Below are 72,089 nucleotides of genomic sequence, written 5' to 3'. Positions count from 1 at the left end.
GATCTGATCAGTGACCTAAAAATCAAAGGGAAGCTGGGTGACAGTGACCATGAGTTGATCACATCACAAAGCTGGTAAGTTGCCAGCAATGCAGTAGTCTTCGACTTTAGGAAAGCTGACTTTCATAAGCTCAGGAGTCTTGTTCTTGAGCCCCTGACAGGCTATGATTTCACAGGGAGGGGGAGTTCATGATGAGTGGTTGCTCCTTAAGGAAGTGATCCTAGAAGCACAAGGAAAGTCCATCCCCACCCATAGGAAAGGTGGTAAAAGGGCTCAACAACCCCCTTGGCTCAACAGGGAACCCATGGACCTCCTATGTCTAAAAAGAGAGGCGTATAATGGATGGAAGGCAGGAACCATCACTAAGGAGGAGTATATATTGCACTGGTCTGCACCTGCAGGGAGTAAACTAGAAAAGCCAAGGCTGAAACTGAACTCCATCTGGCTACAAGAACCAAAGACAATAAAAAGTCCTTCTTCAGATATGTGGAGAGTCAAAAGAAAAACAAGGGCAACATTAGACCCCTGCTAAACCAGCTGGGGCAGCTGACTACCAACACCCAGGAAAAAGCCAATCTGCCTAATGATTACTTTGCGTCAGTTTTTCACCAGCCCAAAGGGACCACCCTGCCGAACATGATGCAGGATGACCAGGGTAAAGATGAATATATGCCCGCCTTTGGTGTGGCTCTTGGGAGAGAGCATCTTGAGAGGATGGACCCCCATAAATCAGCTGGTCCAAATAGGTTGCACCCAAGAGTGCTAAAGGAACTGGCAGACATCATAGCACAGCTACTGGCAAGGATATTCGAAAACTTGTGGCGCTCAGACAAAATACCTAAAGATTGGAAAAGGGCCAATGTGGTGCCCATCTTCAAGAAAGGGAGGAAAGAAGACCCAGGAAACTACAGGCCAATCAGTTTGACCTCAATCCCTGGGAAGATTTTGGAAAAAAAAAAAAAAAAAAATCAAAGAAACCATTCTTGACAGGCTAACAGAAGGCAACACTCCGAGGGATAGCCAGCATGAGTTTGTTGCAGGTAGGTCTTGCTTGACCAATCTCATTTCCTTCTATGACCAGGTGATATATCACCTGGACAAAAGGGAAGAGGTTGATGTCATATATTTGGACTTTAAAAAAAGCCTGTGACCTGGTGTCCCATGATGTCCTCATGAAAAAATTGTGCAACTACGGCCTCAATTACTCCACAGTCCAATGGCTGGGGAACTGGCTCTGAGGTCAGACCCACCAAGTGGTAGTTGACGGAACTGAATCAACATGGCACATGGTGACTAGTGGCATCCCCCAAGGCTCCGTTCTCGGACCTGTACTCTTTAATGTCTTTATAAACTATCTGGACACTGGGGTCAGAAGCAGACTGGCCAAGTTCGCTGATGACACCAAATTTTGGAGAAGAGTGTCCACACTTGAGGATAGGCTGGTGATCCAGGCCAACCTTGATAGGCTTGCAAGGTGGGCAGATGAAAACCTGATGGCATTCAATAGGGGGAAATGCAAGGTGTTCCACCTCGGGAATAAAAACCCACATCACACAGGCTCAGCAATGCTACACTTGCTAGCACCATGACCGAAAGAGGCTTGAGGGTCATGACTGACCACAAGATGAATATGAGCCACCAATACAATACTGCAGCTGGCAACACGAACAAAACTCTGGCTTGTATCTACCAATGCATCTTGAGAAAGACCCAGGATGTCATCCTCCCACTGTACTCGGTTTTCATGAGGCCACAGCTGAAGTACTACATTCAGTTCTGGGCTCCACAATTTAGGAAGGACTTGGAGAAGCTTGAAAGGGTCCAGGGGAGAGCCAAGCGCATGATCAGAGGGCAGGAGAACAGCCCTTATGAAGACAGGCTGCAAGCTATGGGATTCTTCAGCCTGCAGAAGTGCAGGCTCAGGGGTGACTTGGTGGCAACCTTTAAGTACATAAGGGGTGTGCATCAGGATCTGGGGGAACACCTGTGTACCAGTGCATCCCAGAGGATGTCAAGGTCCAGTGGTCACAAACTCCTGCAAAACTGTTTTAGGCTAGAAATAAGGAAAAACTTCTTTACTGTCTGAGCCCCTAAGCCCTGGAACAGACTCCCCCCAGAGGTGGTGCAAGCACCTACTCTGGACACTTTCAGGAAACATTTGGATGTTTATGTTGCTGGGATCCTTTGACCCTAGCTGACTTCCTGTCCCTTGGGCAGGGGGCTGGACCCAATGATCTTACAAGGTCCCTCCCAGCCCTAATGTCTATGTCTATGAAATCTATAAAACAATGCCAAAAATCATGAGAGTTGGCAATACCGGGGAGAGAATGAAACAGATTATAGGTAGCGGGGGGGACCGGGGGGGGGGGATAGAGACGGTGGGGAGCATGAGATGAAAGAGGCAGAGACTGGAGGAAGTAGAGTGAGAGGGGCAGAGGCTATCAGAAACTGGGGGTGTCAGTGGTGGGAATGGCAGGAAAGCTGCAGGGGGAAGAAGTGGGGGGAACAAAGGGCAAAGGGGCCGCCTGATCCCCCAGCCATGACCTGCTGTAACGGGGGGGGGGGGGGGGGGGGGAGGAGGAGAGGGCACAAATTTAAGACAACCCTCTGATTATTAAATTCTACACCTGGAAAAGTATAACAACATTTCTATATATAGAATCTAGTTATTGGGGGTTGTTGTAAATTCAGGGTCAACTTAGATTTAAGTAAATATGGTATTTACAGTGAAGAAGTAACTATCCTGCCATTGCCCTTGCAAGTTCTTGGTCCTAACTTTGTTGTTTCCTGACACACCAGGAAGTTCCTGCTGTTTCACCCAGACTGTCTCCTGAGATGCCACACTTCCTAGATACTCTGTGTTTGCAGGTGTACTTACTCTATGTTATACAGTCATCCATGACTGTTTAAAAAATCCTTTTTTTCTACCTTTTTTCTTAAAAAAACCAGGCATGCATCTTATTCGGAGGCATGCAGTATGCAAAAATATATTGTATATGGATCTCTGGAGAGAAGGAAAGTATAGAATTGGTGGGATCTTTTTTAAGGGGGACATTTGGGACTGATTTCTTTTTTGGGAAGAAGAGCCAAGGGAGGGAGTAGGAGTAATACTCTATCTAGAGAAAATTATATTAATTATTGAAATGTTGGAAGCACATGGGAGAACTCAGATCCTGACTTTTCTTTAAGCCAGTCTCTGAGCACAAGGCACTTACTTAATAATGCACTTTCACCAGCTACAGATGTCCGACAATAATATAAAATGCAAAACAATATTATAAAGTGCAAAATCTCTAACATATGGTTTTTAATTATGTGCCTATAGGAACCTGCTGCTAAAACAGAGAAATGAAAGACAAAACACCATTTGGAAGAAATAATGTTTATGCAGACACACAAACGAATAAAAACAAGGCAGTTCTGAATTGAGGCCACCATGGAGTCCTAAATACAGGTCCACTGTGTTTTGATACTACAGCAGCACATATGGTCTTCCATTAAAGGGTCTCAAAGCAGTGGGCAATGTTACCATACCATATGTGCCCATTGGAACAACAGGGCTGATTTATATTAGTGAGTGTGAAGGGGGTTTTTCACCTTTCCTTTTTTCCCGCCCCCCATCTTTGCTCTGTTAGTAGAAACAAAAAGAAAAAGGAATCCTTTTGCTATGCATGTTTAGTTTTTAACTTACACTAATAGTCCCAAGTAAGCAACTGGGCAAAGTAAATTAAATGCGGAAATACTAGTTTAAAGCCAAGGGGAGCCTACTTTATGCTTCAAATTCAGATGTGCATCACACCACTCCTAACCTATTTCACGGTATAGAGCAACAAAAAGGATGATGACATGATGGAGATTTCTCTCTAAAAAACAAACAAGCAAAAATAAAGCCACACTAACTCTGAACATCTTTCAGCGAGTGAAAACAAGAAATCCATTAATATCTATCCAGCACTTCCAGTATCCATTCATCCAGTATTCATCCAGGGCTGCCTACAGTGAAACCCAGAAATGCTAATGATGTCATCTTCCCATTTCTTGAAAACAGGAGTTCACATCATCCAAGATTTTGTTATTGTAGGTTGCTTTTGAATATGAGAATATTACAAATACAAGTCCAAACAAATGTTGTACCGATAATTCCAGCTTCCTGTCCTAATAAATATCACTTGCTTTAGAAAGGGATAATAAAAAAGAAAAGTGGGATGAAGAGAGATGGCAATTTTTTTTTCTTTTGAAAATATAGTAAGCAAATAACATATATTCACAGCCTCCATATATGCAATCTTTACAACAGACAAACTCCCATGGAAGTCATGGGAATTTAACCAGTGTCAGAATTAAAAGATCAGAAGCCTAGTCACTATTTACAGATTACCGTATTTGAATAATTAATTCAACACCCATGTGCGGCTGAAAATCTTCCTTTCGTGCATATCTTCAAGAGCGTGCACCAAATTTGTGCATCTCAGAAAGACAGACATGCAAAAGCGCATACAACAATTTCTCTGTGTGTTTACACTGAGGACAGGCCAATAATTTCAGCCTTTTATTAGTAACAGGTACTGACAGAATTAATTGCATGCAGTACTGTTAAGACTACCTTCTTTGATGAAACCATAATCCCCCTGTACCAGATACTATTTCAACCTGCTGTTTGAGAAAAGCAGAAAGAACATCATTTCCACTTTCATACTTACCTGTGTGTATGCCTGCGTATACACGCAGGGGCATATATGTGCACACTCACACATGCATCTGTTACCCTGAAGAGTGCTGGTAGTTTCTAGGAAATATGTCTTTAATCTAAGCAGTCCAGACCTTGTTGAAGCTGATGAGCATGGTAGCTACCATTCACTGTGACTAAATGGAAAGAGAAATTAAGCTCCTCTGAAAGGAGGAAAACGATAGGAGTCTTTGCCCAAAACATTGGACACAAGGAAGGCCTGAGCAAAAAACTGACTCAGGGAGAATAAGAGAGGTTTCCTTTGGGACTGATTAAATTGTTGATGTGCGTGTTTGTGTCCATCAGAAGAGAAAGCAGCCAGAAAAGTCAGAAGAAAATCAAAAGAAGATTAGTAAGATGAGAAGAAACAGAGAGAGTGATTTTGGGTGAAGCAGTGGCTGGAGAAAGACAGGCTTATAAAACTGGGAGCAAGTTAACTCTCTCCTGCTGTTTGCTCCTAGTATGGGCAAGGAAATAGCTTTGTAGATGCTCCTTATAAACAAACAGTGTTGCACCAAAGAAATACCCTGCTCGTATAATCAGTTTCTCCCCATAATAGAAATATCCAACTAGACGTTAGCTGGATGCATTTTGAAACTGCTGAAATGGTAACCTGTCTCTCCCTCTCTCAAGTCCTGGATTTCAGGAAGCACATCAGCTCTGCCTTAATTGTCATGGTGGGGCCAAGCCTGGTGGAGTGTAATAAAAGCAATGGAAATAATGGATCATGGTACTGTGACTCATTGCATGTTCTAAAGGGAAACAGCATGAGCCCTCACTGTGGATATAAAATTAACTAGGATCAGCACTATACATGAATGTACCTTTCATCCAAAGATCCAAAGAATATTACACACATTACTTAATTAAGCTTCCCTGTAAGGTAGTATTAAGTCCATTCTATGGATGTGCAAGGCACAGCCAAATGTAATTCAAAAGTTAGTACTATTTAGAAAAGGACAATATTAACCAGCTTGAAAGAAAACATAATTTTATCCTTTTCCAACTCACCCTAATCACTCCCTGCTATATTCACTCAGTAAACACAGGATTGGAAGATAAATCAATGCACCCTGGCAGTTGCCTCAGCTGCCACTGTGGTGCCTTGTGACACATAATTAGAAAACAAATGGCAGATTAGCTTAATAATATTCATTAGTATCTAATGAAACCAAGAGTGTTTCCTGTTCAAAGCATGTTTGGCTGTTAGCTGAGTTTAAGCAAATTCTGCATTTCCACCCTTCAGCTATGAGAAAGTGAGAACAGGGAAAGGGAAAGAGAGCTGGTAACCCTTTCCCTCTTGGCCATGCTACATATGTTCAGCTATTGTCCCCAAATTCTCCTCATAGTCCCCAGGGAAGGAATGGTTAACAGAAACCCAATGCTTCCTTTCAGGCATTGTTGTTCTTTTTTTTTTTTTTTTTTTTTTTAAGTTATCCTAAGGAAGAATTTTAATGATATGCAGAAATCATAGCTGTCTTACTGAATCGCTGTAGGACTGACCTCCCTTGACAGTTCTTAAATTATTCAGCTATCAAGGGCCTGCTAAACATTAAATTAAGCATCCTCTCTCCCCTGTCCTAAACCATTAAGTTATGCAAATGCACAGATAATGGGGCATATGACAGCTGGAGGCATTAATCAAGCAGCTCTGTCTCTGGGCTGTTGTTATGTAGAAACCGCATCTGCCAACAGACAGAGCAGACACAATTAGATCTCACTTAATGGAATGAGAAGAAACTACCTAGCTCTCTACACCAATGTTAGGTTGTAGACCTGGGAGTGAATAAGACACTTGGGAAATCTCTCTTTCTCTCTCTCTCCTGTTTCTCTCTCTCCTTTTTTATACCTGCTCTTCCAATTGAAATGAAAAATTACCTGTAATTGTTATCATTTGCAAACAAAGCCTGTCAGAAGACCCACCCGCTGTTTACAATGGATGTTTCTCTTGTTCCCTGGTAAGGTTCTTTGGGGAATTTTCTTCATTTGTTTTTTTAACTAATGCTCTGTCTTTGAGGGGGGGAAAAGCAAACAAACAGATCTCCCATTACACCATTTGAATTACTGCCTTAAAAATGAACTTGTATGCTCAGTCACACTGAAACAGCATATTGCTGAGGCAAGAGCTGATTTACCCTTCAGACATTTGTAGCTATTTCCTTCCCATGAATGGCTAATTATTAAAGACTACAGTTTGCTAACAGACCCTTTCTCTGTCATCACGTAACAGGTTTCTTTTCCCCAGTGGTACATACCAAGAGCATGATAACTTGTAGGGGTGACCCATAAATTTCCAAAAGCAATCTCGAAGACAGCTGCATAATTTAGTTCATTTGATTTAAAGGGTGTTTTAGAAATCCTTGGTGGTAAGAGTTTGTGGGGTGACAGAAGATGAAGGGCTATTCTTAGGGTGAAGACCACACACAAACATGAAATACCAGACTGAAGAAAAACATTTTTCCCCCACAAGAATGGATCTTGTGCCTTCGGCTGCAATTTGCAGGGCCTTTATTAACGGATAAAGCATAGGACAGAACAGTCCTATCAGAAAGCAGATGCCTCTTGCAGACTCTGTAAATGCCCACCCCCACCCCAGCTTTTATGTAAACAAATATTTGTTAAAAGGAGTCTATCAAATCCTTTAGACAAAAACTTTAACAAAGCAGATGCTCCTTGGAAGGTAGGTTCAGCAACCTATGGCCCACAAAGAGACACCAAGATTTCATCCAGTCTGTGGCATCATTTAGTAGCAGAGAGAACTGGCAGCATTCAAAAGGAAGGGTGATCCCCAGTGTGCAGCAGCAGTGGCAATGGAAGCAACGTCGTGCCTTAGGGCTGAGCTACATTAATTCAAGCCACTGTCAGGAAAAGGTGGCCAGCAGCAGTTGTAAGGACTTAGGCTTTTAATTCCATTTAATGCGTTTAATAAAAGAGAAAAGTCAGCCTTGCCTGGTGCTGAATTACTTTTTTTGAAAATGGTATTTATTCTAGGACCTATGAAAATAGGTGTAAGTTACCATAGCAAATAGTATGCATGCACCAATTTAAAACCAGTTATCACAGCTTAACTTTGCTTATTGATTCACACATATCAAAAGTCTTACATGGTAAGCCATATGAGGAAAGGCTGAGGGATCAGAGACTCTTCAGCATGAGGAAAAGAAGGCTGAGAGGGGACCTGGTAGCAGCTTACCACGACACTAGGGGAGTACATCAAAGGCTCGGTGAGCAACTGTTCACCAGGGCACCAAAGGGGAGCTAGGAGTAATGCAAAAACTCCTGGAAGATCAATTCAGGCTCAACATTAGGAAAAATTTCTTCACAGTCAGGGTGTCCAGACTGTGGAATAAGCTCCCTCCAGAGATGGTGCAATCACCTACCTGGAAATCTTCAAGAGGAGACTAGACAGTCATCTTGCTGGGGTGACCTGACCCCCAGTTATCTTTCCTGCTTGGTGCAGGGGCTGGACCCGATGATCTTCTGAGGTCCCTTCCCATCTTACAATCTATGAATCTGTAAATCAACTTGATCCCAGCTGCAGTTATCAAGAGCTCTAGATACATTATATAAAGGCTTTCCAAAGACTCATCCCTCCCGTTCTTTTCACCTTCACAACTGATAGAGCAGATGACCTTACCCTATGTATTCCCAAATCCAACTTCTGTTGGACCAAGGAGGAAAATGAATCACAGAGCCAAAAGGCTTTCAGGAAGCTTTGCCCAAGTAAAAGGAAGTGGGGTTAGCTTGATCATCTTGGAAAATCACATTGCTACAATGCCATACAGAGAGAGACTACAAATGATAGAAAACCTCAGTGCCAAACATTAATACTTGAAATTCTGGATGTAGTTGAGGATCCAAGTAAATCCCAAAATCATGGATGAAAGAAGCATACATGGTGCTGATGTTATTTCTCTATACCATCAAGTTCATCTCCTGCTCTACTACTAGTGTTATCTGTTTTATCTTGATTGTAGATCAACCAATAGAGTTCATCCTTGATTGTGGATCAACCAATAGAGTTCATCCTTGTTCCTATATTTATTAGGCACAGGGCAATTTGTTCTACCTCTCCACCAAGCCATGAGAGGGAGAAGATGGAAATAGAAATCTGAGTGTTGTCAGATGCTGCAAACCTATACCACATCCTGTATATTGCCACCACCTAAGATTTCAAAACTTCAGTCAATCCAATTCAAAGTAGAGACTTGGCCATCATCTCGCAGATTTCCTCAACCCCATGTCACCATCATGAGTAAGGACAAAGGCAAGAAAAATGACATTTTGGAGCCAATATAAGAACAACCAGTGATAACAAATGAGTACAAAATCTATTAAATGAGCCACAGGATGATCTCTTAGTAAGACTGCATTTTCCCTCAGAGCTTTGTGAGAGCTGGTGGGAGTGAGACTTTTAATCTCTGCAAGTGTAATACAAGTCCTTTGCAATGACAGGAGAGGTACAGAGGAAGTACCAGTTGGCCCAGGGAAAGGGCACTATGTCCACCCGACTGTTCATGCCAGTCTTTCTAATGAAAGCCTCAGAGTGTAACTAGATATATTAATTGAGCCAGAAACCATGCAGCCAGTCCCAATGTTGTCAAGTCAGCCATGAAAACTTGGGCTGACTTAAAGGAGTTATGCATACAGAGAGTGAAATCGCACAGAAAAAGTAAATGGGGCAAATGCAATATCATTATGGAAAGGAATTCAGGACAGGACTCTTTCCTGCAGCATATCAGTCCAAGTGTCAGTATTACTCCCATCTTCATTCCATCCTAACAGCTGACTTACCCTGCAAAATTCTGTATTGAGAGATTAAAAAAAAAAACCCTAGAAGTGTAAGTCTTCTTTCACATTACACTGAATTGACCCATCATTTTGTGTCCTCTTAGCTAATATAAGATATGAGGCATTCTTCAGCCAGGTTTTCTGTTATATGTGCAAAAACAGTGGCTTCCTAGAATATGTTCATCCTCTCCGGGCATCTCCTCCTTCTGAGATGAAGCCATCGTCTGGGTTACTGACAATACTACTCTAGAGCTTCTGCTCTTCCTTTATTGTCTGGACTACTCATGCATGCCTTGGGAGGGGAGGGGGGAGTTAAATCAGTCTTTCTCTACCTATCACCATTTCCCCAGGTCACAACAGCATTGTTCTACCTTCTCAAAGACACATAGTTGGAGACCAAGGAGTCACAACTCTATACTAAAACATGACTTTCCAGGGCAAGGCTCAAGAAACATCTAAAACATGCAAATCTTCATGCAGACATTTCTCCACACCACCACACTCCTATACAGCTTCTTCACAGTATGAACCTTAGAAACCTCTATTAATCCTCAGATGAAAACCAGAGATTTGCTGCTAAAAACATTCTCACATAACCACTCTGAATCTTGATCTTAAAAATCTCTAAATTTTGGACAAGCCAATTACAGGTTTCCCTCGCTTTATGCTGTACATGTGTTCCTGGAAAACAGTGCATAACTCAAATTTGCATAAAGGGAACCCAATTTACAATGTAACAAATAGGGATATGTTGCAAGACCTTGACTGTACTGACCTCCAGACCCATTTTTACTACATTTACAAGACAATTTTGGTACTCACCAACAGCAGGCAGTACACACAAGCACAAGGTGGTGGTGAATGTTACTGTAATGGGAATGGCAACTAGGGAAACACGTGTCGCAGACAATTAGCGAGGAGCACAGATCCACACAGGAGACTATATTTTGGTGCGCGTCACTCCCACAATGCACCGCACAAAGCAGCTGACTGTGGGCTTCCACCACACCGACTGCATAAAAGTGAATTTACCTTGCATATAACAAATTTTTGGTATAAAAAGGGTCCTCACATAAGAGTGAATTTGCACATACAGAACCCGCATAAAGCTAGGGAAACCTGTATATTTTAGCTTCACCCTGATGCTACTCAGTTTGAACTAAATTAGTGGTGATGCTGGTGCCTCTAACAATTGTGTTGTTACAGATGTATTTTCTCTTGTTCTTTTATCTTTTCTTTGGGTGTGTGAACGTTCACATTTTTCTGCTATCTAATTCGGTATCCAGGATATCTCTTGCATTTGAAGTACTTTACAATGATTTTTTTTATATCACTGTCTCTTCCAACAATATATGATCACAGTTCTGCTACGGAGATATCAATTCTTGCTAACTACTAGTTCTCTTTGTCTGCTCAGAGGTGGACTGGTTGCTGGTCTACTACGTGATAGATTATCGTTTAGATAATCTAAATGGCATGATTTAGCATTTTTACAGAATTTGTTTTGATATCTAAACAATTCCTTTTATCAGCATATCACTTCATAGGTATTTTGGCAAATCACTAATACAGACATACTACTATAAATTATACCAGAATGTTGGTATATTATACAAGAAATTCAGTACTTTATACCAAAATAATACCAGTTATTTAGCTCATCCTACATCTGCTTCTCTCAGATCTGAAGAAAGGCACTTGATGCATAAAAGTTTGTCCAACAGCTCTCCCTACCTATGCAGTTGGTCCAATAAAAAATATAACAGAACATCCTTACCACCAAATTTCATATTCCTGAAATTCTGAATTTTAGATGAGTCAGTTGTCAGTAATCAACAGCTCTGCTATTCCATATTATATTTTTTTTTTACTTGAAATAGGTTGTTACCAATATTCTGCTTTTAAAGTCAGTTTTGAAATCTCCAAGATATTTCAACATTAATCTGCTAATAATACATATACCAATTTGTCCAAGTCAAATAAGTCCCTATGTTTCTACGATCTGAGATTTTAGGATTCTTCATCAGTTTGTTCAACTGTACTTCTCAGAACAAGTTACATGCATGAAAGTAAGATAGCATAACTGTTATCAGAGCACTCATCACAACCTAAACAAAATAGCTCTTGCCATATTTATATCTCTGTATCAGTACTTAGGTAAAATATAAATAGAGAGTGATGGCAAATCAATTTAGACATTTGTTTAAAATAACCTTTCCCTGTAGTTCCTCTTAGGATCCAACATAAGATATTACAACTGCAGAGGCAGGGTCAAATCCTACTCTCAGCTTCACTGGAGTAGTTCTTGAAATAATTCAGTTTTTGGGTGTGTCCCACAGTTTGGACAATGTAACTGACAGAGAGTTTGACCAATGATCTCAGTGTGGCACACAGACTGCATAAGGAAATACACTTATTGAATCTTGTTATCAGGACAATGAACAGAGCAATAGATTAAAAATGAAACTGAATAGCAATTCCAAGCAAAATTCATTGTAATAATAGTTCCAAGCAAGATTATTGTAAAGTGATAGTATCCAAGCAAAATTCATTATTGTAAAGATAACTTTTAAACATATAGTAGTAGTAGTAGTAGCAGTAAAATATCAATTAAAACAGAAATCATTAAAACCCCAGAAAATTAAGAGTTAAGATTGCGCTTCAACAAATAGCCCAAGATATGCATTCCTATAATCACTTCAACCTTCATTCGTCTCCAGTCGAGTTGTAATAATATAATGTTCTCAGACTGCTTCAGACAGCATGGTGATAGTGTTATTTTTACAGTCTGGCTTGAGGAAGTCTTTGTGTCCAGCAGGACTTCTTTAAGAGAAAGACGACAGTTAAGAGAGTCGCACTGAAATTCTTGACTTGATTTATGGACCAGCTACCCAATTCTTGTTCACAAAAGCTTAGCCTGAAAGTTTATTTGAAATTGTTTTCTGTTGGCAAATACCAGCATAATAAAGTCCACTGCCCATGACTGGGAACATCTGTAATTTTTAACAGGTACAAAATATAGGAAAGGTATCCTATCTTAATCTTATCTTGATACATGCCTTACATTGTTTTTATGCAGACCTCTCACTTTTAATTAATTTCATAATGTAATATGTAATAGAATATATGCAGTTCTACTCTCTGGTTAATTACGAATACACAGCACTTCTGAATTTGAGGTCCTAACTCTTATTAAAACAGCAGCTCATATGTTGGCTTTGAATTCAGAAGAGGTTCCCTATATATGCACTGTGACAGAATGTATAAACCTGATACTTTGAAACTGTGGCATGGAAAATGATTAAACCTTTTTCAATTAAGTTTATTACAGATACCTTCCTGCTGTATCATTAGAACATTTCCTGCTGTATCATTACATGTAAATATCATTTACATGATATCATCTTAGGTTTTCCTAGCACTGTTAGAAGTGCTTTGTAATCTGTCCCATGTATGCTAAAAGTGTCATCATTTTGGTTCTCCAGAATTACTTTCTTTCTCATTCAAGCTGTTAGTGACTCCTAAATATAATTTGATATGATCCATAATGCTGCTTCTCTTTGCCTGATTACCTTCTTTTACTACCTGTTTTGCTTCTGAGAAACTACTTTGAATCTCTCTATATTCTATTCATTAAGTATCTGAAACATGATGCTTATCAAGTTAAATTCCCTTTGTTGTAAAATGGTTGGCAAATGTCATCTGTTCACAGGATCCTATTTCTCTCAGTAATTAATGGGCGGCAGACTGTTTTTCTTACAGGAAAATATATACTTTTTGCTAGGGGTATGAGAAGCGGGCCATATTCGATTTAGATTCGGATTCAGCCTGATTTGGGGGACAGTGATTCAGTTCGCTGATTCGGATCACTGTCCCGATTTGATTCAGTCAAATCCAAATCTGAGGATTCAATTTTGATTCGAAGAACCAGCAATTCAGCTATAGAATCAATAATTCAGCTTTATATGTTTTTTTTACATACCTCAAGGTACCGGGTGCAGCTCATGAACACTGAGATGGTGGGGCGGACAGAGCGTCCCACAGGAGTGCAGGAGGGGCTCCCTCATGTTCGGTGGTGAATCTAGAAGTGGACCAGAAGTACTTCTGCTCCACTTCCAGGTCTGCCACCAAGCGCACGGCCTCCCTGCTCCCTGTGCCCTCCAGCTTGGCGATCAGACACAGGGGGACCCCGGGTGCCCCCGCAGACCCAGGAGGTACCAGTTGCCAAGCCAAGGGGTGGGGAGGGGTCCCCCACATGCTCCCTGGTGGACTCACTGCCAAGCACGCTGGGGACCACCCCCACTCCATGCCCCCGTAGGATGCTCTATCTGCCCCACCATCTCAGTGTTCACAAGCCACCTGGTACCTTGAGGTATGTAGAAAAAACATATAAATCTCTATGTCCAAATTGTTGAATCTCTCCGAATCTCCCCAAATCGAATCGGAGGCTTCTGATGTTGCATTTCCTGGTGTCTCCTACCTGCATTGTTTTTATTGGCATTACAAAACTCTGTGGATGAACTCCTGTACCTGCATATTCCTTTTTGGCTTTCTCCAATGGCCTTTTATCTAAATTCTGAAAAATACCTTGTCAGAGATCCACGGGGTAAGCTTGCCTTGATCCTTATACAGTCAGGGTATAAAAAAGTGCCAAGCCATTGCCACCCTTTACCCTTGGGAGCCAGTCATTAAAAATTCATCTGCATATATTGTTCTTCTTTTGTATGTTTGAGGTTCACATGTGGACACAGTAGAGTAATGAGGGGTGCACAAGCAGGGCAACAGCCCCAGACGGCAGCTTAAAATATCTTCCCTTCGGGGAGTCCATGCTATAGCAGCAGCAGTCAGTGCCATGTTTCCACACCACTGCTGCAGTCAGGGGTGGGCAGACTGCTGTGGGGCAGGTAAAACTGAAACACCCTTCCCTCTCTCTCTACCCTTGGTGGCACTGTTTGCTCCACAGGGTTTTTCCCAAGGAGCAAAACTCATTAGTTATGTATATGTGCTGACAGTTCTTAATAGTTCATGTAGACCAGACTCCCCAGTGTGAGCAAGTTCCCTCTCTTTTCCCCTGCCCTCAAAAAGAAATTCACCTCTTCAGTCCTAGTAGGGCACAACAGAAAAAGGGACATGTAAGCAGTGTCACGTATACTTGTAAAATAATAAAGACATCCCTATGTTTTTCATACACCTCCAGTTTCAATTTCTCAACCTATCACTATTTGGTATCTGTCACGCCAGTTGTCCTTTATGTTAATTTAGTTAGAAGTTTGAATATTTTCATTTCAGATTAAGGGCCTGATGGGATTTTGTTAATTCAATGGGCCTATTCATTGTGCAAGGCTGATCTGTGTGATTATCAATTTGAGGGATCTAATCTTTTATTTAATCTTCTCAGTTCCATTTGAAGTTGGTGCATGAATATAGTCCAGGTTCTGCAGGTTCTCTAGTTTCTACATAGAACATATACAAATTTGTTAAACCATCCAGAGGTCATTCACTTCCCACTTTCAACTGCCTGGTTGATTTTTGTAATGCTCTAGGCAATAGCAAATTGTCAGTCACATCATTTACTTCACTCTCTTCTTCAAGACCACTTCCCCGCTTCCTGGTTTCTTTTGTCAGATTGTTTTGTTTCTTCTAATTTTAAAGGCTAGAGCTTTTTTCTCCTTTTTTTTTTTTTTTATTCTACATTCTTCAATCACAGCAAGAAACCCAAGATAATTACAGATATCAGCACTTTTTGTGTGGTCAGAAGTTGAACTCTAAACCCTCAGGCCTCGCTAAACTCCTGAGGCATGCTGAAAATCATAATAACCCATGGTTTGTTTTGTCATATTACTTAATTAATCCAGCTGCTTCAGAGTTACATTCCTCTTTTACTGGATATTAAACCAACTTGTCAATCGTAATTGTAGAGCTCCTTCCTCCCTTTTTATCTAATTCAGCCCAGTTATATTGAGTCTATCTGGTTTTTCACTAATGTCTAATGGAAATTTATTCCATAAAATGAGTTTGGACCGAAGAAGCAAAAGTAGTTTGCACCGAAGAAGCTGTTTGGCTGACAGGGACTGTGAGGTATGTTCTTATAACTTGTATAAAAACTTTAATAAAGGCATTGCATGTTTTACATAAGCATATTATAGTTATATTATTTGTGTGTGTCTGTGTACATAAGTAAAATAAAACTCTTGCACTCGAGCCATAGGGTATAAATTGGGATATTATAGAATCTTACTGAGTACACTTCACCTGATGGTTTAAATACACTTCCAATGAATTGATCACCAAGAGCTCCTATACGCGTGCAGGGAGGCTGCTCTGTAATTACAGACTCAATTAATCAAGTCTTGATTAATCCAATCTGCTGGAGCACAGTAATTACTGCACTCCAGCAGACTCCAGCATCATGTGTATCAGCATCCCGATGCTGAAAAATGGCAGCGGGGAGCTTTAAACTAATTCTGGTTCAATAAGCTTTAGTTCAAAGCAGCTTGCTGCCATTTTTTTTCAGCACGGTGACACTGATACACATGACGCTCCAGGTGCTTTTAATTAGTGTAGCTCTTGGAGCTGCACTGATTAAAGTGCTCCCTCCCACCTTCCCCCGCCTCCCAGAGCACATCTATAAATGCCCCAAATGTTAGGCACTATGATAAAAATAGGCTTTGAATACATGGTCTCTTCTCATGCACACTAAGATCAGTATTTCTTTGAATATAGTTGGAAAAATACTAGTCTTCCTCTCTTCCCTACACACACAACAATAGGCCCCTGTCAAACTCAAAAACTGAATGCATTTTCTTGAAGTAGTCTTTCTCATTTTCCTTTAAGTTTGCATATTGCCATTTTATCACTGCACCATCTCTAACATACAGCATCATACTGAGAGAAATCAGGGGAGGTACAATAATAGAGAAAAGTAAAGAAAAGGTTGCACTTCTAAAACAAAAAGAACAGATACATGACTTTGAAATTCCAGTCCCTTCTAAAGAATGTACTGTTTCAGTAGTCATTTGTAGTAAGTACTTTGCCTACTGGACCTTCCAGTACCCAGTACATCAGCCTACACCCTCATAATCAATTAGTGTTCAGTAGTTACCTTCAATGGGAGTAGGATCAGGCAGCGAGCCTGAAGTCAATGGGAATCTTTCCATTTACTTTAATGAGCTCTGGATGACGCCACAGATCAACTACTGGCTGTTACAGCCCAATATGTCTGTCCAGCTAATGGCAATGATATTATTTTTTCCAACGTATAATAAGTTCATAAATCATAAACTTATAAAGATCATACATTCACACTTTCATCTGCTTCTGTTAATAAGATGTTTAGATATTTAATATGTTTAATTTGTGTCAGTTCTCGCTCTCCAAGTTTCTGTGCCAGTAAATTTCCTTCATTCTCTCGGAAGCCTACACCTGAAAACTCCTGAATCAATACTAATACATGTACTCTTATCCTCTTCTTTATCTCACCACAGATTTGTTTTTATGATTTTCTCAAGTGTATTTAGTATTGCAGTCTCTGTGTAGAGTATTATATTTTTAAAATAATGAGATACCACTGACAGGGTTTGCATGATGGAACCATTGATATTGATGTGACAGCCTTGATGTCTCTCTGCTTATTATTATGAAGTATGTCTGTTGTGATGCAGAAAGTAGTACTCTTGATCCTTTCTTTGCTCTATGTGATTAGTTGCACTGCCTTAAAACAAAATCTTGATTCACTGTGAATAGTGACAGTGATCTTGACAATCATTAGCACTGATCCTCAGTGTGAAATACATCCACCGACCATTCACCACTAACACACGTATGAAATGCCTACTAGGTCAGAAGCAAACTTAAGCTAGACATGCTATTTCAGGAGCAAACAGTGTGTGTATGTCAGTGTGCATGTGTGTGTGCGTGTGTATGAGAGAGAGAGAGAAACAGAGAGATCTTGGTGCTGTTAAAATGTAGCAGCAGTGGAAACTGCTGTTTTCATCCAAAGATAAAATACAATTAACAAAGACATTTTCTTAACACTTCCTACCAATAATTAACCACCTACTGTGACTGTTTCCAGTGATAGCAAGTTATTTATTCTGAGCCTATCCTACAATGACCAACAAGCACACCAGTGAGCATGACTTTTGTCATGTGGCATCTGGCCATTAGGAAGTCAGAAGATGCAAACCTGAAGTGGAATTGGAATAATGATTTGAGGTGAAGGGTTCTGTGTTTTCTTACCAAATCCTTCAGCCATCCAGTCCTACCCTCTGTCATCAACAGTATTGATCTTAATTCTAATACCTCCACTTCTGCCTCCTAAGTCTTGGAATATGATTCATTTCCTTAGGTGTGAAAAGAGGATGAAACTCTTAAGAGACTTATGCGACTGGAATCCCCATGACTGTCTTGACAACTGCTTAAGCAACAAACAGAAAGAGCCTTAGGCTGTCCTTGCAAAGTCCTAAATATGATGAACTACACTGCACACACAATTCCTCTACAAGAAATTATAATAAATCAGTTTAGGAGTCTCATATCTGAGGAAGACTGTCTCATCCTGAGAGCACATTTCAATATCATGCCAATGCCAGTTTTTTAAAGCTATGTTTATAACAGTGTTTGTGAAAAGGCTGGAGAATTCCCTTTCCAGCCCCTAAAAACATTTTCCATGGAAATTTTGCAAGCAAATAAATTGACATTTATGATAGGCTATCACCAGACAAAATTCAGCTTTCCAATCCACAACAAGAATTTCTTTCCATGTTGCAGGTCTCAAAGGCACACTGTATGCTCAGAACACACACACTGACAATAAGAAACCTTATTGTGCTGCTTTTCCATTCAGCTGCAGTAGGCCAGTGCTCCTGAGGCAATTTTAAGCTGTGTTAGGAAAACTGCTTCTTGTCTCATTGCTGTGGGGAGAGTAGCCAGGGAAATAAAGTGCTGGGAAAGCAGTGTACAGTTGTTATAATTAGAAAAGTTTCAGCAAAAATGTGATACACAGCCACAGGCTGTATCTACATCATCGTTTTCTCTAAATTTCCTATTGTTTCATTGGTTTTGGTGTAGCTCTACTGGCATTTTAATCACTACTCTGTGTGGGTATGCTATGAGTTGACAATGGCCCAGCTCCTGCAATCCCCAGCAGCCTGTCTCTACAAGTGCTATCCCAGTTGCACCAACTGCCTTGGAAGAGCGATATATTTTAAGAATAGTGCTAACTAGTGTAGTCAAGGCTACTGTGTCTGCCAATTACCCTGAGTCTGCATAAACACCCTTTCAGCAAAAAATGATCCTAACCCCTCAGTTTCTAAAATAGGCTTAGCTTCGAAATCTATCTAAATCACACTAGATTCACTCACCTTCTCATAAGAATCATAAATGCTGCACCTCCCGATGGAAAAATTGCAACACACACTACCTAGGGGCTTCATGATACTTAAAACACATCACATGATATATTTTTTAATATATTTCCTTATATGTATAATATAACAAACTATGAAATATCCTATGACCCTAACATCTATGAAACTATGTATTTAATATATTTCCTTTCGACCGTAAGCTGTTTGGGGCAGGGACCATGCCTGTTTGTTGTGTATTTTTGGGCAGTCTCAAGCACAAAGGGATCTCCTGATGCTAAAAATAGTCTTTTAATAGTTGTCTGATACCCAGTGACAAGTGAATTGGGGAACATATCACAAATGGAACTAATTAACCCTCAAATGGAACAAATCAGCAGAGAAGCCAAAGCCTGGAAGAATAAGGAGGGCAAATTTCCTCCTCAATCCCCACAGAAGCTCCTCTGAGTCAGGACTGACTGACTGACTTTTGGCAGGGATAATCGCAATGCTGTTGTACTTGTTCTGTGGAGAAATGAAGCTCAGTTTCCATAGCCGTCAATCTGGCAGGTTGTATGAGCCCTTCCATCATTAAAAATTGTGAAAGCACAAATGACAGCAGGGATTGTACTAATACTGTTTGATCATTGTGCATGCTCAGAAAATACAGAAAACACAACTTTAAAAAATAAATCTACACCATGTCTCTGTGCTGAGACTGATCATATTATTACACACAGGTGCCCAAAATAGGTTGTATTTCAAACAAAAGAATGATATATAACCAATACATGACCAAATCTGCCCCCAGGCATTCTGGCCCCAACCTTAATGATACCAACTACTATAAGAGACTAAATAGTGCCAGTGTGATAGAACTTGACTCTCGTTTGCAAAAATTGCTTCATTATCACTCATAGGCACTCTAAGGAAGGAAAGACTATTCTTCACTCCAGTTTAAGAAGGGAGTTAAGATATCACTTCACTATTGGTAAATAGTAAAAAGGAGGTTGGGGGAGAAGGGTTATCTGCTCTGCCCTGTCAAACGGCAATTAAAAAGATAATAAAAACCATGATGAAAGATTTACATACTTACAAAAACTGTATTTCTTTCATAACAGACAAAATATATAAAGTCATATTAATTCTACAGTACCTTTTTCTTGATGGATAGTATTGGAATAGGTAGGGTATTTCTCACAGCCCTTAGTTCTCTCGCACTTTAACTAAGTCTTTGTCTCCCTCTTGTGGCCATAGCTTATAGTTAACACCATGTTTTTGAAAAAGAAGATCTTGAACTAAGATCTTAAGGCAGTGGTTCTCAACCTTGTTAGACCCACAGCACCCCCCCCCCCCATTAGACTTGAGACACCCCTTGGAAAATACCGACTTTTGTTTTCACTCATTTTTTCACTATAAAAAAAATAATAGAGTAGCTTTTCTATTGCAAAGTACTCAGAAATACTGCAGCAGGTCAGAATATTTTTAACATTATGGATACCTGCTAAACTGTCTAGGTTTATCTTGTGAATCGTGCTTGCATACCTAAAAGTGCTAACACTGCATGGCCCATGAACACTACCCATGAAAGGATATCCAGGAATCTCAAGGTGCTTCAGCACTTTGGTTGGAGAATCACTGATCAAAAGTTTGTCATTTGTTTACAGTACAAATGGAGCGCAAAACTTTTTAATGCCATAAGCTAAATACTAACTACACTCAAATGAATACTTCCCATATAAAATATAGTTCAGCTCGGATAAAAAAAAAATCAGGTCAGAATGAATTGCAAACCAGGCTGAACAAAATCAGTGAAGTACCTTTGTGACTGCCAGACAAAAAGATTCATCATTGATTTCATCATTGATTTCACCCCCATGCTAAATTACTGCATACAATACTTCTTGATAGCCTAAAATATTGTATTTTTCCAGAATTTATGTAACCAGGACCTCAAAAACCTCTCTTTTAGCTGCCAAACAGATAGCTGAATTTGCATGATCTCATCAAGTAATGACTTTTAAAAGCATTAAGCCCCAGAAAAAGGAAAAATGGTTAATATAAAGCATCAATATTACCAATAGCAGAATGAAATATACCCAGTTAAATCTGAAACTAATCAATTATTAAATTCAGTAATATCCTTAGTAAAGTTAGCTTTTTTCTAAGGAGAGAGCATGGAGTTAGTGGGGAGTATATATAAATTTAATGTATATATACCCACATCCTCTGTGCAAAGTCCCCCCAAAGTATCTTTTATGGTTTTTTATTTTTAATTTGCTCCATTATGAATGGAACCACAAGGGCAAGAATCTCTCCCTCTAAAAAAGAGCCCTCCGCCCCTTCAAGTACATTTAAAGAAACCTTATAACAGGACTGAAACCAGGGGAGGATACAGGATTTGGCAAAGTGGGGTGTGGGAGCAGCCACCCACACTGTAAAGTTGCTGCAAACCCGTTCTCAGACGCCTCTCCCCTCACCCCAGGACAAGCAGGCCACACTGCAGAAGCCTCTGGGGACATTTTTAAAGTCCCTGAAGTAGGTAAAAATCCCCACACTGTGCCCAAACACACCCCTTCTCCTCCCTTCCCCTTTCCTCCCACACCTGCTCCTGCTGCTCTTTCCATTCTCCCAGGAATCGGGGAAGCTTCAAAGTGGCTCCTGCCTGTTCCAGTTTTGTCTGTTCCTTGGGGCCTATGCCTAGCTTCCACTGTTGGTAAGCCCCATTTTTCTTTTTCAGAAGTCTGCAACTTAAAGAAACCTTTCTCAATTTATTTAGCAAAAGTACGCACTATCCAGACTATGAGTCTTCATTTAAACAGGGCTCAGGTGTATTTCAAATGACAACAAAGTTGAAACAAAAAACACGAAATCATCTACACCATCTGAAAACCTAAAAAGGTAAATTATCTGTCTTTCAGAGGTATATTTCTTGACATATCTTCCACATTTGTTATAGCCCAGGGGTGTCAAACTCACTTTGTGCCTGAGGCTGGTTCCAGACCTCAGGGATCCTCATGAACCGAACCTGGCCTGGGGTATGATGCAGCAGCAGTGGAGGCAGCAGCCTCTGTTAGGGTGGTGGTCTCCACAGTAACAGTGGAGCAAGTAGCTGAAAGCCAAGAAGATGCTCACCATGGCAGTGGCACACAAGAAACAGCAGGGCAGATGGCCATATGGTAGCCGTATCATAAAGCTCTCTCTCATCCTGCTACCTTCTATGCCATATCCACCAAGGTCCCAGGACTGCAGATTCTGCAGCAGGCCCCATCCACCATGAGCCACGGCCTCAAATTCCCTGGGCCACAAAGGTTGGATGTTTAACACCCTTGTCATAGCTCCATCTACACAAATCTTCCATGTCTCCTCGTTAATAACAAGTTGTACCTTTTCCATGCAGTAGGAAGACTTGAGGCCAAATTCTTTTGTGCTAAACAAATAGACTGGGCTAGATTCTACCTTCAGCTCTTTCTAATAAATTGATTTCATCTTAATACTAGAAAAATCCCAGACGTATATGTTAAGCATAAATCTCTCAAGGATATGTCTGCATAGTGCCTGTAGATGTCAAATACATTTGCTCCCATTCTTTTCCTATTCTCTAGCCACCAGAGAAAGCTCAAGAGAGCCCACAACTAATTACCACTCCTGTAATGGTTTGACCTGGCTAACCAAGTTGAGAATTGAAACAAGATCTGGAAGTAAGAAACAATCTGATTTTGAAAACAACTTGCCAAAAGGCTGATTTAGCAGACAAAAGTCTTCTCCAAAACAGGGATAATATCTCCTAGGTCACTCGGAAGAACAAAGTATAATATTTAGGATTATATTCTTCAAAGTGTCTCTAGTGGGTTATGGAATAGAGAAAATCCCACACAACTTACTGATTCGTTTGATGCACTGGCTGGGGAAATTTAGCTACTTGCACGATTTCACAATGATTGCACACTTAATTCATACAACACAATTTTATTTTAAAATTATTTGCTACGCTTATAACACTGCTTAGCTTTAAGAAATACCACAAACATTAAGAACACAATAATTACATATATCAGAAACAATGCTCCAAATGCACTTCCTTCCCAAACAATGCTATAAGAATTAGTATTACAAAAACAACTACAATTACAACTCAAAGTTAAATTTGAATCAATACTATTATTTTTCATCATATACTTACAATCCTAGAATTCCGAGAAGCCAAACACCTAGATATGGTTTCATTCCTCAGTAGTACAATTTAATGGGTTGGCCTCAGTAGTACGGTTCAATGGGCTGGCCTCAATACTGATAGGACTAAGTCCCCTTCCTTCAGTCCCTTTTGGGCGCTCCGCAGCTTCAGCGTGAACTAAGAGATTCGTGTTCACGGAGAGGGTGGTTCAGGTGATCAGTCTGATCCGGCCTACACTTGCGATTCTTCCTTCATTGTTCTACAAGTGAGGTTACCTCCAAATTGGAACAGTAGGTTACAGTTTTTATTGAGTGAGTTGCCGTCTTGGGCCCCTCCTACCCAAACCTGTCACTACTCCCAAATTTGGGCTCGGATCTTACTCAACAGATTCTTTTGCTTGGTAATCAGTTTATTTTCTTGACCATTTTAATTACTTTGGGGAATTTCCTTTCTTTCCAAAGGCTCCTAGGGTTTGATTTCTCGGAATGGGGGATGTTTGCTTAAGGGTCATTTTTGTGTTAATTTTGTTAAAGGCCTCTAAAGATAAAATTCAAGAGTTAAGACTTTGAGGAAAGTCAGGACCTTCCGCACGTAGACCAAAACAATGGCCTAGATAAGAAGATAAATCTTGTCTTCTTCCTAAACTGGCTAATGGGCAACTATTATAAGCATTCAAACTATTTCATTCAATATGACACAAAGCATTACGTGATGCTTTCAGCAGTTTGACTTCCCTTATAGCCAATTGGTAACTTTCTTTTCTCCCTTAGGACAGTGCACCTCTTCTGAGTTGTACACAGACCTCTGAAAATGTACCACCCTAGTTCTTAGTACAGTCTCACTGTTCCAGATAGAACTGAATATAGAGATGAAAGAACTTTGTGGGGTCTGAGGATTTGGAAACCCACCCACGTGTGGGTGCAAAATGCTGCAGACTTCCCAAAGCAACAAACATAGTAAAAGGGGAAAGGAAGCATGCTCTATAACTGGGGATAAATCAATGCGTTTTCAAAGGTGGGCTGAAACAGATACCCTCTTTGCTGATTTTTTTTAAAATTCCTCTCTCACCATTTCTTTCCCCTGCTCTCACCTTGACTTTCCTCTGTTTAAGATGCAAACATAAAATCACTTTTGTTCCAGCGAAAGCTTTGAACCCATATTGTTTAAATGGGTTGGGAATTCCATACATCTTTCATCCATAATTTAGAAATTAAAAAAGAAACACAATGAGAACAATGGGATATTTGAATGGAAGAGCGGCCCGGGGGTGGGGCTTCTCTTCTGTCTCTGGTACAAGGAAGCGATTTTAATTCCCCCAGAATTTTTTCATTCTTAATAGAATATGAAAACTGGTTTGTATTACAACCCTAAAAATACACAATCAAAGCAAATTCTCTTAACCTCAATGGGGATTTTGCCTGAATCAGAACAGAAGGATTTGGCCCGCAGGAAAGAACAGCTTCCATTCCACACATTAGTGAAAATTAGGTTTTTAAACGAGAATAATATTTGGGAGCTTTGTCTGCCATGAAGTGTTGCATGAACTCTGATGCAACTAGTCAAACCAAGCTTTCAGTTATTACAAATGGCACAGTAAAAACAGATCAGTATGTGAGCAGTAATTTCACTCTTTGTTCTGTTCTTTTAGCCTCTGATAGCCAGCTATTGATGGATTGAGAACATTGAAACAACCAGCCAGCATCTTCTAGACCTGTTCTTTGGACAGCAACCCAGGCAATAATAAAAACCTATAAAATATCACATTTTTACAAACTAGCATTAATGATACTGCTATTATATGCTGATAATGACAAACTGAAGAAATAATTTGCAATCATTTTTTTTTCTTACTCCTTTCCTAGTAAGAGAATGATTAACGTGGCTTATAGAGCCTTATATTACCACAATGTAGTCAATCTCTACTTTAGCCAATCCCCTTGTAATCAGTACCCATCCTTAGTATTTTCTGACTTTATGTCTGTAGTTAGAGTGAACATTTCCTAAGACAAGAAACATCCATTCTATTTTGTTTGGAAAACTCATGGCACACAATAGCCATAACTTAGACAAAAACCTCAAACCACTGACAGAAACAATCATCCGGAAAAAGTCTTGATCGTACAATTAACCTGTGGAACTCACTGACATAAGATAACAGTACGACAAAGTTACTGAGATACAAGCAGATAACTGCCTGAATGAATACAATGTCATCCTCAGTTATGGAACTGGGATAAACATCTATATACACCAATCAACTTTTATCCTTGAAGACATATATCAACCACTACTTATTTCACAAATTGAAAACGGTAAATTATACGTAATGTCCTCTAAAAGGCCAAAGGAAAGTTTCTGATGGTCACATATTCCTTTACAATGCCCATAGGCACTAAACAGTCTTTTTTATGTGAAATGTTTAATTGATCTTTATTGAGCAGAACCTTTCCTTCTGCTTGTAAAAGGAATTATCGTTTTTACCCTCTGGTTCAGTCAGGGGAAGTTAATAGTTCCAGTTTTCTCTTGCAGCAGAGGCAGTTAATGACCAGCAGACTATCATAAACAGGGTTTATTGTCCAAATTACAATCCAGTTTCTAATCAGCCTTCTCCATTCTCCTGCTTGAATATGTTGACTTTTCACACTCCTCTCCAGGTCACAAGGATATTTTTGTTGTTACTTTTTTCTGTAATTCAAAAGATGATTGTATTTTCATTATTATGGCCCAAAATCTATTATTGAAAATTGTTAAGGAGACTGTAATATATATTGGATTTGTTAAGCACATGCTATACCTCCTTAACCAGCCAGAGGGTTTTCCAGTAGTGATAATATGTAAAATGCATTGAAAACTGTGTACAGGCATACAAAAGAAGCCATGTTTCAAAATCTATACATCTACATGTGCACCAGTATTGCCCTGCTTATTGTCATATCTGAGAACTTCTTATTTGGCAGGAGATGCACATTTGCAGATTCATAGATTCATAGATGTTAGGGTCGGAAGGGACCTCAATAGATCATCGAGTCCAACCCCCAAATGTTATAGGTCAGGGCTTGGCAACCTATAACCCACAGGACAGAGCCAGCTTGCAAAGAAGATGGATGAGGCCTGAGAAGATGCAACCAGCCTGGGGTGATATAGGAACAGATGCCACAAAACCTTCCTCCACAGGCTTTCCTGTTGCCTGTGCTTACCCTTGCTTATGAAGGCTGGGTATCTCCAATGAGGGTAAAGGACGGCTTAAACTTTCCCGGGCAACAACTATTGACAAAATAGGCTCTTGCCTACAAAAGCTCATGCCTCTCTAAATAAATTCCCTCCTCTGTATGTTTAACGCATGTTGGTTGTAGCCATGTTGGTCTAAGAACATAGGTAGACAAGGTTCTTTGGGTAAATCCAATATCTTTTGTTAGATCAACTAAAATAGCTGGAAAAATTCTTCTTTGTAAGCTTTCAGGTACAAATACTCTTCTTCAGGTAGAGGTTATATGCTCATGATCCCAGGCTTCCCCTGTGCTGGCAATAAGCAGGGATCTGGGTTTTCTGTTTCCCATGGAAAAATGAAAAAAATGTGAATTTTCCCTTTTAACTGAGAAAAATGCAAATCTCTCATTTTAATGGAGAAACATGGATTTTACACTTTTGCAACAAGCTCTCTGCAGACTGGAAGAGTTCCAGCCTGCAAGGGGCTAGGGGGAGCAGGAAGAGGGTAGTCAGGCAGAGAGTACCATGTGCATGCACCCAGCCTGGAGAGCAGCTTCTATAGGCAAGTCTGGCAGAGGGGGGAATTGAGGCCCCCATAGGAAGGGAGGGAGTTGGGCAGGGCTGGGGTTGCTGCTGAGCTGGGTGGTGCATGAGACTTGGAGCCTAGGGAGGCTTGTCTGGGGGGTGGGCTGGGGCTGGCTTCCCACCACTGTGTGCACTCTCAGGGAGGATAGGGGGCACATACCCCTCAATCTGTGCCTGGGGCAGGGGTGGGTGCAGGCTGCCCACTGAAGTCTCAGGCTCTCCTCCATGCTGCCATCCCCCCAGGGCCTCCATGGCCCAGTAGGTGAGACCCGGCGTGTCAGGTCAGAACATGGCTAGGTGAGGAAGCTCGTTGCCACTTCAAGCCCTGCACCCTCTGCCCACCCAGCAGCAGCAGGGGCGGCGGCATGGAGCTGTGCCCCTCGCTGATGCTAAGCAAGCAAGGGGTGCCTCACCAAAGCAGCACAGGGCTCACAGCAGCAAGGACCTTCCCTGCCCTACTCTGTCCTGCAATGCTGGGTCCCACCTGCTAGACCACTGAGGCCCCAAGGGAAGGCAATAGGGCAGGGAGCCCAAGCCAGCATTGAGCAGCCCACACGCACCCCCTCCCTACACCCCAACAGACTCCACTCCAGCTGTGCCACCCATAGGGCAGGAGGAGCTGGGCTTCATGCTCTGCTCCCCACTCAGGACACAGTAACCACCACCTCTTGCAGGCAGCAGCCAGGGCTTAAGTGCTGTTGTGGGGGGCAGGGGGCTATAGACCTGAGACCCTGGCCCCATGGCCCTGGAAGCTGGGGGCCCCCCTCCAGCAGGCCTGGGGGGAGCAGGGGGACTGTGGGTGTGGGGCAAGGGGCAAGGGGCACCAGTAGGGCTAGCAGGCCGTCGGTGGGGAGTGAGGGGCACCAGCAGGGCTGGAGGCAGTGCTGTGGGTGGGGAGTAAGGGGCACCAACAGGGCTGGGGGGTCTGTGGTTGGGGAGTGAGTGACCTGGACCTGTGTCCTGGTGAGTGAAGGGGTCAGGGGGAGCTCTGATTTTCCACGATAAAAAACCCAAAATCAAACACCAAAATTTATAGGTTTTTAGAATTTATTTTATTGTAGTGATTGAGGCACTGGTAGGCTTCCAAATTGCTTTAACATTGTAAATATATCAATAAAACCCTGCCCCACCTTCTGCCTGATTCTGCTTGATGCAAACCACTTCTCCACTGTTGGGTTAATAATATTCAATAAGGCTGACAATTTGAGGATATCATAATTATTATGACATCAAAAATATACATACTGTTTTGATCTATAAAGAACAAGACTTCTTATCTGTAGTGCCAAATAATGAACAAGAAGTGGCATTAAGAATGCTTCCCAGGACAGGTGCCTTAAAGGAGCTTTGTGATGGGTGTCCAAGGAGGTGATCCTCCTCTATGCAACACTGGTCAGGCTGCAGTTGGAGTACTACGTCCAGTTCTGGGTGCTGCACTTCAAGAGGGATGTGGATAACATCGAGAGGGTCCAGAGGAGGGCCACCTGCATGATCAGGGGCAGCAAGGCAGGCCCTACAAGGGGAGGCTGCGGACCTGAACCTGTTCAGCCTCCATAAGAGAAGGCTGAGAGGGGATCTGGTGGCCGTCTATAACCTGGCCAAGGGGGACCAGCAGGCAGTGGGAGAGTCCCTGTTCCCCCAAGCACTACCAGGAGCAACAAGGAATAACGGCCATAAGTTAACTGAGAGTAGATTCAGGCTAGATATCAGGAGGCACTACTTCATAGTCAGGGCGGCTAGGATCTGGAACCAACTTCCAAGGGAAGTGGTGCTTGCTCCTACCCTGGGGGGTCTTCAAAAGGAGGCTGGATAATCACCTAGCCGGGGTCGTTTGACCCCAGCATTCTTTCCTGCCATGGCAGGGGGTTGGACTTGATGATCTGCTCAGGTCCCTTCCAACCCTACCTACTATGAAAAGAAATCTTTATGTCTAAGTTAGCAATTTAATATGACAGAAAGTGGTCCACAAAAAAAGGAATTAGGCTCTTGAAGGTGAATAGACCAGAAAGCTCAAATATACAGCACAAAAAAAAAACATGAGATCCATCTTTACAGTTACATCCATACCAAATCACACATTTCTTTAATGTATATGTAGAAAGGAGAATATAGTCCAGATTCAGACACAGGAGCAAGAAGTGTAAATGTGAGTCTTACCAGGATAGATAAATCAGTAAGCCTACTGTATAAGCTGAACCAATAAATTACATTGTTATATACAGTCAGCAGTAATGAATGACAGAAGCAATTTCCGTACTCTCTTGGGAACTCAAGCTTAAAACTTGACAGAATCTTAACCATGCACTCTAAATGCCATTATTGCCTTTATTCTTCAACAGCTTTCCAAAATGTTGCAGCAATTTCAAAACACCCGGATGTGCAGAAAATTATCTCAAATCATTAGAAGTCAGAGAAAACAGATTCTTTTCTACCAACTTTTTTTTGCTGTAGCTGTCACTCCACAAATCTTAGTATGTCAGTTCCATTAGAATTTGATGTATTCAGACCTCTTTTATTGGTGGCATTACTAAATTTGATTCATTTTAAATAAACGTATATTTAGAGGTAGATTTATATAGTAATGCTGAAAACTCAGTATGTTTGCTGTATAGTACTGTACAAAATAAAAAACAAAACCCACCAGGATGTTACATGTGGACATGTTTCAAGGCTAAATTCATTACCATTTATCAAGTACTTCAAGATCCTTGGCTAGAATGTACTGTAAAAATTAGCTGGGTTGGGTGAGAGTGACGTAAGTTAATAGGACCTTGAGAAACAATTAAGTATTGTTCATTTCCAGACCTGTAATGCTTGGAGTAGTAAGGTATGGATTTTCCATAAAAAATATATAACATTTCGAAGGAGCAGCAGAACTTTATTTAAGCACACTTTTAACCTGGTCCTGATTTCACTTTATTATGTTCAAATATTACATATCTCAGTTCCATCAAAGTCAAGTGCAGGGTAATGAACTTATGTGCATCCACAGCTAAGGTGGGTTTTAACACAAGTATTCACCTGTATTCATTGAGTGGTGGTTGGCTTCACAATGTAGCTTTCATCCTCTTTGGGGCAAGGCACGTTGTAAGTATATACATTGCCTAACACAGTGACAACTTGATCTTCAATTAGGATTTCCAGGTGCTACTATGATCCAAGTAATATTGAAATACACCCCAGATCACTCAGCAATTTTTAAGAAAAAACAATACTGACACTACGCACAGTAAGCAAATCAAGGCAGTTCTCACTTCATCGTAACCTCACTATGCCATAGTTGTAGCAACAAGTACCATTATGCCATGTTGGAAGTAGAGAAAAGGGTTCAGCAGTTGCCTTAGAGAAAAGTCAACAAACATCTTCTGAATAGGAACGTGAAGGCAAAGTTCATATCTAGTTTGTCTCCTGTAAAATACACTGATGGCCATTCTAGACAATGCAGTGCCAAAGAAATCATAGTTTAAGCCAGAGTCTTTCATTAGTAGCAGAGCAAGGAGTGCTCAGACAAGTCTCCCTGGTGTTTAAGTCTTTCTTCCTTCCTCATCAAAAACAGAACAAGCTGTCCAAATAACTACAGACACCTTAGGCCTATTATTCATTGTTACATATAAAGAATTCAAATTGTGCTGGGTATTTTGAAGACAAAAAAAAGATGTTATCTGTGTCCTACAGAACTCATAATATATATATAAATAAAAATGTAAAATAAATGGGTCAGGTCAAGGAGTAGAGGGTGAAAGTAGGTTACATATAGACATCTGTGCTGTAGTGGTTGCATACACAGCTGATACTTTTTTATGAAACCCCACACAGCTGCAGGCAGCCCTGCACCATTTGGACTCACCTATCCTGAAAGTCACTGCACCATCTGGAATTTGTCTCTGTAGTTTCACTTGATATCGAGGTGTTGCACCACAATGAAGAGGGCGTTCTCCAACTTCCCTGGCCCTATTTGGAAAACTGAACATTAGTTCTCTTTTGACCTATTTGTGAGGGAGAGAATTGGGGGAAAGAGGATTGGGAGAAATATTTGGGCCAGAAGTGAAAAATAAAAAGGCTCTCATGAGTATTCTGAGGTGGGAAACCCAGTAGTAGGTGAGAAATATGATAGTGGGGACCACATACATTATTTTCCTTAGGATCCCATAGAAAGTAAGGGCTGCTCTGTCAGGAAGCTTAGGTTCCTGAGCACTTGGCTCAATACTGAAAGCCCAGTATTGGACAATTTCTCCATAATTATGAATTAGAGCCACCATTTCTAATGACAAAATATCTAATCAGGTTATTCTGATCCTTCAGTCTCACAGTTAGCATGCAATTGATATGAACTAATAGCCATTTCTAAATTTGAAGAGCCAAAGAAATAGTAAATCCAATTTAAGTGCTCATCTCCCTAAACCTAATGTAGATGATATGAAATGAGACATAAGCCATTACAAAATGTGCTTTAATGGGCAATCATGCATTCTGGGTATAACTGCGTGGCTTAGAGCCAAAGACTACGTGGCTTCTGCTACCCAAGAAGTGCCTAAATGGAATCCCCTGAATTGGCTCGTTGCTGTTTTAATGTTTATTTTTATAGCAAATTTTAAACCATCTTGTATCTTGCAGCACACTGAAGAAAAAAAAATCCAGTGCAGCAAAAAGATCTATGGTGATCACGAAGATAAGATACTGAAACAAGGAGACATTTTCCTTTATTACACTTTGCACAGTTCTTAGTCATATCCAAGAAAAAAAACAGATCTAGAGAATAAGACACTTCCTTTCAAGCAAATGATAAATGTGATGCACCTGTGGATGTGGCAATATTAAAAACTGCATCCAGAGCTGGATATTAGGGGAGCTGTGCAGAGGCATAACTTGAAATGTTAGAGCCCTGGGCAATGAGAGGTGGAGGGAGTAGAGAGCATGTAGGGTCTACTGTAGATGTGGGAGGCACAAACTCCTGGAACAGGGACTACTGCAGCTGTGACAGTGGCACAGACTCGTTGAGGACTGCCCCTCTGGCACCCGCTCTGAACCAGTACCTCACTCACACCCCTCTCCCCATTCAAGTTATGCTACTGGAGCAATAGATACTGAAAAAACCCTAAATATCACACACAGTCCCTTTGTTCTCCATGGGTTTTGTTTAGTTGTGGTGGCCCATTATGCAGCTGGGATGTTGCAGCAACATGCAATACAGGGTAAAGGGCTTCAGAACTCAGCCATTCCCAAAGGCAATGGTTTCTGAACTAGCCTCAGGTGATAAACAGGATCTCTTTAATAGTGAGTTAACCTACCAAGTCCCTTTCCCTTGGGTAATTAAGTAGTCTAGTCCCCACTTTCAAGGACTTGGAAAGGACCCTGGAGAAAGGAAAAATAAATATATTCTTGCTTTTAAACATAGGAAAAGAACAATCAGCTCAGTCCCCTTTCACCAATTGCTAGAGACTGAGTTGCCCTTGGAGATTTAGGCATTGATAATCTAGCTTTCTCTCCTGCACAGATTGCTCCCAGCTGATCAATGCCCCAGGTCAAACAGGAAAGGAAAAAATAGCCCTCTCCTTCAGGCTAACTGCTTATATCCTTTTGAGGCAGTACCATACCCAGCTGACGTCTGTTTCGTTCCTCAATGAAATCTCTTAAGTGACAGAAGACACCTGTGAACAGTATACTGGCCCCGGAGGAATTTGTATCTATTCATCCTCCAGTATGGAGCTTCACCACAAGGTACTGACTGTAATTCCTCATTTGACTTCACAGTAGGCCTGCAGCAATTGCCCCTGTAGAAAAGTAATTAGAGGACAAACCTTGTGTATTTTAACCATGTTTAATGTCCACCAAAATGAAGGAAAGTCTTGTGCTTAAGGAGTATACTTGGGTTTTATTCCCAGATCTACAGTACACTTTCTATAAGAAATTCAACTCTGATTCCTTCTACACATTACAAGTATTGCACAATTAACTGGTTTATTGTGCAATTACCTTAAGACCACTACATGTGCAAAGTACCTATCACACGATAAAAAGCTCCAGCCTGCTATAAAGTTAGACCTTGAAAATGTGTACTAACTTTATAGCTGGTTGCTATCCAACTTTAATTTGCACATGTAGCAGGCTCTCCCCTGTGGCTGGGAGCTCCATGAGCTGACAGGGCTTCCAGCCACAGGGGTGCACCTTGCCCATTATGAAACCCCTGAGCCCTGGAGATTGCAGCAGCCATGATCGTTTGGACCCAGGGGTTTCATGCACCCCTGAGCCTGGGAGATCCTGGCTGCCATGATCCCCCAATTCCAGGGGTACATGGGGTGCCCCCACACTGGGAGCCCCTTAACTGATGGGGTTCCCAGGTGTGGGAGCTTGCTTCTTGTCAGTGCAGGGGAAACCTGGGATCAAGCTCCCCCTGCATTGGCATTGAGACATGGTGGCATCTAATGCACAATCTCACCATCGCACCTCCTGCCATGCACATGTAGGGTGGCCATCGTAGAGGACATTCTGGTTTTCTGCTACTCTGTTGATACAAAACCAGGCACCTTTACGTCCTCTATTTTTCTCTTCAAGAGAGAAAAGTAGAAGACATAAAGGCATCTGGTTTCATATCAATAGAGGACAGAGGACAACCAGACTGTCCTCTATGATGGCCATCCTATGCACATGTGACATGACAGGAGGCACAACTGTGTGGATCATGCATTAGATCCCGTCGTGCCTTTACCTGCACATATAGAAGGGGACTATGCTTCAGCTTCCCATACACATGAGATAATAGTATCCTTACAGGAAGATAGTTCAAACCACTGGATTGGAACTTCAGCTAGGTCCACTAAGAGTTAATGTTTTTTGGCTGGTGCCACAAAGCAAGTCCCACCTCCTTCCTAAATAGCATTCCAATCCCCTTCCCCTGTTTGATCTGTTGTTCTGCTCTCTCTTGCCTGTAAGATCCATTGCTCTACTCTGCTCCCTGCTGGATAAGTGGCATGTATACTAGGCCAGTGTGAAGCAGCTAGTATTCGCTTTGGATTCAGCCAATTCAGGGGACAGTAATTCAATTCGGTGATTTGAATCACTGTCCCGAATCGATTCAGCTGAATCACGCAGGCCCATCCCCCACCCACTCTCCCAGCCCAGCGATGGCTGCCCTGCCTGCCCCAGCTCCTGGCACTTTGAAAAAAAAACAGCTCAGACTCACTGGGTGCTGTCGAGCAGAAGGCAATCCCCGCTGCCCCCCCCCACTGCCCTATGCTGTGTGGGGGGCTCTCCACGAGCCCCCCAACCCTTGCCCACTGCCCCAGCCCCCCCCCATGGCTGCCCCGCCCACCCCAGCTCTGGCCCTTTAAGGAAAAAAACCCAAAACACTCTGTACTCACCGGTTCCTGCCTGGCAGAGGCAATTGCCAGTGCCCCGTGCAGGGCTCTTCCATGAGCCCCACCCCCACCCCAGCCACTGCACAAGCCAGTGAGTCCTGGGTGTTTTTTTCAGTTGTGTGTGGGGTTTTTTTAAAGGGCCAGAGCAGGCCCGGGCAGGGCAGCCATTGGGGGGGGGGGGGTGTTCCTAGTCCTAGTCTTGCCCCAGATCCCCTGCAGTTTGTCTAATCTCAATAGTCCCAGCCTTCCCTGCCAACTTTCTTTGCCAATGTCCCTGTTAAATAAACCCCAGCCTGATCTCCCCACACTCCAGATCCCAATTCCTGCCTCTCAGCTCAAGCACTCCTAGTCTTCTCTATCCCTCCAGTTCTCAGGATCAGTTTTTCATTCCTCCCACCTCCGGCTCCCAGTTCCAGTTTCTTTGTCAAAAATCATACTCATAGTTCACGCCTCAAGTTTTGCAAAACTCTTTGCCCCTATCTATACTTTCCCTTCCCTCAAAGTTTTGCCCCTCCATATTCAAATAAGGGGGCTTCCCCCTCCAACCTGTCATCTGGGGGGTCACTGAGAAAACCAAAGAGATAGGCCCTTCACTCTCAGGGCCCATGCCCACCCTATCTTGAGCATGATAGCAGTAGATGTTAAAGGAAGAGTCCAGCTTTAACCCTGACACCCTGTGCTGGAGCAGGTTCAGTTCCTCTATGGGTATAGCGCATGCACAGTCTGGTCAGTACTAGGAACTGTGAGACATTCAAACATGTTTAGTGAGGATCTAATATCAGAAACTTAATACATGAGGGTGCTAGAGCCAGTAGCAGGGACAAGGGGGCACAAGGCCAGGGCACTGATTAGAGGGGGTGGGAATCAAGGCTAGAGGGTGCTGGAAGGGAGGCAGCTACACTGCTAGTCCAGAAAATACAGGCTTGAGCTGTGTAGAGGGGTTGAGCAGTAATGTCAGGGAGGTTCTTGGGTCCTGGAAACTAAGTGCTAAGGGGTAGAGGCATGGATGAAAACAAGGGGGCACTTCCCTTGCCACCAAATTAGGGGTTTTATTTCTTGCTCACCATGGCATTCAGCAGCAATTTTTAGGAGGCAGGTGAGAGGCCTAAACCTATGCCTGACCTGATGAAGAATGTCCTGCATTCAAAAGCTTGTCGAGTTTTATCCCACCATACAGTTGGCCCAATAAATATATCACCCAGAAAAGTCCTTGCCTCTCACAACATCCCTGGGCCATTAGAACTACAATGTAACTCCAACACAGCCTAAGCCAGAGCTTTCCAAACTTTTCATGTTGGTGACACACTTTTTAGACATGCATCATTTCGCGACACAGTAATTCAGTTCCGGGGGAGGGGCCAAGGGAAGCAGACGTGAGTAAGGGAGCTCCGCGGTGCCCTTCCACAAAATTTTCTGTATTTCGCGCGACACACCTACACACTGCCGCCGACACGCTAATGTGTCGCGGCACACAGTTTGGAAAGCTCTGGCCTAAGCAATTACATTCTAGGCAAAATTGAAACAGGAAATGTCACACAACCTGAATAAAAGATAATGCTACCAACTTTATCTTTAATATATTTTCCAGTATTTCTTTGCAGTAATGAAATGGGCAGAGTTTTGTTTGTTTGTTTTTCTGTATTAAGACTGTTTAATGGTGGATATTTGCTCCACAATGAGATAGAATAGTCACATTCATTGGACAGCTTCTTACAACAGAGCTTGCTTTCTAAGTACTCGTGCTTACAGAAGCACACGTCCACTGTGGAATGAACGGGTTGTCTGTCCCCTTCATAACAATGAGAGTTTGTGTTTTCATTAAAATAACATTACAAACATGATACTGCATTTGGTTACATGATGCACGGATTTCTCTCCCTTAGGGCCTGTGTGCCTACATTTTGTAGCTTTCTTAGCCGCCGCCAACCAACGGAGAATGAACCTAGGAATCAAAAGGCCAATAAGTTTTATTCTTGGGTACTATTCTCAGGTATGCCCTTGCCTCCCTAAATGTCTCTGGCACAGAATCTTAATTTAGTTACACTGCTGAATTGCATCTCTAATTTTAGTATTACTTATTTGGTAATACTTCTAAAAAATACCAGTACATCGTACTTCATTATTAAACAGCTCTGCATCCCAAGATTTGACATTACAGTGTGTTCTATATTAATTGGCCTTCAACTAATGGAGTATGGCACAGCCATGGCTAGCCAGCCAAAACTGAGTCTTTATTGAATTTTACCCCATTTACTCTGTGAATTGAATGCAATAGATAAGAGACTACCCATTAGTAACACCAAAGCTGCTACAGAGCTTTTGGGAAAATTCTGTGCTGAACTATAAGGGAGTGAGTAATCAGACCCATACTCTGATAGAGTAACAGCTAAGTGGGCCAATTACAATTTTGAATAGAAAAAGAGATTCAGGAAACAGAGCAGTTTGTACCAAGATATACTTGTAGTCTGCAGGTGCATGGTCTCATGGACTTTCCAGCTTAATCACTGAAACTTTTCACTTCACCATTCATTGTGACTGAGAATCTAGGGTTTTACCAATTGTTCCCACTCTAGAAGAGTTTAGATGGACTGAGTTCATAAATATTCAGTAGGCTGAGCCCTACATGTATTATCTACTTCAAATAGGAACAGCACAGCTCTTCTTTGAAACAAGCAAAACCCAGCCCTGATTGTGCTTTAACTTATATAGGTGTAAACCAAAACCAGGCCCAGTGATTTCAATGGTGTGGCTGGTTTAAGCCATTGTAGAATAAGATTTATCCCATCTCCTTTTTAGCCTATGTTTCTCTGAAAAGCAATAAAAATGATAATGTTAATTTTAGGGAATAATTTCAACTTTCTAAATCTGCTTTTTCTAATGGTAGTGCAAAATTTTAATCTAGGACTATAATCAGCACTGAATTTTGGTAGCTAAATAAATAGTTTAAGGCAAGTCTCACCATCAAAAATGAGAGTACTTACAGCTAGAAACATCTCAGGCCTTGCTGAGCTAGTCATATTCAGAGCCAAAACCACCCTTCACTGCAGGTTACCATGGCTGTCCTGGTTCCGAAAGCAAAAAAGTCATGAGAAGAGAAAGGGCAAGGGTTAAAAAAAGCAAAAAGATCCTGCAGCTATTCATCTTAGTCATACAACTTGTATTCCACAGCCTGCCAGATGTCCCAAAGAGGGGTCACCCCAATATTATACATTAATGAAATTTGGTATTCTCTGGGGTTTATGCTTTTCGTAGAAATAATGTTCTGTAACTCTTTCCATTTTATTATTCTTTACATTTTCTTAAGTATCTTTCTACAGTAAGAGGAAAGGGATGCCAAATTTGTGCGGTATATAAGTAAACTGGGGGCTAACCTGAGTGATATTACACAGCACAACAGAAGTCTGAGAGGTGTGTATGGACTTCTGGAAATTGTTCCCAGGATTTCACTGCTAGATTGGCATTTGAACCCTTTAGTTGACAGATCTCAAAAGAAAAGAGCACTCATGAAGATGCCATGTGCATTTGCATTAGCTCCCCTGACCTCAAAGTTGCATAATTTCAATAGCAACTATGTACCTATGAAGTCACCTGCTAGCTCCAAACTACTGCTTACTGAACAACAATTTTCTGTCCTGGTATGGCACATGGAGTGTAGTAAAATACTGGAACAAATTACCCAAAGAGGTTGTAGAATCTCCATCCTTGGAGGTTTTTAAGACCCAGCTAGACAAAGCCTTGGCTGGGATGATCTAGTTGGGGATGGTCCTGCTTTGAGAAGGTGGCTGGACTAGATGACCTCCTAAGGTCCCTTTCAACCTTGATCTTCTGTGATGCTATGGCACTGGAAGTGGAGGTATAGCTTTGGTCTGATCCTATTCTGTAGTCTGAGGAGAGGCATCATAATACTACAAGTCTGCAGATACTCTTCTTCCCCTATTTGTTTTTCTAGTGAACATGTCCAGAGGTAGAGGGGTCTATCCAGCCTTTAGTATTTTCTAAATGGTTATGCTATTTAGCTCTAATCTGAAATAAAAGTCATCTGACTGAAATATATGGTTATTCTTTGTGTATAAAAGACACAACAGGGATCCTGACATATGCTTTAGGGGCTAATACAGAATTTAATGCTTGTCGCCATTCCACATTGTTTATTCCTTGTCTGAAACATCACATTCTATGAATCTGGCTATATTGTTGTCTCTATATTGGGCCATGCCCCAGTAATTTATTATTAGGCTGAATACAGAACTATGACTTTGAATAAAATTAGAAAACTCATATTTAAATAAATGGACTTTGTAACGTGTACTTTGCATGCACACTTAATGTCAAATCTATGCAAGTTATTCGCAGCATACTATTAATCCAAAATATAATGCAGCAATAGCTGCAGAAGAGAAAAAAATTTCTATTTAGTTTTTTCAGTGCATCTGCGTAATGAAAAAACTGGTCCCATTGTGCTTTGAATGTCCTCCAGTAGTTTTAATTATACTATGATTTAGAATGGAAACTGCTTGTTTGACAACACTACCCAAACCAGTGATTCTCAAAGAGTGCACTGTGGGAGCAGCAGAAGTGTGCCATGAAATGTGGGCTAGATAGGGCCCCTGCCAGCTCTGTGCAGCTAAATTAGGCCCCCACTGAGCCAGCTCCATGTGACTACATGGGGCCCCTGTGAGCACACCAGCCCCGCACAGCTGGATTGGGTCCTGGTCACACCAGCTCTGCATGGATGGATTGGGCCCACAGACCCAAACCAGCCTGTGGAGCTGTGAACGAAGTGTACCACTAATTTTAATCCAGAAAAAAAAGTGTGCCCCATATATGAAAAGTTTGGGAAACACGGACCCGGACTCTAGCAGTAAGGGGAGAGGAAGCATTAAATGGAGAATGATACAGAGTATTAGCAGAACACCTCAAGCAAAATGCCTTTGTCTTTTAACACCCAAAAAAACACATGTGTGTACAGTGTACCAAAGCTTTACATGTACATTACTATTGTGATGTAAATATAATTGTGATTTACATCACTATTGAATTTGGCTCAGAGAAACCAGCCACATACCTAGAATTCTAGCAAATCACTAATTCTCTTGCAAGCGTTCTCTCATTCGCTAATTCTTCTCTTCCATCTCCTTTCTTCTGGCCACTAGCTGATAGACGCATTGAAGTTTTCGGAGACTGCCTCTTATTAAGTTCAGTCACAGGACACTTGTTAAATTTTAACAAGCTTTCCCTGACTATTAAATTGTAAGGCTCTGGTTATCATGAAGTTTTAGTTTGTGATGTGATCACATTGACATGATTTTACATGCAAATCTGAAATACAGTTTCTCTTTTAAGTACAAGAATGGACAATTCATAGCATGGATTTCACAATTTTAAACTCTAGGCAAAATTCATGGAATTAGTGTATTAGGTTAGAAAAGACTCCCTTCACTGTACCAAATCAGCATACAAATCCCAGTTGAGATCATAAATGAATTCTTACTTTGCATATACACAAACTACTATAACTTTTATCCTGATTAGTAGCCATTGCTCTTGGAAGGTGTAGAAATGGAACAACAAAAGGCAGTCTGCAGAATAAACTTGATTTGTATCACCAAAAGCTGTGTTGGAAAGACCACAGAGCACCTGCCTACACTGCTGGTGTTCCTGGGGAAATTTCATTGAAGTGAAAACAGTTTATACTAGCAGAGGATTTAGCCACTATGTTTGTCTCAAGCTAGTACTAATAGTTTTTGCATTTCATAAGAATTACGTAGTTCTTAGAAGAAATTCACTGCATTTATACGTAGCTTGGTTTTATTTTTGGTTGCTGGCATTCCCACCCTATAGCTGCTCCATAAACTAAGTGGTTTATTATTCCTATCAGTATTCACCTCCTTAGGCAGAAAGGGTTTGCCACTGAGCTTTCTGGCACAGGTTGTGGGTGGTGAGCTCCTGCCTCAGGCACTTCATTCCAATGCCAAATCCATGCAAACTGTACAACCAGTTTCTCGGCAACCTACCCCCAACTCATAACTTATGCCAATACTTACTTCTCCACTAATTTGGCCCAGAGCTGTCCACAGAAGTTGCACCTGTTTACCTCAGGTACCCTCTACATGAGATCTGTTCCCACCACAACTAAAACAGGAATGACAAACTGCATGGTTCTCAGGAAGCAACATTACTATCTTGGCCTCCAAATGGCCCAGTTAGTAGCAACAGCTAAGTTTTGCTCAGTTTGCAGTCTGCCTTCCAATATACGATATGTTTAACTCAAAGATTATTGACAAAAGAATACTCTCTTCTTTTAGCCTTGGCACAACCTTTTCATCATTTCTACAAAACAAGTGTGGGGCAAGCACCTTGAACAATGTCATATCTATATTTTACTCTTTAATCTTTGGACAGTGGAGGTTTTTAGAGGCTGCACACTCACTCCCAGGGAAGAAAAACACTTGCACTGCATGCTGTAGGGTCAGGCATGGAAAGCTAAAATGTAACGTCACATATTTCTTATATTCTTTCTCCAGAGGCCAGGCCACATCCTTTTGTCTTGCATGGTGGCTTCTTTGTGCAAGTGAGATAAAATAGATGGAGCAGCTACCTTGTAAAATTCCATGTTATTCATTAGCTCCTTTTTCACCGATAAGTATCAGAACCAAATCTGTTTACCTAATGTTTCCTTACTTCCTCAAATCTTTGAAGAAGCAGTAGGACTTACAGCAGCAACTCTATAGTATGTATGTAGACTGCATAATTAAATGATTAAGTCAGTTTATTTATTACTGGTCTAATTCAAACTCTAAATTAGAGAGGCTACAAAGTTTGACTCCAGAACTGGTTTTCCAGATCAGGGATGGTTTCCACTTGGGTTGCTTCTAAAAAGTTGTGGTTTGTCCAATTATAGAAACAGAGTCTGCCTTAAAGTTTGCTAACTTCAAACACTTTGTCTTTAAGATAAACAGCTAATGAACACACAACAGACACTCATAATAAACTGACAAGAAAATTGTATATTAGACACTTCAGCTTTGGCAACTGCTTATCTAATAAATATTTTTAGATAAATCAAAGGAAGAATTGCATGCCAAATGTGAAATATGTGAATGTGCTGAGGCTACACATGTGAATCTAAAGTGACTTTTTTGTTGAATCTGCTAATGGCAGCATATGTATACTACTTTGTTTGCAATATCTTTTGTGCTTTGCAGTCTGACAACACTCTTCCCCACATTTGTGGCTGGAATAATTTATTTATAAATAACCTGGGACAAACAACATCATAATATTTGTGAATGCAGGTAGTGAAATTATAGCTGTACATTTCAATTTCTAATCAGCTTAATGCAATTTCTCCTACAATCACTGACCAATGTCTTCCGTTCTCCTACAATATTTTTTCAGTTCAATTTTTTTAAGATTAATTCATTTGCTAACATACCCAATTTCCTCTTTCTATGCACTGTGCTCTCCAAGAGATCCAATTTTATTTCTCTGATATTTCAAATACTGAACAGCTTTTGTTTTTGTCACATCAAATACACAGTTATTCTTTAACTGCTTAAAAAACCAATACATCTTCACATGCTACCAGCTTTTCTATACATCTTCCTGCATCTCTTTGATCAAGCTCTTCCAACCATTCAGAAGTAATCCATGGGTAATTATAACTTCTTAGCTTCTTTACCCTAAAAGAAGCCAATTTATCACAAACTGTCATGAATCCCAATTTAAAATTATCAAGAGCCCAATTACCAACAGGAATAAGGGATACTTCTTTCCAATTAAAGTGATTGATTTAATATAAAATCAAGTAACATTTCATTTTTTAATTATGTATATTCTTATAAAATGTGAAGAGGTTTGCCTTCATTTTATTTTCCATTCTGAGAATATGATACAACAAACATTAATCATACACCAATAAAATGCCAGACCTAATCATGCTTTCAGCATAATTTGACAATATCTAATCTATCAAAGTACACTGTCCATTTTTTTTTTTTTTTACTTATTCCTCATTTAGCCGCTAACAGTTACTTGAAATTCAGACCATAGTACAGCGGGTCATAAAACCTAGATTATTTGCTGTAGCAAATGTGATTTCAAGTGTAATTTTCCTTTTCAGTTGATACTTTGTTTTGAAAATTTAAGAAAATTAATATTTTTTTAAATTTTCAAAACAAAGTATCAACTGAGAAGGAAAATCGGACTTGAAATCTATTAAACTGAAAAAGGAGATGCAGAGTTTCATCTGAAACACTGAATATAATCCTTCAAAACATTAGCTTCCTGGACTACAGTACTTGCATGAGTGAGAACATGCAGAATCAGGCTCAGAATTCTTACTTAATTCCTTGTGCATCTCAAAGGGCACATCTACACATGCATTAATGTGCTGTGGTTACTGCACATTAAGTTTAGTACCTGTAATAACAGGTAATAACTAAATGCACAGTAACCAGGACTACTGCACAGTAGCACCAATGCATGCCTTAAGTGATGCTAATGCACAGTAGACTAATTCCACTACACATTTCCAACAGTACAGCTTTTGCTGTGACCTGTTAATGCGCAGTAAAATTAGTCTACTGCGCATTTAGCAACTTGTGTCAATGCGCCCAGAGACTAGCACAACTATTCATGAAAAAGCTTTGTGTCAGGGGCAGAGAAGCTCCTAATGCAACAGGGTGTCTGCAATCTAATATCAGATGCATTAGTACAAGCAATGTTGCACGTCAAGAAATGTTTCTGTCATGATGCTGTTTTTGAATTGTGGATTTAGTCACCGATGCTTTTTGTATAACATATGGGAAGAGTCCTATGACCTCCACAGCATTCAATATCTAATCTAGATCCTTCCTACCATTGGCAAATATTCTCCACTGTGCTCAGCAGGTGGAATCTAAAAAAAACCACTTTCAGACAGTTGCCTCGGTATGACAAAAATAGTGACCTGTGACTATATTAAAAAAAGAAATTCAAGAGTTCTTTTAAAATAACTTTTTACAGATATTTGTATATCATATAAAACATGAAAAGATTATTGCAAAATATTCAATGACTATGTGACAGTTTGGAGGTCCTTAGGAACATTTCCCAAAAAGACATGCAGCAGAGTTCAGAAAAATCCCTAAAACTCCTATGGTCATATTCAGATCAGGTGGGCACCTCATTTCCCTTCTCAACAGCTCCACGCTTAGCAGTGTCAGTCTCACATACCCAACCTTGGAAAGCTCTGACATGACAGTGCATCACGGAAAATGTCAGTGTGCTGGCAGCATATGGCTATTGAATCACAAAGGCTTCTAGAAGACCCTTGTTAAAATCCATCCCCCAACAAACTGAAGGAAGGTTTAGGGTCATTTTCTTGTCTCAGAACACCATACTCCAGGAGATACCATTAAATTATTCTTAATGGAGGCAGTTATTGATGGTCATTCTGAAGGACAAGTTTTGACCTTTTGCATGGACCACACTGCAAAGATAGCAGGAAATGCTCTCCAATCCATCCACTCCCGCACTGCTCAACCTTCCTAATATATCCACACACTTTCAGAGATAGTCTACTAACATGGACTGTCCACTGGCCAGTCAGTTATTTGCCAAGGGAAACATCCTAGCCAGTCCCTGTTACCCTGGATTCTCTTGATCTCCACAGCTTCTTATTAGTTGTCCTTTGTGAAGGCTTATATCCAGAGGGAAAGTACAGCTGTAAGCCAAGCCATAAAGAACGCTGTATTCAGGCAAGTGGTCTGTTACAAGACAAGTACTCTGAGTGGGAGGGAAGGGGGAAAAAAGTGAGGAAAGGATGGGTGTCTGTCCCAGCACAGAAGGCTTGTTGAGCTGAGCCAGGCCAGAAGAATGGAAAGTGCATGGTTACTGAAGGATCTTTGTACACATGGGTAGTGATGATGCTGAGATTTTGGGGAAAGGAAACCTGCTGTGGAACTTGACAAGTGTTAGGGAAAAGAGTCGTCCAATCCTTGGCTCATAGTAATATGCATTTCCTATGCCACTTGTACATTCCTACTAAGGAAGGCAGCATCAATCCAAAATGACCTGAAAAGGTTACAAATGCAAAATGAGCAGGATAGGGACTGGGACTGACCCAGTATCAGACAGAATGCATTTACTTCTAATTTCTTATGGTCTCATAAGAGCACTTTCTGGGCGCATGCACACCTGCAAGTATGTGCGCTTGCAGCAGCTCAAATAGAAGCAGTGCAAATTTGAGTCAGGGCTTTTTGCTTCAGTGCACGTGCTCGGACATGCACTTTGTTGTGGAGCAAACTGTGCCACTTGGGCCAAAATAACCCTGCAGGCTTCTCCCAGATCTTCAGCCAGGGGGAGCTAGAGCCCAGGGCCAGCACCTGCGCTGTCCCCAGCAATATAAAAAGCTGCCTCATCCTGGCCTCAGCAGTATAAAAAGCCACCCTGGTAAGTAGCTCAGGGCTACTAGCTCTCAGGAGCTTCTGGGGCCTGGCCAATTGGTACCTGGTATCTGGGGACACTACCCGTGCCAGCTGGACTGCTGAAGCAGCCTTGAGCATTCCCTGCACCCTCTACCCCCTGCACTAGTCTGGCAGTGGGGGCTGCTGCCTGGCTGTGACCTGCTAGACCCCAATGGGGACTGCACAGCCAGTAGAGGCATCTACCCCTCTGGGCCAGCTGCCAGTGGACTGTGATTGCAGGGTTGGCTTCTGTGTGGCACTACTGCTACATATGCCCCCTGCCCGGCCATCTGGGCAGCTATCGCCCGGAAGATGTTCTGGGTGTGGTGGCCTGTTTGAACTGTCAATGCACGTCCTCCTTGCCCCATTTGGCGAGGAGGTCAGCCACAGCCAGATGGGTCCAAGGTGCCAGCTCTGAGCAGGCAGAGTCCTGCCACTGGCCTCCCTAGGAGGAATTCTGGTGTCCCTATTGGAAAACTGAGAAATCCCAGATAAAAAAAATTCCAAAGTCACTCTGTAAAATACCCCCAAATCCATGTTCTTCCACAAGTAAAACAAAAAACCACTATAAAGAGAGAGAGCGAGTGAGACAGAGACAGTGATCAGTTGGACAATGTTTTATTGATTCATAGATTGTAGAGTTGGAAGGCACCACAATGGATCATCGTGTCCAACCCCCTGCCCCTGGCAGGAAAGAGAACCGAGGTCAGATGACCCCAGCCAGGTGACTATCTAGCCTCTTCTTGAAGACCTCCAAGCTAGGTGACAGCACCACCTCTCTTGGAAGCCCATTCCAGATCCTGGCCACCCTTAGTGTGAAAAATTTCTTCCTAATATCTAACCCTAAATTCACTCTCAACTAGTTTTCTTGTACTGCATCTACAGTGTTAAAGCAAGTCTCTTATCATAATAATAGAGTGAACTCTAAATACCTGTTTCATGAATACATATTTTGCTGCCCTCCCACAAGGCTATGGCCCCCACACAAGGGTTTTGGCCCTGCCAAAAGGGGGTTGGGCCCCTACACAAGGGGGCCAAATAGCCCCTGCAGGAGCTACCACCCCCCTACAAGGCCCACATGCCCCACCCCAGCCCTCTGATTGCTGCCCCACCTGGCCCCATCCCCCACCAGCTGCTGCAGCCCCCCCAATGGCTGCCCCACCCAGCCCCACCCCCACTCCCCCAGACCCCCAAATGGCTGCCCCACCCAGTCTCACCCCCCAACTTGCACCCCCAGGCCCCCATGGCTACCCCCACAACCCCAGGCACAATCACTTTAAAAATAAATCCAGAAAAAAGAACAGGAAAAAAATGGAAAACAGATTTTCTGCTTACCTTAGAAGGGGTGGGGGGGGCTCCAGGGCCTCCTGGCAGAGCCCCCTAGGCAGCACAGGACGGGGAGGGTGGGGGGCAGGAGGGCCCGGGCTGGGGCCGCTGGGGCCTCAGTCAGCAGACAGCAGTTAGTAAGTGCTGGATTTTTTTTGTTGTTGTTTCTTTATGGGCTTGGGGAGTAGGGATGGTGGGGCTTGGGGGGGGGGATGAGACCAGCTGCAACAGGGGTTGGGGGTGCTGAGAGAGTGGGTGGAGCCATCGGGGGTTCCCCCCCATGGTCCCATCCCCCCCCTGACCCCTTACTCACCAGGGCAAGGGGCCAACCAGAGATGCTCTAGCAGCCAGAGCATCTCCATGGAGGACCCAGCTTCTGGTTGCCTCAGGGCACAGTTGGGGACTGTGCCCTGCCCCGCTTTTTTAAACTTCGGTTTTTTTAGACCCCTAGATATTCAGGGGTCTAATTTTCTCCCCGCGCTGCAAGTTTGCAGTGCAGGGAACATTTTTTCCTTTCTCGCACATGCCTATTGCCCTGCCTCAAAGGGGTTTGAGGTGGGGCAAGAGGCACATGCGCACTCATCTGGACGCGCCCTCTCTGGTGGGTAAAAAGAAATCCTTACAAAGCCCCAAACAATAAAACAGACACCGTGTTCTGCATAATATTCTGTGGTAGGTCTTTATTTTTTTTTTTTTTTGTTAGTAATACACTAACAAATTAAACAAGTAAGTTGACAAGGACTCTTATAACAGCAGTCATAAAACTACTACTTTTAATCAGGAATCAGATTCATCCCTGGTTTGGCTCCACTGACTGCAATGAAGTTACACCAGAATGGAAATGGTCCATCATTAGCGTTATTAAAGCTTCAACATTGTGCTTGGCACTACAGAAGCAGCAAAGGAACACATATTCCATAAAGAATAACAGCCTGAACAGAAAGAAAGAAATCAGACACAAGTATAGGAATCTGAAGGATGGTACTGAGTAGTCCCCATTTTTGCTTCACTAATAAGCTTCTAGCAGCATTTTTTTTTATTGACATTAGTTAATGACTGTGGGTTATGCAGAAGAAATGACTTACCAAAAAGGTGTATATAATGGTCTCTGACATCCTGGGATAGGGAAGATATTGTTGAAGCTAAGGGAGTACATGGAATAAGACATAAAAATGAGAGTAAGGCCATGGGGTAGAGGGGAATCGGTAGAGTAAGCACATGAGAGGGGAACCAAGATGTACATCAGCTCAAGTTATGCAGAGTTGTAAATACAAAGATGATAATACTGAAGAGATGCAGAAAGAGAGGGAAGCTAGTGGAGCAACCAAAAAAATGGGAAAGATACAGTTCAAACAGCAGGCAAGAATGACTGTGTTAGGTTTTGGACTTGGAAGTCAGCAAGAAAAAGGCTGAAGTAGTCAGTTGTCCCACTGGGTAGAGTGTAACAGTCCAATTTTACAAGTTAACAAATTAAAGTAGTGTCTGTTCTTGTGAGAAGCAGAAAGTAACCACACTCCAAAAGTAGTATATAAAAAAAAAAAAAAAATCAATACGTAAAAAGTGGTTTAAAATATTAAATGCCTAGACAAACAAAACATCTTAAAAACTGATATCACTACAAAAGCATATGCGTCTTATTTTTACATCTAAAATTGACAATACAAATAAAGGGCCCAATACTGCAATTACATACTACAATAATATTTACTAGATGGGGCTCCTCATAATAGGAAGCAAAATGCTTGGGCATAACCATAATAGGCCAGGGTCCAAATTTAGGAATACTGACATCAGCTCCCCTGGAGATTGTCCCTGATGTATACTTGGAATGCATTTGATATACCAACCAAATGTTTTCAATCATCATTATTTCTTGCTTCATTTGTGCTTTCATATAGTACAAAGTTCTGCTTACAGAACCAAGCCAATGACAAAAGTTTATATACTGAAAATTAGAGAGAAAAAGGCATTAATGAAGAAATTATTTTTAACTGCAAAATATCAGTAACAAAAGATTAAAAGAGATATTTTCACAGGCTGGAATTGATTGTGATTCTACTTGCACATGAAACCTATCCACAGTCAATTCTATCCACAGGTTGACTGCAAATACTGTTACGTGCTTTGCAAATTTAGGGCCAAATCCTGCATTGGGTGAGCATCCTCAGTTTCAACTGGGGAACCAAGCTGAGGCTGCTCAAATCACTGCAAGATTGGGCCCTACATTCCCATTGAGTTAGTTGCAACTGATATAAGAGCAAGAGCAAAGTATAACTCATTTACTACATTTCTTGTGCATTTTCTGCAGTACCACAACATATTTTCAACCCCTTTCATTTCTGGGGGCAATTTTCAGGTGTGTAGCATTGCACTAGTTCATGATCATTCATGACTGATGCATCTGCATGAAGCTTTTCATAAACGTTGCAAGCTTCTGAACATCTTCTACTGTCACAGCATTATATAACGAAGCACGGATTCCACCCACAGACCTGAATTGAAAAGAAAACGCTTGTTATTTTTTGATGCATCAGTAAAGGTTTATCACACACTGCGCACAGCTATTTCCTCCTCTTCACACAGCTATAATTCACATTTATGCCAACAGGAAGCAATATTCTACTCCTTGATGTAAGCACACAGGTTCCCTTTCATGTCAAAAAGCACCTATTTTAGGTACTTGCATGGCACCCATTATTGTAATATCTTCTTCACAGTAATTACCTCAAAGAATCTCAAAACCCCCCAGTGAAGTAGGAAAAGACTATCCCAGTTTTAGAGATGGGAAGCTGATGCTGAGCACATCTACACAAGATATTTACAGCAGTTGCCTAATTACCTCTGCAGTAAAGTCTCAGCATCTATGCATGCAGCGCTATTAGGCTTCAGTAAATTAATAAATGCTGACATAGAAGTTAGTGCTTGTCAACACAAGTACTATTCTATGGTGGCATTATTTAGTGCACCGCAACGCATATGTAGATGCTGACAGGGATAGCTGGGGCATGAGGATGCTTCAGTGTGGGGACTGCCTGTTGGCTAGCCCCAGACTGGAGCACCACGATGCTCCAGATAGTCCGTCCACAGCACAATAAGATGGGTCAGAGCAGACCTGGGCTAGCAAGCTGACCCCACTGGCCCTGTGCCAGCTGGGGCTGCTCTGATCCAGCTCAACGTGCTGCAGTCCTGGACATGCATGGAAACGCAGTGCCTGGGAGCAATAAATTCAGGCACGATGTATGCTAGAATTTATTGTCACATTAATTGCACATGTAAATGAGTCCTCTGAAATACAGTAAGCAATCTACCCAAAGTCATACAGACCGTGGTGTTTCAGGGAACTGAACCCCAGTCTTCTATATGGAAGGCTTGTACCCTACCCTGGAAAATCCTTCTCGAGTACCTATATCCTGTATAGCAGCAGACTGTGTCCTCAAGAGGTAATGCTTATGTCCACAACACAGTCCAAGTACCACACAGAAGAATTGTTCAGGACTTGGCTGGAGATAGGAATAGGAAGAAAATCCTCCCTACTCACACAAAGCCAAGGGCAGCAGTGATGCTTCTGTCTCCTATTACAGCCTCAAGGCTGCCAGTCCAAATCCTCCCAGTTTGAAATACTGGTGGTACAACACTGGAGAACTGTTGGATACACACGGCCGTTTTGTGAATGTATGGATTCTACACAAGCGACTACACAAGTTACAAATGACTCTATTATGCTTATACTTACCGATGTCCTTTCAAAGATATCATGTTAAGTTCAATAGCTTTATCAAGGAATTTCCTTTCCAGTGCTTCATCACCCTTAACATTGCCAATGCGAAAGGGAACATTCATTCTGCTTCGGTTCCTTTTCTCCACTGGGCAACTGAAAAATTTCAAAACATGTATGTCCTTAATCTATTTCCCCCCATACAGAATTTAGAACCATTTGCAGGATCAGACCACGAAGTTCCTAACCACCAAAATGTATAGTAATCCTTTGTTATAGTGGACACTTTGTTTTGGGGGTTTTTTGTTTTGTTTTTTTTACTATCTTCAGTTTTCTAAACTAGGAAAGGGGCTGAGGCTCAGTCAACTTTAGCTAGCACATTATAATTAACCCTGGCTATGTCAAGCTTCTTCCTCCTTTTTATACTGCATGACACCTTTTACTTGGATATAGTTGGCCGCAGTTCATGTTAGATTTGACATCAACCAGTTAAACTGATATAAAAAAGTATCAACCCGTATCTGGGCTAAAAAAAAAAGTTCACTGTTAGATGTGATTGGTAATATAACTTTGATAAAACCTAACTTACTTTTACAAATTCAGATATATCTTTATTCTGTTTTTTTTTCAAAAGGAGCCTGAAACCCCCAGACATTTAGCATCATAAGTCAAGTTCAGTGCTCCTAGGTCACTTGGCTGCTTTTGAAAAATCTTATTCTCATTTTCCACTGAAAGTCTGTGCGCGCATGTACACATGTGCTCTAGCACACATTAGCCAATTTTAATGCACAATGAAGTGTCACAAAAAATGTGCTCTTTGGCTAATGTGTATTAAAATACGCTGATGCACACTTTTCTAGTACCTCACAATGGAGGGTATCTATACACGTGCTCTAGGGTTGGGGGGGAGGGGGCACTTTATAGAGGGTCCAAGTGCCCACCGTGTCATGTGTATTCAGAGTCCCACATTTCAAAGCGGTAGCAGGACTGCTTGAACTAAAAGTAGTTCAACAAGCTTTCGTTCAAGCACCCCCACCACCACTTTGAGGTGTAGGGATGCTGAATACACAAGACAGAGGCTGCTAGAGCATGTTAACATGCTCTAGCAGACTTGATTAAGTCTGCTCGAATGTGTCTTATTAGCATGCCTCAGACAGAGGTCCAGCACATGTATAGGTGCCAGGAAGTACTAGATTTAATGTGTATTACTTAAAGTGCACTAATGAACATGCAGATGCGCCCAGTGGGAACTTCCTTAGCCCACTTCGAAAATTCCAGGTACTTAAATACTGTGGGAGTAGATGTTATAGAGAATGGATGAAGAACAGTGTCATCAAAAGTAAGTGGCAATTTACTTATTAAAGTTTAAGAACATGGCACAAGGAAATACCCATTAAAATTAAGGTAACGTTCATTAATAGTTACAGTCCTCCCTCAAGATTAGTTAATTCTTTTACAAATACACCTCAAGGGGAGAAGATACATATTAAGGAACAACTCTTTCATGGGCTGTACAACCACATGTAGGCTCAAAATAGAGTGGAAGTACCACAGCTCCAATCCTTCCCTTACTGAAAGCCGAATAATTCAAGATAGTACCTTTAAGCAAAAATACTTCTGGTATTTGTGGAAAAGAAATGTCAATGTTAGAGCTTTCTCCAGCACCGGCTAGTTATGAAAGAAGGCATGAAGCTGTAGAGTTTCCTTTATTTGTGGGGGTAGCATGTAGCGGCCTGCCAGCTCAAAGGGCCTGGCTTTGGTGGCCTTAGGGTTGTTAGGCCCTGGGCAAGACAGTCATTTGGGGCCCCTTAGAGGCTTAATTTTGATGATCTATAAGCAAGTTGGACATTTTCAATTTCAATTTCACTTTGCCCTATTCATGAAACCACAATGAAAGTATCTTAATACAATATTGATAATACAAATATTCATTGCAATTAATTTTTATTTTTATAAAGTGTGGGGCCCTGGGCAGTCACCTGGTTTGCCCACCCCTAAGGCCGCTATTAGGCCTGGAGATAGCCTGTAATCAGGTTTCTCTTTCTGCAGTTGGGCTATAGCCCTTATCAGCCTGCAGTCTATCTAGGTGGACCGGACCAGCTGATCCAGATAATCAGCTGGCCCACAGAAAGTTAAGAGGGCTCCTGGGAAAGGAGACAGAGATTTCCCAGAAAGGGAAGTAACCAGAGGGGTATGAAAGTTAGGTTTCTAGAGAGAGGAGCCTAGAACAGGCAGACAGTTGAGAGCTGAGAGCCAAGGCAGGCAGGCAGCCAGTAGCAAAGGGCTGAGAGCTTGCTGGAAGCCGAGAGCCTGAGAGCCAAACAACAGAGAATCTGGAAGTGGAGAACCAAGAGGGAGAGAGCTGGCGGGTCAGCACAGCAGTGCCCAAGGACCCTGCCTGGAGTGTCTTTCTCCTGGGCACTCACCAGAGATTGTGAATGCATTAGAGAATACGTATATAGTTAGAATAAACAGTGCTTGTGCTAATTGACGCCTGCTGGGTGGGAGTTTCCTCTGGGGAGTACAGGCAACAAACAGAGGTGGTGAGCCTGTAAAAGGATACTGGAGGACTATGAGTGAGCTAGTTAACCATGAACCTACTACAGTGAGCTACTCTGTAGATTGTCAGGTGTTAATTTGTTATAAAACAAAAAAAAAAATCTGAAAATTCAAACCTTTTCAAAGTGACTGGTAGTGTTGAGGTGATGTTATAGCCACAGTGGTCCAGGAAAATATGGTCTGAGGAAAGGTAAAGTGGTACCAGAATGTTCCTCTATGTCCCTCCCAACTATACAGTTGGTCCAATAAAAGACACCATCCACAAAAATCCTTGCCCTTTAGATACTAATATTTTATTTGACAAAGAATGGACACCACATTCCTTAACATCCATTCAATGTAAGTTGCTAGCATATGGAAGTTGACAAAATATAAGTGAAATGCAACATTTTCTGGCAGCTTTTCCAATGCATTGAAAGGCTTGTCACATTCTTTGTCCAGTGAGGTATGCCACTACCCAGGTGGTATGTCACAGCTGGATGGGTACCTTCTGAAAAGCCTTTACCATTAGCCAGAGGCATGGTAAAAATGCTGCAACCTTAACTACAAAAGGTTTCTTTACACATTGGTAAAATGAAAAGATGTCAGTATTAGTGTAAGCTGTGATTTCATCCTTCAGATGCAACTTATTTACCATCAATACTATATGGCGTCCCCTGCTTACAGCCGGGCAGGGCCAAAGTTTTTCTATTTGTCATGAAATACTTCTCAAGGCTTGATCTCATTGAAGTGAAATGAAAAATAACTCCCAATGACTTCAGTGTAGCAGGATCAAAGCCTCAAGTCACTATCACACTAAATGCAGAGGGTTATGTCTGTCAATAAAGTGGTTAAGCTGGCAGGGGGGAAGAGATAGTACTGAGAGACTATATCCCACGTATTAAAACTGCAACCAACTTCTATCAACTCTAATTTTGTCCCATCTTGCTTATTTGCAAAGTTGACTAGATCCGAAATGTGTCCATTTTATGTTAGTGACAAGGGAAAATGTCTGGATAATATTCATCAATAGATTTACTAAATCATTAGACAACTGCTCCAATTTATATCAACATTAGATTAACAATTTTTTTGCCCCTGAAGCTAAAAAATAGACACTAACTACTTTCCATAGTGTTAAATCACTCAAAGTACATATGCACTATATTTGACAAAAATAAAGCTGCTATCGAGGAAAAGTTATTAATGATTTTTATAAATGCTTTAAGCCTAATCCTTTTCTCAGCTATTTCCATAGGAGTTTCTTGCCATGGATAGCAGTGGGAGTAAAATTCAGCTCTATGGGCAAGTATAGGCATCTAACCTACTTGTCTCAGCATGGAAAGACTAGGAAAAATTTAACAGCATTTCTTGACCATGTAAGAAGAGACTATGAGGTAATGTATGTAGCAGCTTGTTAAACCTGTAGACAATATTTGAGCATGTCAGCCACACCAAATTTCTAATTTTTAGGAAAAAAAAAAAAGAAGCTGATCATGCTTCTGTTAGACCACTTTTTTCCCCAGGTACTGCATTTTAAAAATTTCAGATCAAAGCTTTTAATATGTTTTCATAATTAATCTGTAGGTACAAAGATTTTAAAAACACACAACCCTCCCCTCTTCCCATTCTAATGCAACAGCTTAAGAAACTGCTAAAGAAAAGCAGTTGCATGTGAAGTTTGCCCTAATTAACCCAGCACCTGATTTTAACATCTGGGAAAAAATAGAGCAGTAACTTTAACATGTTACTGTCACCATTTTTTGAAGTTATTTGTCTGGGTGCCATATAACAAATCTTGAAAACCAAGAAAAGGAGTCATAGTAACTTACGTCAACATAGCAACTTACACATAGAATCCATTGGATTTCTCAATTATATCATAAATCATTTGAGATTTGATTAAGCTAAGTTTATCCATAGCTGCAACCCCACCATTGTTCTTTATCCATTCTAGGACCAAGCCCATGATATAGATACTGTAAAGCAAAGACAAAAGGTTAAGATGTCATAGTATTAATTAAAAAAAGTAGTCATACTTAAACTTTTATTTTTTTTTTTAAACACAGTGGCAAAAAAGTAATAGTTTAGGTAGCAAGTGTTGTAACAGTTTAGGTGGCTGAACTGATACAGCATTCCAGGTTCTGAGATCTTCTGAAGCAAGTAACATGTCTTGGCCTAGCTGGAATAATTGGTAACTTTTAAAACCACAAGAGTTTGCTGAATATAACTGAGTCACACATAGAGGCAGATCCTGCAGTCCTCACCAAGACAGGCCTCCCACAAACTTCCTTGGACACTTTACTTCCTTAAGGACTGCAGAATTAACAGGCCAGTATAAATGATTGCAGAAGTGTCAAGGAGATGCCAAGCTGGAAAAGAAGGTGCTGTTATATACCCTGTGCAGCTGGACCAGCAAAGCTCTGCAGACAGTTTGAGTGTCCCTGTCAGCATTATGCCAGAACTCTAATCTTGCTTTCAAAAACATTAAACATAAGTCCATGACCACATTTTTGCCTGAAAAAACTTTCATAGAAATATAGGTAAATAATAACTAGTTTACATGTACTACTAATTAGGATGCAAGTCCTGAAAGTCTGTTCATTTTGGATGGCTACAAACCAACTATTTCAAGGCCAGTTACTCAGTGTAAATGTAAAAATCCCCAAAGCTTTCTGCCTTTGTGCTTTTGCTACAAAACTCTGCTTGTTCTAGTTCAGGCATTTCCCACGACTACACCACTTTACATAATAAACTGTTCACAAATTTTTATGGCTTATTTCCAACAGGTTTGCTTTTATTAATCCCTCTATTACAGTTTCCAAGGGAGTGCTTAGAGAACATTACCCTCCAAATCTCTCTCACAAGGGTCTAACAAGAGATTTTTTTTTAAACTTTTCTACCTTTAATTTCTCCTTGGATACTAAACTCGAATCTTTAAACACTTCAGAAACATACTGTAGAACAACTGAGGTTATGGATTGCTTTGAAAACTAAAACTTGCAACCTTTACAATAGCACAGTGTAATCTTCTCCCATGCAAGATCTCTGCGTAAATTAAACGCTGTTTTGAAGTTCCAATTAGGTAATGCACAGTTTTGCACTGGCCTCTCGTTACTTCTAACCCTAAGAAACACAAGCCTGCAGGACTACTTGTGATTGGAAGTTAGGTTGGAAGAGTGGATCAGAAGCAATCCAAATAATCTGGTCAAGAAGAAAAAAATCCCTTACCCTTGTTAAATTCTAGACAAAAGTATAGTGTTGAAGCAGCATTAAATATAAAAGGAATATGATATTTTGTCCAGCAAATTCATTGATAATTTTAGCACAAGAATTGAACATTAGAAAGTCAGGCCTCTTGGTGCCAAAAGGTTAAAACAATCAACATCACATTAACTGAATTCAATATTGTGCTGAAGTAGCTTAGGCAAACTCATTTAATATTTCCTGTCTATCTGCCAGCTAACCAGAACAAAGTGAGGGAAGGCAGAAGGAAAGTAAGGAAGCTTTGCCAGCTTCTTACAAAGCAGAGAAGGCATTTTAAAACCTAGCCAAATAGATCTGCCTTCTGCCAACATTGAGTCCTGTATTAAATTTTGGATTCTGAAGCATCCTTGGATGCAGGTCATTGGCATGTAGTAAAAGCTGGCAAAGTACTGGTAGGGAAGAAGGAAAAAAACTGATCATTACAATGTATTTTAAATTACTGCATTTCTCATTACCCAACTGATACTACTGACAGGAATGTAGTTATAGCCAAAAGACACCTGCATTAGAAATAATTCTCATCATAGAAATGGAATTCCTCAGTTCTTTTCAGCTGAGTCACCTTTTCTTTTAATCCTCACATGCAGAAGTGCTGTAGTTCAAATTCTGAGATGTGGCAGACTTTTCATTTTTCAAATGGAAATACTTTTGCACTTGAAAAGACATGAATGGCTTGGATTTAAAACTTGGCATATACAAGCATGTTATGGAATGTGTGCTTTGGCAAGTAGGACAACAACCGATTATGAAATAAAAGATTTATCAACAGGGAAAAAAAACCAACATTCTGCACATGCGTGATACCTTAAGTACACGGAGTGCAAATGTCCAGATACACATGCATGATAATGACAAGGTCACTCCTGCTACCTCTGTCCAATTTCTCAGATTACATCAACAGGTATCCAGAAGCAGTGGCAGTAAATGTCTGGGCCATAGTACCCCTCCCACTCCCATAGTGTGATATGTGCATCTAGTTCTCACCGACTGAAACCAGTGAATGATCATGAGATGTAAACTGGACCTTAAAAAACAGAAACTAGTTAATATAAAAAGTCCCATTTCATTTTAGTAGCATAGTCACATGTAATGCATGGAAAAGTCAAAGCTTCAGTTTCCATATAAATTATGAATTGGCTCCACTGAGCTTATATACTAAGTTATGGAGTTACAATATAATTCCATATATAGGAGTTAATGTGCCTTCTAACACATACAGTATGCCTTAACAATGGCCTTCTTGAATTGTGTGGAAATAGGCATAAAAGTTGTATTGACTTAAATTTTGCTTTGAATAGGGATTCTTCTCAAAACCAAAATGAAATACCATACCTTTAAAAGTACAGTTCTCTCTTTCCAAAGTTATTTAGCAAACATAATTCTAAGGTAAAGGAGATAAGTTGTTTTTTAAAAAATGAGTTCTGAATTAGAGTATTATATTACTAAAAAAAATAATAATAATAAAATCACCACTTTAATGTATGTGTTACATAAGAAACATTCCAACTTCCACTGAAGTCAAGGTAATTTTGCCACAGATGAGGCAGGATTGGTTTTGTAGTGTCTACCTCTCATAGGTCTTCTGAGTCTCCTGCTGGCAAAGCATGATTTCACAACTGTCACCATATTACAGTCAGTAGCCACAAAAAAGCAAGTCACGTTTTGCTGTGCATATACAAAATTGCCAAATTTATTCTGACTGTAATCTTGATTGATGGTGATTATTATGAAGCAATAGAGTTTTTTTTGGATGCCAGATTAACCGTGGAGGGGATTATCTGTTCAAATTCTGATGAAATGCAGAGCTCCCTGCCACTCTGTAGGTTTTCATCCTATGAGTAACTTGCCATTAGCTTCATCTAATAAGGGATCTATACTTGTCCACGATGACTGATTAAAAAGAAAGATTCTGTCAGTATTATCTCCGGTAGTACTGTGGAATTCTCTGGACCAATTCATTTTAAACCAGCAGAAACTTGGGCCCCGATGTGCATATAATAAATTATAGCTCTTGAAGTATACACTTCAGATAAAGAACTTAAGACTCAATCCTGCCAGATGCCGAGCACCCTAAGTCAGTCATAGGACTGTGTCCTGTGACAACCACTCTCTCAAAGTTATCATGATTCCAGCCTCCACTCTATGAATGTTCATTTCAGAAACCTTTTTCTGATAGCAGTGTATGCCAACCTAGTGGTTTGCTAGATGAAAAATATTACATTTTAGAAGGAAAAATTACCTGTAGCATGGAGGAGTGTTGTATAATGACCCATTTGTAGCTTGTACTTTGTAATCTAGTACTATGGGACATTCTTTGAGTGCAAATCCCAACAAGTCCTCTCGTACAATTACCACAGCGACTCCAGCACAGCCAACATTCTTCTGGGCACCAGCAAAAACGACACCAAACTTGAATAGGAAGAAGACCAGAAGAATTTCTTAGAGGCAGCGATTTACTTGAGATTATTATTGTTATGCCATCTGTCATTTTCCATAAAAAAAATACAGACATGTATTTTTGAACCAAGTTATCTGAAATGTATGGGAATCACTGAAAACTGTGTGTTGATTTCAGGGTACACTTCAAATTCCAGATGATTGGTATGTGCCTGCTTAGCTATACTAGCAAAATATTCACCTTCATATGAGGCAGTCCACCTCAAGAATCATCCTACCTCATCTACAAAGGCCCCATACAATAGCTATCTACACACTATTCTCATGTGTCCCCATCTGTTTGTGATCCAAAGCAAATTTACTTAAAGGCATTTTCAAACCATTCAAGTGGCACCATGTAATCTCTAGCTCTCTGGCTCTCAATCCTGTTAGACTCAAAGGACCCCTTGTTAGACTCAAGACTCCCCTAGCTTTCACTTTGTTTTTGACTACGGAGAATTATTCTGTGGTAAATAACTCAGAAAGTCTACAACAGGTCAGGATATTTTTGACACTATGGATTCTTATTAGAAATCCCCGGGTTTATCTTTTGAATCATGTATAGGTGTGTGTACACCTAAGAATGCTAATACAGAGCAGCACCTTTAAAAGGAACTTGTCGCACCCTGGCTGAGAATCACTGCTCTACCTGAATAAAAGGAAGCTAAAGAAAGGCAAATCTATAAAGTCCAAGTAGAAAATAAAATATCTTTCCCTTCCCTACAGCTCCCCAGAGAAGGTCATATGTCTTGGTTTTACTACATATAAAAAGAAAAAAAAAGTTCACGAGTCAGTAGCACTTCATACTTCTATAGTGCCTCTCCTGCAAAGATCTGAAAGTACTTACAACTGTATATTTTAAGAGAATGGGTGCATCTTTATATGTTAAATCTGTTATTTGATAAACTGTATTCATTCAAAAAGTAAATGAATTAAATATTTTAAAGTACTTTAAACGATGATTATACATTTCTATTTTACCCCTATTTTACAGACAGGGAAACTGAGGCATAAACATTTTAAATTACTTAATAATAGTCATAAAGCTTGCCCATGGCACAGCCAAGAGCAGAATCCAGGGGCGCCTATACACAAGCAGCGAGGCTGCTCCAATGCACTGTAATGACATTAAATTAATCGAGTCTGCTGGAGCATAGTAACTACCGTATCCCCCCCCACCCCCAACTCTACTCCCAGAGCACATGTATAAATGCCCCAAGAATCCTGACACCTAGTTCCTTCTTATAACCACTTGAAGGAAAAACTATATAAAACCTAAATATGGTTAATAAAATACACCAGATCCAGGTAGAGCTTCAGTTAAACAACCCACCAAAAACATACAGACAGACACTCTCAAAATTACTGTAAGCATATACAAGTCCCGACACAGATTGTCTTTAGTGTGTTATAGGTACTATGGACAGTTCATTCTAAAAAAAAAATACTAGTAAATTTAACATGTGTCTAATTCTCATTAGAGAAGATGGCACACTATAGAGAGTTATTAAACTCTCAATCCATGTCTCCAATCCATTTAGGTGCCTAAATAAAAGAAGCTTGGATTTTTTGGATGCATCAGCATGAACAACTCCTGGTGGCTTCAGTGGAAATGGAGAGTGCTCAACACACCTGACAATCTGGCTATTAATTCAGGTGCATAATTCTAGGTATTTAAGATTGAACCTGCTGTGCTGTAATTTGTAGACATTATGCTTCAGCATGTTTGATACTCTACCTTAGAAACATCCACAGGTCTGGACAGGAAGTTTGATGACATATCACAAACCAAAATTGCCCCTTTGACATCAGGTACAAAGTCAAACTCTACACCATGGACAGTCTCATTAGCACAGTAATAGATGTAAGAGGCATCTGGGTTAAGATTCCAAGTGCTTGGGTCAGGAATTTCTGAGACAAATAAGGAAAGGATAAACAAAGGTTATCACAGACAAGTGGAATCAGCACACTAATCTTACTGGTATGCAGTTTTACTTTTGCATTAAACTTTGAAGTGCTTAAGGCTGCTTTATTACACTGGGAAACAATGCTTTGACTAACAACAAGATAAAGCCATCTTTCAGCTACAGCCACAAAGTGACTTTAAGTGTCTAATGAAGGACTTGAGACTCCTAAGAATAAGGGAAAAACATCAAAGCTCTGGCCTAACAGCTTAGGAACCTATTTTTTCAACAGTAAAGTTCTTCAAGCACTTAAAATTCTTCTTGGCATGTTCAGAAGCGTCTCGGTTTTGTCGGTATTGAACAGCTTGGCATCCATCTTATGCCCAAGCCCCAGTGAGATCTACAAACTGGCCCCACCCATGCATGCTCTAAGCATGCCTAATACACCTACAGCAGCAATAGCAGCAGCCACTTTTCTTCCATCCCATCTCCAGTTAAACAGCCTAATGGATCTCACTGTCATGGATCTTATCAGCAATTTTAAAATGATGGGAAGCCATGTGTTTGACTGGGTAGAATTCGGTAGCTTGACAGCAGTGTTTCTGGAATGACTCAAAAGTGCCATAATCTTTCTGCTAGAATGACTTGAAATTCTTGTTAGAAGTGACAATGGGCTAAACTTTCAGTCACATTACGCTAATCATCAAACTTACTTGTGTAACTGCCAAGTTTAGGGTGAACAATATTCACTTTGGCATACTTCTCTGCCTCCTTAGCTGCTTTTGCTGACCAAGCTCCAGTAACCACATAATCTGCACATCTTCCTTCTTTTAGTCCAATAAGATTAAGTGGAACAGCACTGAACTGACCAGATCCACCCCCTTGGAGGAAAATGACTTTGTAGTTTCCTGGTATATTTCTGTGTAAAAGAAAGAAATAGAATGTTCTACTCCATACGTTTGGACCTAGGAGACTCTCCTTGTTACCAAACACTAAATGCAAAAAAGTCTTAGGGGAAATATGTTTCAGTTTTAGAAAGAGACATTCCAGACAAAGATAAACCAAAAACAACTAATTTATCGCAATACTGGCCTTACTTTGTCATCAGGAGCTGTCAATACCAAATATGATAAGATAGTGTGCAAAACTAGCAAGATTTTCTGTCACACTAATAATAAAATATGTAATGTATGAGTACCAACTCTATTGCAAGTTACAAGCAATAAACAACCTAATGTAGACAAGGTATAATAAAATTAGTATTCATGAAAGACTAGTTTATTTTTAGCCTAACAGGAAATACTTTTTCATTTCTTAGGCTATAATTTTGATGTGAAGAACAAACTGTTTGGAAAAATAAAATATAAAAGCTATATAGAACTATTGTTGAAGTAAATCTATTTTTGGCTTAACACTGTTAAAAGCATTAGAAGTTAAACTGGAAAAGGCAAGAATTATAGAAACTTGTAAGCGTGTCTAATTTGTCTACGCAGATTACCAAAAGCAAACCAGATTTCTGCATACACAAGTAACCAACTGGGTACAGACTCTTTGTTCATGAGATCGTAGGATCTTTGAAAAGCAAAACTGTAAGGAACCTCAAGAGGTCATTTGGTCTAACCCCCTGGCTCAAGGTAGGATCATTCCTGACTGAAATGTACCCAGTCAAGCATCTATCTAACCTGCTCTTGAAAACATCTAAGGATGGAGATTTCACAACCACTCTAGGTAACTTGTTCTAATGCTTAACTAATAGTGAAAAGTTCTTCACAAAAATTTCAAGTTACTTTTCCAATGCATAGGTATTTATATACACAATTTGTAAAGCCAGGCCCTTAGAAAAAAGTATTTTATTTACTGATTGATATAAAAATGCACAATAATCCCCATATACTATGCAAATGCATTTATTGTAACGTTCAGAACAATATACAATGTTATAAGTCGGCCAAAACTCCTTGATTTTCTTCAGGAGATGCAAACGAATTTTATCCCTGCAAATCTCTAAATACAGAGGAACCAATGACGCTAGATGGATCATCATCTTGTCAGATCCATTAGGAACATCCGGCTTGCTCCAAAACACCAAAAACAGTCAAAAGCAATGCAAACGACTCAACACCAAATCTCTTCAAGACTTGAAGGTCTGTAAGGATCTCTAACAGAATCTCCATGAAGAGCTCTCTGCTCTGGCCACAAATGAAGGCAACATTGAAGAACCTCTGGAAGGAGTCTAAAGCCATTGTCCATATGGCCTATGCAGAATCCATTGGCTATACCACCCATAAACACCATGACTAGCAATGCCGAGATCCAAGCCCCCCTCAACCAGAACAGGACTCATCCTACTTGGCAAGATGACACCATCTCAGGAAATGAAGGATATCAATTCCTCAGAGCCAAAGAGCAAAGGAGAATCTGAGATATTAAAAAAAAAAAACAAAAAAAAACCAGAAATGGCAAGATAAAGCCAAGGAGATCCAGCTCTACACAGACGAATATGACATGTATAGCTATTTCCAGGCAATGAAAGCCATCTATGGTCCAACTTCCTGTGGTCCTACTTTCCTACAATTGCAGGACAACTTGACACTCCTCAAAGACAATGAACCTACCCAGGCTGGAAAAAGCACTTTGAGGCACTCCTGAACAGTTGAGCCTACTGTGGTGAATATCACCTTTGAGCCCATCCCCCAACACCCTGAAAAAGGACCCTCATCAACCTTCCTCCCCTAGAAGAAGTCTGGCATATCATCAAGGAAACCAAGAACAAGGCTACCGGATGAGATGTCATACCTGCTGACATCTACAAAGCTGGTGGTAAGGAACTGGCAGAGACTCCATGAATTTATTCCAATGAAGAGATTCCTGGGGACCTGAGGAATGCCAACATCATGACCATCTTCAAGAAAGGAGACAAGTATGCGTGCGGGAAATATCTGGGTGCCACACTCCTTTTCACAGCAGGGAAAATCCTTGCCTACATCCTCCTGAACTGTCTTCTACCTTTTGATGAGGAAGTCCTGCTGGAATCTCAGTGAGGTTTCAGACAATCATGTGGGGCAACTGACATAATCTGTTTCCTGCCAGGTCCAAAAAAATTTGGGGAACAACATCAGGGTCTGTATGTAGCCTTCATTGACCTTACTAAGGCCTTTGATTCCATCAGTCATGAAGCCTTGTAGAAAGCACTGGCTGGATTTGGATGTCCTAAAAAGTACATCAAGGTCCTGAGGCTCTTCCACAACCAGATGGCTGCGACAAGTCTATGTAGCAGATCAAGACAGATCCATTTGTCATCTGAACTGGGGTCAAGCAACAATGCGTCATTGCCCCAACTGTGTTCTCCATCTTTCTGATAGTCATCCTAGTTCTAATTAAGGACCACCTTCTCTCTGGATTTGACATTGAGTACCAAATGGATGGAGAGCTCTTCAATCTGGGTAATCTTTGCTCCAAGACCAAACTACTCAAAACAACCACTCTTTACCTTCAAAATGCCATATCAACCTTGCATGCACACTGAGGAAATCCTCCAGATTGCATTGGATCTTCCTGGAGAAGTCCACCAAACTTTGGGCATCTCTCTCAACATTAAGAAAACTGATTAATCTACCAACCTGCTCTAGATGACAAATGTGACCCTTCTCTCCAGACTACCAGGGAAAGGCCCTGGAGGTAATCAAGCACTTCCCTACCTCAGTGGCCACTTCTCTAAGAGTGTGAACATTGATGAGATCCAGCACAGGATCTGGTGTGCAAGTGCCTCCTTGGGAAATTGCTTCAGTGTGTCTTTATTCATCACGATCTTTGAAAAAACACCAAAATCCAGGTCTATAAAGCAGTCATTATCCCCACTCTCCTCTATGGATATGAAACAGATAGCATCACCTTTCCAGGCTCTTGAGATGATATCACCAATGATGCTTCCAGAAAATCCTCCACATCAAATGGCAAGATCATCACACAAGCACCAGCATCCTTGCCAAAACCAACGTTAACAAGTCTGTGATCCTCAAGCACCAACTTTGCTGGGCCAGACATTGTGTGGATGCCTGACTCAACTCCCAGTTTAGTTGTGGTGTAAGATCTCACAGTGGCCAGAGGAAATTCTACAAAGACGCATTGAAATCATATCTCAAGATAATAGATGCAGACATCAAGAGTTGGAAGGAGCTGGCTGATTCCAATGACACTGCAGCCTCAACCAAGCAGCAGCCCATTTCAAAACAAGCATCTTGCCCTCGAAGTAAAGAAAAGAAAAGTGGAGGAAGGAAAAGGAGAGGAATCCCAGCCTGCAGCCTACGCTCCCCTGTGGAAAGACCCGCAACTTCTGCAGACAGATCTGTGGCTCAAGGACTGGACTCCAAGTCATCTCAAGACCTTTTAACGAGCTGTGGTAGAACTCATCCTCTAATCAAGGGATTACGGCTAGCTCTATAGTGAACAAATCATGAACTGTGCTTGCACTGTTTCTCCAAGAATACTAGTCACTGAACTTTATGTCACTGCTAAAACTGGAGTTTCAAAAACAAGCCATTTTGAAATGATCTTATGAAAAGCCCCAGGCAAAGTTCCTAAACCTAGTGAAAACATTTTTGTCATACACACATAAATCAAAACCAAAGGAGGGGCAAATTCAGCCCCCAAAAGAGAATTAAACCTGCGGCATGTAAAAATAGATTCTTTAATAGTAAAGGACCTCCCCATTAATCACTATTAGAGCAACCAAGTTATTAAAAAAAAACAAACAAAAAAAAAAAAACTTACAGCAGCTCACGCAAGATATTTTCAGCTGTATTTATAATTTTTGTGAAATCAGATGTCCGATGGCTCATTTCTGTGGGTGAAAAAAAAAAAAAGTCAGAAAGAATGTGAATCATGACTAAATATATTATCTCGGCTTTATGTTAGAGGAAAAGCTCTCCATCAGCCAGTTATGCCAAATGCAAGCCACATGACTTTTATAACGATGCTTTACATGCACAGAACTCCCAATATAGCAAAACACTTAGGAACATGCCTATGTCCATCCCTGTTCAACGAGGCTCAACCCCAAAGTCCACTGAATTCAAAAGAAATCTACTGAAGTGATGGTCTTTGCATCAGGCACCAGTGTGCTGAAATATGTGCTTAAGGACTTCACTGGATCAAGGCATTGTGCCTCTCTACAGAATAACATGAGCAATGTTAAAAAGGTTGTTGTGCAAAATTCCCCTTATAGAAAGAAAATGGAAAACAAAAAAAGCTGAGGCTAATTTTTAACATGTAAAAGCCTGCAACCGTATTTAGACATCTGAAAAAGTAGTCTTGACTTTTTTTAATGCACCAAAGATCTGCTGTGCCAGTTGATGTCCATCCATCAGATAAAAGGGAACTTTATACTACTGAAATTCAGAGCATATTTTTAGATGCCTGAACCTGGATGCATCTATATTTGCCCCATATCTCAAGGCAGACAGTGATGAACTTGGTTGGAATCCTGATCTCCAGACTCTCAGCCCACTCCTCCGACCACAAGATAATGTTTATTACTTCTTAATTATGTTTTTATTAACACTCCAGGTATGCCTCTATCATTCTTCTTTCCCAGCACAAGGCTACTCTAATCAAAGTAGTTTTTAAAGGGGTTTCTTGTTTCATAGTTCTCATTAAAAACTAAGGATCATTAGAAAGAGATGGATGGAATACACATATTGCTAGTCCCCACAATGAAGATTCTCACCCCAATTTTTAATATCCCCCAATTTATTGTAAGTTGTGTGATGATATACTTACTACGCAATTCAACTGTATACAAAAATATACAACGATATAAAAATATATAATGATGTACAATTTAGTATAAAATAAGGGGCTGATCCTTCAGAGACTTGTGTACAGATTTAACTTTAGGTAGGTGAGTAGTCTTATGCGATGACTAAGATTCTCAAAATTAAAAATACATCTACATGTTTGCAGAACTGTGGCTAAAAAATTAAATGTACATGCATAAAACACAAAGGACACTTTTCTGAGTACAGTCCCTTCCTAATTGAGATGCAAAATGTGTTTCAGACAACTTTGAAAGCTTTTTCAAACATAGACATATAATACAGGGACTTTTCAAAAGTATTTTTCCCCAATGCCAGATAATAAACAAAGAGTTTTCCCAAAGATCTAGAAGCCCTAAAGCATGGGCTATGGACCTCAAGGTAAGAACAATGCAGTATCTACCCAGGGCACTATATAGCCTTCTATCATAAGCCTTGCAAAGTGAGGACTTCAATGTTTAAGGGACTAAAGAGCTTAGATATTTCAAAGCACACATTCAATCATTGATTGAAATGACAGCTCAATCTTTCTTATGCCTTTTTTAATAATCCAACTAAAACTCAAAATTCTGGAAAACCTCCAGAACCAAAAAATATGTCTTACCAAGAACACTAATGCCAAGCCCTTTGTAGTCCACCAATTCTTTCTGTGCTTCTAGCAATACCTAAAAGACAAAAACCAAACAACATATTTTTGAGTGTCAGTGATTTATCATGCACAATCAATATGCTGCATACGATGGTCACGTGAGATGCCTTAATCCATTACAAAAGTACTAAAAATTCAAATGCTAATACGATTTTAGCTAGTGGCTGAGAGCTTGTAATATGAGTGAACAGTCAAATCAAGTGTCTGTTGTTGGATATTCTGTCTCTTGAGCCATATCTCTTCAGTTCAGTTTCCAAGCAATCTTCTTGTTTTGTATAGCTGACTTGGACCAACAATTATGGCTAGGAATAGACATTACACATAAAGCAGTTTAAGTTATCAGAAACTGGTTTAAACCTGTAACAGAACAGATGTTCAGTGCACATAAGCCAGTTTGAAAATGGCTGAAACCAGTCTGAGATAAGCCTGGTTGAATGTACTATCAGACTTAACTGATTTGGCTCAAATCAGTTTATGCAATGTCTGTCCCAGACCCCTTACTGGTTTCACCTAAACCAGAGTCCCCCAGCATCCCTGAATGCTCTCTGGGCTGGGTGGGGGCAGGGCTCTTTTCTCCACAGCAGGGCTGGCCCCTCCCCTCTACTACAGCTCTGGCAGAGACTTGCAGGTTCATCAGGGTCTGCATGGCTTCTCCCTGCCTTACCACCCTCCCCCACTGCCTGCTGGAAAAGCAGGGATACCCTCCTCCCATCTCCCACAGCACAGACCCCAGCTTCACGGACCATATGCATGTGGTATGCTAGCTAATGCTGAGAGATGTCTCCATGTGTGAGTCTCTCCAATTCACTGGGACAGGAAGACAGAACAGTGATGGCTTAGGGCTGTTTGCAGCTAATCACCAGGTCAGCCAGTAAGCAGTTTATGAAGAGTTTGGAAAAAAATGGAGAGAGGCTACTGTTTTCCTGATCGGGTGATAAACACTGTTATCAGCCCCCTGCTGGCTTGCTCCCCTGTCAGTTTGCTGCAGACTGTATAAAGAAGCAGGGAGGGAGCTTGAAAAGCTCCGTATCATCAACAGATGCATGCACTGCACACTCCCCCTTGCCTCAGAGTGCTAGCAGGAGGCTGGGGTCTAGTAACACCCCCGCCCCTTGAGCAGTGAGCAGGGAAAGCCTGGGATGGTACAGGCTGACCTCCCAAATCAGAGCGCCCTGCCGGGGCCTGGCCACAGCCCCCTCAACTCAGCACTGTGGAATGAAGGGAGGGCTGCTCTAGTGCCCCCTGGCTTCTAGTCTGAGATGCTGCAGGCATGTGCCTGCATGTCTAGGATGTCTGTACGCTTACAAACTGATTTAGCCCAGTCAGGTTAGACTAACCTGCAAAAATTGAATCAATTCAGACTCAGGCTTTTTGAATGTCCATCCCTAGCTGAAGTTCAAGTCCAGTTTAAGGTTAGATAACCAGTCTAATGCTCTTGAGAAAAAGGAATACATCTCTGCAATGTCACTATCAAATTTTTAGAGAGTGTTATGTGGTTCATACTCTGATCAGGGTTGCCACCATCAGCCATCAGGCTGAACCCTAATTCAGGCAATTACTGATTCTCATGTTTCTTCCTGAAACCTCCCGGTCCTTAGATGCAATGTAAGGTTAGAATGAGATTTTTTGCAAACATTAGCACTTTCTGTCTCCAAGTATGTTAAAAAAAGAAGAGGTAATATAATCAACATTGTTCAAGTAGGAAAGCTGAGACAATCATCATGGCCAAAAATTACTTGTGCACTTTGTGCAACTCCAACTGAAGCAACATAAAGAGGAATGACTTTTATTTGAGTGAATCAGAAAAGATCACGTATCTTAGGTCACTAAAAACTGATGACAAAAGAGTTACTAGTCACTATTAAAAATCTTGGCATAAGTGATGCAATGCACCAGCATGCCCTCCTCTTCTGCCATGTCACAACAAGAAGCTGCATGCAAGTTCTAGCCATTAAAATATGCTGCCCACAATTTGTCTAATTTTCTGCTTATAGCCTGAAAAGGATTTCCCTGTCTCCCCCCCGAGACAGAAAAAGTAGTGAAGAACTCAGTGGCAAGTTACCTTTCCCTGGCAACCTCACTATCTCACAGTCTGTGAAAGAAATGCATGCTCTGGAGAGCTACACAAGTTTCCACTGATACAAAATCTGCTGTATCAGCTAGTTGCCAGCTGACTGATCTAAAAACAATAATCTACAGACCAAAAAATTTTGGATGATGTATTATATACGCAGAGTGATCTAGGAGAAGGAAACATTAAGGGGCAAATTGACCACAATAATGGAACTGTTAAACTGTTTTAAGCAAATTCCCATTTGTTAGTACTACTACAAAGAAGGGAAGAAGAAGATGCTTCTTCAAAAAGAATGAGCCTGCTTGTCTCACCCAGACCCTGTAACAAAGCTGCGAAGACAGAAGTTTTATCCCTTGCTTCAAAAGAAGTTCAGAGAATACAAGTAAAGTAGGAGCAGACTACTGAGACTGAAGCAAAACTGGCTATTGCAAAAGTGCTGCAACTCCCTATAAAGGGGGTTGAAAGAAGTTAATGAATTTGAACAGTTTTCTCTTCCTATACTAAAGAATAATACTGAGTCACATGAGAAATAATGAGTTTCACTTCATGCAGCGGTTCTCCATGGCACCCTGAGGTACCATGAGAACTTGCCAGACCCCACTACTGTGGCAGAGTGAAACTGCTCTATGTCCCTCAGTTTTTCAGCAGGCACAGTGGAGCCAAACCAGCAAGAGCTGCAGCAAAAACAGTGCACACACCTGCATAATGCAGGACATACAGGTGCATCTTTCTGCTGCAGACACTTCCCAATCCACCTCTGCAGGAAGCATGTGGCACAGTTCCACCTGGCCACAACAGCAGTGGCAGCACTGCGGAGCCCCTTTGGGCTGCTCCCTTCTCCCTCCCCCTTCCATGACCTTGTATGTCCTTTTGCCTGCCCCCTACCACTCCCACTCCCTGGGTGCTCCCCATGTGCTGTGTGTGCAGCCCAGCACCGTGTCCCTACCAGCTGAGTGTCCTTGGACTCTGTCCCTTACAGTCCCAGGGCATGACTAGAGAAAGGATCTCCCCAAGGTAACTAAGAAAAGAACTTGGCCCAATGCTTCCTAATTCCCACCAGTGACCTGGGGTCCTGTGTGGGGAGTCCACTGCTGCACTCAAACGTGAGCTAGGAGCAAACATGAGCACACCCATCACTGTCCTGAACGGGTAATAGAATCATAATAATCTATTCAATTAACACATTAATTAGTAATAGGGCCATCACATTTACATATTCACATTGTGTTTAAAATAATTTTTAAATGGGGTGCTACTAAATTCTGAAAAGTTTTGGAGGGGTGCCTCAAGTCTAAAAAAGTTTGAGTACCACTGATGTAGCAACTGAAAAGCTGTAGCAGTAGATTTCAGAGAAGCAGTGAAGGACTAAATGCCGTGCAACAAAAGAGGTCATTTGCAGTATGCGCTGTAAGACAGCACTGCTAGAAAAAAGCCTGAGACGCTGCTCCATAAAGCAAGTCGGCTTTGTGAAAAACACCACAGAACATATCTGTGGCTTTAAAGCAAACCAAGAGAGGAGAGTCCTAAATCCTCCAAAACAAACTGGAAGCTGTAAGTGCACCATGAGCTGCTCCTCTCCCTAAATGTGACTGGTTACCTGACAGCTGCTGATGCAACTTTCCAAAGGGCTCAGTCTATAGTTTGCTCATTATCATCTTCCTCATAAAACTGATTACACATTGTTAAGCTCAATGTACTGTAGTTATAGCAACACACACAAATACATATCTTCCATCCTCACACCAGTGTGCTGTGCCCAGCAACAAACTAAAACAGTGGTGCTCAGTCTTTTTGGCTGGTGGGCTGGATGGGTAGTGCCCAGTCTCTGCAGGCCAGATCTGCCCAGCGGTCCCAATCTGGCACCTGGGGAGGTCATACCATCCAGCCATGTGGATGGGGGAAGGGGAGCCCTGTGGGGTGACAGTAGGCTTGATGTGGTCTCGCAAGGGGGAAGGGAGTGTGGCCTGGCCCTGAGCTGTGGTGGGTGAAAGGGGCATGGCCTGGCCCTGATCCAGCTGCAGGGGTGGAAGTGTGGCTTGGCCCCGATCCAGCTGAATTGAGGCGGGGAAAGAGCTCAGCCTCCATCCAGCTGTGTTAAGGAGAAGTAACCAAAGCTCGGCCCCAATCCAGCTGCAGGGGGAGAGGCTTAGGGTTTGGGAACTTGACAGTGGAGCAGGGTGGCTATATTAAAGACCACTGCTCACCCTCCCCAACACCCTGCCAAATTTCCTGACCTGTGGGGAGCCCCACGGGCCAGATGCTGTGGCTCCGCAGGCTGGAGGTTGAGCACCCCTGACCTACAAACCGGTGATCGGCCTGCAGTCGCGGGCATCAGATGTGGAGAGCCAGCATCTGCCCGCGCCCCTGCACCAACTAAAAAGGCAGGTTTCATTTCCACTCCCAGCTTAGCAACGTGGCAGCACCCCGAGAGCGCCGAAGTTTCATATCTTGCTTTTTCCCCAGCCCCGACACCTGCCCAGCAGCAACTGGCGCCTTTCTCCACGCGGGAGACAAAGCCCTCCCCGGGAGCTGCCAAAAAGAAAAGACGAACCATACGCCGGGAAAATGGCGATGTCAGCACAAACCCGAATGCCAACTTCCACCCCCGCTGCCAGCAGGAGGGAGGGGACTAGCATAGGCAGGTCCTGGGCCAGAGGGAGGAGGAGGGGGAGAAAAAAAAGAAAAAAGTCACCTGCAATGCAGGCATCTCTTCACCCACATGCCCTACGGGCTCCTGCCAGTGGAGGGAAGACCCCAGGGGAAAGGCAGGAGGGCCCCGGGCATGGGCTGCCCAGCTGAGGATGCTTTTAAGCAGCGCCAAGCAGCCACAGTGCCAGGGCGCGCGGGCGCCTGCGGCTCCGCTCCCCTCCCGCCCAAAGCCAGCGGGGCACCCCTGCCCCTGCTCGCCGGAGCCCGCACCAGGTTCCCGCAAAGCGCCAGGCTCCAGCAGCCCTGGGCAAAGGGACCCCGCAGATCCCAGCGCGATGCCCTGCCCCCTGTCCACACACCACAGTGCCAGCTGCTGCGCTCCCCCCAGCGCCTCACGGTAGCCCTGGGCAAGCCTGCAATCTCCGGGACCATGCCCGCACACCGCAGAGCTCCCCCCAGGCCCCCCTGCAGCCCCAGGGCCCTCCGTGCTCAGCCTCACCGAGCGCGGCAGCTTGGCCGGGCCCGCCCCGAAGTTCACCACCAGCCGCTTAGGCTCCATGCTTCCCCCCGCGCCGCCGGCTCTAACCACTGCTGCCGCCGATCCCCCTGCGCGGGCTACAGAAATGCCCTCGACTCCCCGTCAACCGATTGGCCCCTCTCACATGGTTATGCAAATGACCCCTGTCGGATTGGCGGCGGCGCCCCGAGGCGTTCCGCCATTGGTGGAGAGGCTGCAAGCGAACGCTCGCTTCGCAGATGCAATCTGGAGCTGAGATTGCAACACTGCGGCGGGAGGAGTGGTGAGGCGCTGCGCGGAGCAGGGAACAGCCCAGCCCACGAGGCGTGAGCCTTGGGGGTGTCTCCTCCATGCAGGTGCCCGGAGCAGCCAAAAAGCACGCGTTTCCCCCTGGACAGGAGCCTGAAAAAGTACAGGAGACTGAGCGGGAAAGAAAGAAGACGGTGTTGTGCTTTTTCCCTCTCATTCTACTCTTGCAGCCTCTCCTCTCTGACTGGAAATGCAAGGCGTCTTCTGCATAGGTTCATAAGGATGCAAGGGACTCCATAAGGGGGTCTAATGCAGCCCCCTT

The 72,089-nt window shown here is 41.7% G+C and overlaps 1 protein-coding gene across 2 annotated transcripts; it reads right to left on the bottom strand.

Moving 5' to 3' along the window:
* Nucleotides 1-46,609: 46,609 nt before the first annotated feature.
* Nucleotides 46,610-71,885, bottom strand: PSAT1 (phosphoserine aminotransferase 1). Of its 2 annotated transcripts, none has more exons than XM_059724806.1 (9): nt 71,664-71,885; nt 66,234-66,294; nt 64,587-64,656; nt 60,530-60,735; nt 59,651-59,823; nt 57,716-57,885; nt 54,060-54,188; nt 49,690-49,827; nt 46,610-48,448 (listed from the first exon to the last, which is right to left on the bottom strand). In XM_059724806.1, the coding sequence occupies exons 1-9, from the start codon at nt 71,868-71,870 to the stop codon at nt 48,343-48,345; spliced, it is 1,260 nt and encodes a 419-aa protein (XP_059580789.1). In that variant the 5' UTR covers nt 71,871-71,885; the 3' UTR covers nt 46,610-48,342. The 2 variants fall into 2 exon arrangements, with proteins under 2 accessions (XP_059580789.1, XP_006273835.1); XM_006273773.4 differs by lacking the exon at nt 71,664-71,885 and adding an exon at nt 71,501-71,625.
* Between the last annotated feature and the right edge of the window lie 204 nt (nt 71,886-72,089).

Source organism: Alligator mississippiensis, chromosome 3, assembly GCF_030867095.1.
Source record: "Alligator mississippiensis isolate rAllMis1 chromosome 3, rAllMis1, whole genome shotgun sequence".
NCBI classification, from domain to species: Eukaryota; Metazoa; Chordata; order Crocodylia; family Alligatoridae; genus Alligator; species Alligator mississippiensis.
Note: the sequence above shows the minus strand (reverse complement) of the source record. Positions and strands in the feature narration are given on the sequence as shown.

Coding starts and splice junctions, on each gene's coding strand:
- PSAT1 (XM_059724806.1), bottom strand. CDS start 71,870: ATGGAGGAGACACCCCCAAGGCTCACGCCTCGTGGGCTGGGCTGTTCC. Junction 60,736..64,586: donor AATATCTTGCGTGAGCTGCT/GTAAGTTTTTTT, acceptor TCTTTTACACAG/AAATATACCAGGAAACTACA. Junction 59,824..60,529: donor TAAACTTGGCAGTTACACAA/GTAAGTTTGATG, acceptor TATTTGTCTCAG/AAATTCCTGACCCAAGCACT.